Source organism: Scardinius erythrophthalmus, assembly GCF_964197995.2.
Source record: "Scardinius erythrophthalmus genome assembly, chromosome: 2".
In the NCBI taxonomy this organism is placed as follows: domain Eukaryota; kingdom Metazoa; phylum Chordata; class Actinopteri; order Cypriniformes; family Leuciscidae; genus Scardinius; species Scardinius erythrophthalmus.
In genome coordinates, this window is record NC_138222.1 from 32,150,401 (window position 1) to 32,222,489 (window position 72,089).

The 72,089-nt window shown below is 39.7% G+C and overlaps 1 protein-coding gene across 1 annotated transcript; it reads left to right on the forward strand.

The window, feature by feature from the left end:
- Positions 1-20,060: 20,060 nt before the first annotated feature.
- Positions 20,061-35,207, forward strand: vstm2b (V-set and transmembrane domain containing 2B; the record flags this gene model as incomplete). The annotated part of the gene is made up of 5 exons (XM_081356339.1): positions 20,061-20,133; positions 20,546-20,733; positions 21,435-21,464; positions 21,948-22,350; positions 35,119-35,207. The coding sequence occupies 5 exons, from the start codon at positions 20,061-20,063 to the stop codon at positions 35,205-35,207; spliced, it is 783 nt and encodes a 260-aa protein (XP_081212465.1).
- Between the last annotated feature and the right edge of the window lie 36,882 nt (positions 35,208-72,089).

Sequence of the window (72,089 nt, forward strand, 5' to 3'; positions counted from 1 at the left end):
AAATCATTCCTGGCCTGATTTATGTGACATTTTAATCAAAAAAATATGGTGAAAATCTATGTTTTATGGCTATGGACAGTATATTTTGATTTTATAGGTAATGAAAGTATATATCCTGAAATCCCTCTGAGTTTTTATTTTCATCTTGTGTGTAAACAAAATGAAAAAATAATTTTTCACCTGGCTTTATCATATGTTCAGATCTATCTACCGAAAATATCAAAATCGTGCATATTTAATGAGATAATGCCTAATTTGCATAATTAAACAAATTTCTAAAACTTGTAATACATTTGTTTTATATACTTGTGAAAGTAATCAACTGAGGAAGTTTCATGGTGATATCTATTATTTTAAATTTTTACCCTATTCACCTGTAGTGTCTCGCCTTAAAATAACAGAATTTATTTTAAATATATGCTTTTGTTGCAATGTAAAAGTATTTACTGTCACTTTTGTTCAATTTAATTCATTCTTGTTCAATAAAAGTATTAATTTCTTTAAAAAAATATCTTACTGACCCCAAACTTTTGCACAGTAGTGTATATAATTGAAATTATTTGTGTATAATTGTCTGATTGATTTAGTGTTGTCATGCTGCTTGTAAATATATCACAATTGAAAATATCATGATGTAAAATATCATTTGGGATGACTATCCATTGTTTTTAAAAACTTTTCTAGAGAGAATGCAGCAACTGGAGAAGACTACAGTTCTTGGTTCTGCAGTTCCTGACTCAGTAGGCCTTTTCAAGAAAAGTAGAAACAGTTATTGAAACATCAGAGTAAAATGACCCCATTCTTGTCTTTTTAATGTCTGTTCACTTTAATCTGCCTTACTGTCTGGGCTGTCTATGCACTTTGGAGGGCAGGGTTAGGTAGAGGTTAGGGGTTGACAGCTGATGAAAATAGATTGAAAGCAGTTTCTGATATACATACAAAGAAGTGAGCAAGTGAGGTTTGAGTGAGCAAAAGCACATTTAAGAGAGGTGATGCAGTTAATCAGACACCAAACCCTTGCCCCCCACTGTTTCACCGTGTTGTTTTCACCATTTGAACGGCACTAATCCTCATGAAAAGAAACTCATCTCTTATGACGACATCCCCACCTATCCCAGTAAATGAATTGCAGTGACGTATGACCTCTGACTGCTGCGACTGAGGGACTCGGAGAGCCAGTGGCAACACGGGCATCATCCTCTAAAAGGATTATATTTAGAACTCGGAGCTGTTGCACGTACTGTACACTCTTCTGGGCACTGCAGCCTGAATGACAAAAACAACCAGGAGCCTCTCACAGCTCTGCTCTCAAGGGCTGGCCCACTTCCCCATACACTCTCACTCTCTCTCTCTCTCTCTCTCTCTCTCTCTCTCTCTCTCTCTCTCTCTCTCTCTCTCTCTCTCTCTCTCTCTCTCTCTCTCATCCGTTGCCTGGTTTTGTCTGATGATGACTGAAATGAAAAAGGAAGTCATCTCCATATGCCTCTCCTCAATTTGGTCTGTTCTCCCCAGCCTTTCTCCAGATGGCCACAGTAGGGAGGACAGGGAGAGGCTAGTGGGGACAGTGTGTTTCTGGGTTGAGACTGCAGAGGGACTCTACCAATTTCAGCAACAGGTAACCACTAATTAGTGATGTCTCCCCATGCGTTTACCCCAGATGTTCCTTTTGTTTGTCACACGATAAAAAGAACAAATACGAGATAATGAATGAAATAAAATGAGGCTGTTTATGCTGAATATGGTTGTAAAGGGATGAGAATCTTAATTTAATTATTCTGGTTCTGATTATTTTTAACAGTTCTTAACGTTCCCATTAATAAATATTTTAGTATTTTTTGGAAATGTATATTCTGGGGGGGGACAAATATTACATGAATTGCATGATTAAATTATTAAATATAATTCTTGCAAAAGGTGGTTTTGCACCTTGAACGTTTTAGAGGTGGCATAAATGCAATAATAATATTTAAATAAAAAAAATAATAGTAATAATTCACTTATTACACGTATAACAAATGTCATATAAAATACTACTGACAAAACGCATGTGTATTTTTAACTGCACGTTGCCATGAACAACTAGTCAGTAGCGACACTGATTTAGGGGAGACCGGAGATGAAAGTAACACCTTTTGTTTTGTAGCATTGGTAACTCAGTAGTTGTATGTGCTACATCTCTCAAAATTTGATACATGCTAGTCACATTTGTCTGCTACAAAAAATAACTCACTTAGACACGTACAACACAATCACAGATTATGTGAGTTAATGTCAAACACAAAGAGTTCTGTTGTCACAACCCACAACCTGGGGTGAGTTGTAACACAGACTGGGGACAGATGTAACAGTGAGAGGCAATTTGCTGAAATAGGATCCACACTATGTAAATATATGCAAGAATGTTTTTGAAGAACAAAGAATAATCAGTCTTGAATAAAGTGAACAATTTAAAGTAACAAAAAACATTGAATTGTATTTATTTGAGGATTTTTACAGAAGCACAAAAACAATTGCTGTGTGTGTTTGTTTGTCTGTACTGTATTATTGTCACATAACAGTTCAGTCACTAGCTATGCTGTCATCCACCTACTTTATGAGAATTTTGAGATATCACATTAAAAACGCTGGATGGAAATGCTGAGATGCACATAAATTCTACAAATGTGGACTTTATGTGCTCAATTGTGACAGATAATGTTTTTATCCGATAAGATGCACGTAAACTATGATGGAGTCATATTTACCACAACAAAAAAGTCAAATGATTTTGTCTTAAAAGGGGATGTGATTTATATTTGGAATTGTCATAAGGGTTTGGTTGTAACATAAACAACTATCCCCACCCCTAACAGTCATAACTTAGCTAACTGTTTTAGAACGTGGGTTTGAAGTTAGCATGAATGCAAAGCATTGAATTAAACTAGAGAAACAGCTACTTTAGATTATGCAAGTCAAATAACTGTATCAACAATACAATGATTGCTAGGCAAAAAATTATCTTGATTAAAAATATTTCCTTCCTGAATATCGATGTACAATGTAACATGCCACTTCTCCTGTGAGCTCAAAGGGGTGATGCGAGTGTATGATATTTATGACATCAGCTCTTTTCTGACTTGTCAATCTGACAATGTTACAACTGACCCCATGTTACAACACCCCCCAGTCTCCCCCTATGTATCTTTTGTTGAAAGTTGCATGTGTTTGATTCACTAGAAAGGACCAACTTAGATATACCGCTATTGCACTGTATGTTTTTGATTCACCAAAAAGAACAGGTAATAAGAGTTATTCATTCGGTAATCAGAGTACACTGGTAGTTTTTAATTCACTAAAAGAGCTGGTTTATTCGAGTAATTTGTTGAAGAATACGATTACACTGATCTGTTTTGTTATGCCGCAGTTAAATAAATATTGAAGGAAACCCTGTCAGAATATTTTAGTATTTTTTTAATTCTTCGTTCCCAACACAAATTGTCATTCTTCAGAGCACTCAGAGCAAACAGGAGAGAACGATTGCTTGCTGGGATGCACAGAGAGCAATGTGAGCAAGGTTTTGATGAACCAAAAGAAAGGATGTCAAGGAAAGGGACGATGAGGGAAAAGAGAGAGAGAGAGAGATTGAATGACGCTGATACAAGGCTTTGAACTGGGACCCGCTGTTTTAGTTTCACCATGCTGAGAACAAAATAGTAATCTGAGCCTCTCCAGTGCAAATAAATACCATGATGTGTCCTTTCTCTAAAGAGAGAGAAAGGAAAAGGAAAAAGCACAAGAGACAGCATGGAGCGACTAAACAAATGGCAAATGATGGTTTCCTTAATCATTTAAAAGAGCTTCTGTCAACAGGGACACCTTGTGTTGGCATCCCTTCATTAATAAGCAGCTTTCACATTCTGCGTCTGAGAGAGTCATCATGTCATCTCTCAGCGTGCTGCCCTGTTTTAAGTGTCCATAAAGCACTTAAAGACGCTTCGAAAATGCTGTACACAGCATCACGCTACATTCAAACTTTGCTGCTTGAGTGGATTTATAATGCCACAGGTGAAAATGAATAGTGTATTTTGACATTAAGACAGAGAGAGAGAGCATAATGTCCGTGATGTGTCCTAGAATCCACCTTGGCATCTGTGAGCCGCTTCAAAGTCCTGTACACCCGGTCTCCTCAATGAGTGAGCAGTCATTTATATTTATTTATTAATTAATGATCCTCTTTATCATCTCTCTTCATCTTAATGTCAGAGGGATTTTTCCTTCCTGGTGCCTGTTATTTTGGATGCAGGGTGCTATGGCTCTCTACTCCAGCTTAAGCATGCTAATTTAAAGCTGCTAAAGAGCCCTGCACAAAGCAGCGGCCTGGGTCTCCACTTTGATAAGGCCTATAGCTCAGCTTCTGTTCATCAAATGATTCATGATTCAGAGACTGACTTGTTTAAATGTAGTAAGGAACACTGTACAAAAATGATATGATCAATAAGTTATGACAATTGTGTTTTCAATTGTTGTTTTCAACCCAAAATAAGCAAAATAATGCCCAGAATGCAATGTTTTCTACTGGTTTAATGGAAAACAGTATTTTACTGTCAGATTTTTGCCGTTTTTTAACAGCATTTTTTACAGTGGAGGTCTAAGCTACGTCCTTCCTTCAGGTTAAATTATTCTGATTGGCTAAGAAATAGACATGACAGATAGACTGAAGTCTGTACAACTGCCACCAGGACCCTGAGTTACGGACCCTGTGTCCCTCCGAGGTCACAAGACTGTGTGCCAAGGTGCCAACATGTCGAAGAAAACAAGTCAGTCCACCTCCAATAATGCCACTTGTTCCACACAGACACACAGCTTCTTCGAGGTTGGATTTGGTCAGGCTATAAACAGGAGAGTCTTCTCACAACATCAAGATAACATGTATGTTCTTTCTCTCAAGGAGAGGACACTTTTAATCTAACAGTAAAGTAAGGCTTTAATTAAGAAATGGTCACACAACTATACAGTAGGTTTCAACGACCTCTGTGACCAAAGCTGTCAGGGTACCCTAGAAAAGCAGATGTATGTATTGACACATGCTGAAGACCTTTCTCAAACAAAACAATACAACACATAATTTCTGGAAGATCTGGGTAACACAAGAAAACGTTTCGGTTACTCACGTAACCTCTGTTCTCTCTAGAAGAGGGAACGAGTATTGCGTAGTTGCTTACGCTACGGGAAAGCCTTTCTTTCTCGAGATACTGAAGCCAAAAATTATCCTTAATTTTTATAATCTTGTCAACGCAGTGCGGCAGCCTGCAGACCTAGGGCAAGCTTACTAGCGTGCCCATTGGCTGCCCTGCGGCAACTGCAGCAGCCTACCGCTGAGCCCTTGGCGTGACGTCACGACCAATGAGCGCGCTTGGCGCGCTTAATGCGTCACAGCCCGCGAAAAGGGGTGTGGCTTAGCGTATATAAACAGGGCTCGGAGGCTGCTTCTCTGGTTTCTGTCGCATGAAGCGAAATGAGCTCGTGGTGCGAGCACGGCGGGCTACGCAATACTCGTTCCCTCTTCTAGAGAGAACAGAGGTTACGTGAGTAACCGAAACGTTCTCTTACGAGAGGTTCTCTCGTATTGCGTAGTTGCTTACGCTACGGGAACGCCCTTGTCAACGCCGTGCGCGCCCAGCATCCACTGAATGAGTCCCAGGGAGAGCCCAGGGAACGTGATAGCAGAGAGCCGGGCGGCCCGAAGAGGGCTAGCGCCGTACATAAGCACACACTAGGGGGTTAGGAGCGGCACGGCCGGTCCGAACAGACAATTCCCTGCATAGTGCAGCTCAACCAGTAGAGCTAAATCACACAACGTAGCCCGCGCACAGATAGTGGGCTGGCATACGCGAGACTTAGACTGATAACACTTTCGCCTGCAAGGCGGGAACATCCAGGTTGTAAAACCTAACAAATGTGGAGGGGGAGGCCCAGCCTGCCGCTGCACAAATGTCATGAATGGGAATCCCGCTGGACCACGCCCACGACGAGGCCATGCCTCTGGTGGAGTGAGCTTGAATGCCCAATGGGCACTGCAGGTCTTTAGACGCATAAGCAGCAGCAATAGCGTCCACTATCCATCTGGACAGGCTGTGTTTCGAGGCGGCGAGACCCTTGGTGCGCCCGCCAAACGAAACAAAGAGCTGTTCCACCACTCGTTTGACTGAAGACAATGCTATCAGAAAAACGGTTTTGAGCGTGAGGTATTTCATATCCACAGTTTCCAAGGGTTCGAAGGGATGCGCTTTCAGGGCCTCCAAGACCAGTGAAAGATCCCACATAGGAACCGAGGGGGGTCGCGGGGGGTTCATCCTCCTGGCTCCTCTAAGGAAGCGGATGACGAACTCGTTCCTTCCTAATGCGCGGCCCAGCTCTGAACAGAGAGCGCTGAAATGGCCGTGACATAGACTTTGAGCGTGGAGGGGGACCTGCCCGCGTCCAGTAACTCTTGAAGGAAACACAGTACTCGCGATACCCCCACATGTCTGTGGATCGAGCCCCTTAGCAGTGCACCATCTGTTAAACACTGACCATTTCGACATGTAGAGCCGCCTCGTAGAGGGGGCTCTAGATTGTATGATCGTGTTCATGACCCCGTCTGGCAGATCAGCGTGTAATCGTTGAGGCTCCACGCATGCAGAGACAGCGCTCTGGATGGGGATGCCATATCGAGCCGCGGGCTTGAGAGAAAAGGTCTCTCTTCACCGGTATCGGCCAGGGGGCTGAGTCTGCCAGCTGTATTAGATCCGGGAACCAAGCTTGGTTCTCCCAGTATGGGGCTAAGAGGAGCACTGTGTGGCGCGCTTCCCTGATTCTCTTGATGACCTGAGGCAGCAGAGAGACCGGGGGAAAAGCATACAGCGGGCCGCTGGGCCGGGTCTGGGCCAGCGCGTCCTCGTTCTTCGAGAAGAACTCTGGGCAATGAGCGTTGTCTTTTGACGCAAAAAGGTCGACTTTCGCTTTGCCGAAACGGCGCCACAGTGACTGGACTGTTTGGGGGTGTTGAGACCACTCCCCAGGGGGAACGCTGTCCCTGGACAGTCTGTCGGGGCCCTCGTTCAGGTGGCCAGGCACATGCGCGGCTCTCTCAGCGAGCGCAGAGAGTGCTGAGCCCACACGAGGAGGCGTTCCGCCAGGGTGCAGAGCGTCTGATCTGACACCGCCCTGGCGATTCACATAGGCCACTACCGATGTATTGTCCGTGCGGACTAGAACATGGTGACCGTGGAGGAATGGGAGGAAGTGTTTGAGAGCTTTCTCGACCGCGAGCATCTCTAGACAGTTTATGTGTAGGAGATTCTCCTGGTCTGACCAGCGGCCATAGACCGGTCTGCCTTCGAAGAGCGCTCCCCAATCTAGGTTGGAAGCGTCTGTCGAGACAACTTTCCGGTGTGAAATCACTCCCATAGTCACTCCTGTGTGATACCATTCGGCTGCCAGCCAGGGCTGCAGGGCTGAAAAGCAGCTCTGATTCACTCTGACTCGCAAGCCGCCGGCCGCCCAGGCTCGGTGGGGCACGCGCGCTTTCAGCCAGCGTTGAAGCGGGCGCATGCGCAGTAAGCCCAGCTGGAGCACTGCTGCAGCTGAGGCCATATGCCCCAGGATACGCTGGAATGTCCTCAGCGGAACCCGGCTGCCTATTTGGAGGGATGCGGCGAGGAGGCGGATGCGGCGCGCGCGCTGCTCCGACAGTCTGGCCGTCATAGCCACCGAGTCCAGTTCTATTCCAAGAAGGAAATTGACTGACGGGGCGATAGCGAGCTCTTGGTCCAGTGACCGAGAGACCCAGATCCTCCAGATGGCTGAGAAGCGCTGTTCCGTGAGACACAAGTTCCGTCTCTGACAGCGCGAGAATAAGCCAATCGTCCAGATAATTCAGTATTCGCATTCCCTGTTTTCTCAGGGGAGCGAGAGCCGTGTCCATGCATTTCGTAATGTACGGGGTGCCAAAGACAGGCCGAAGGGCAGGATTGTGTACTGATATACTCGACCGTTGAAGGCGAATCTCAAGAATGGCCTGTGACGGGGAGTTATCTGGATCTGAAAATATGCGTCTTTTAGATCGAGAGAGATAAACCAGTCTCCTGGGCAAATCTGCGCGAGGATTTTTCTGGTTGTGATCATTTTGAACGGCCGTCTCATGAGGGCTTTGTTCAGATGTCTCAGATCTAAAATAGGTCTTAACGCTCCGTCCTTCTTGGGTACGAGGAAGTAGCGGCTGTAAAGGCTCGACTCGCTTAGAGAAGGATGAACCTGTTCTATAGCCCTTTTGCGCAGTAGCTTCGCTATTTCGGCTTGAAGCAGGTGCACAGCTTCTGAACTCACTTTCGTCTCCGTCTGTGCTAGAAAGCGCGGAGGGCGACGAGCGAATTGAAGCGAATAGCCGTGTTTTATAGTACTCAGCACCCATTCTGACGCGCCCTGAATAGCTTCCCATGCTTCCGCATGCATAGCTAGGGGTCGAATGGTCTCTGGGTTCAGATCGCCGCGCTGCGCGGGATTGGGGAACCTGTATCAGAGAGGATGGAGCGGCGTGCGCGCCGCTGGTGCTCGAACACGGGGGCTGGTAAACAGTATTGGCCGGCTGTACAGCGTTCGGTAGCTCGGTCCCAGAGGATGGAGCGCGATTTGCTGACAAACACCCCTGGCGCGAAAGCGGCGTGGGGATTGTAATGTCTAAAAGTGAGTGCGCGTGCACCTGAGCGGGCGCAGAGTTTACACTTATGACACGGCCAGAGTTTGGGAGCTTAGAGGGTGTGCGACCCGAGGTAACTGAATGGCAGAGCGAGCAGCGGGTAGGTGTGAGCACAAAGTTGTGGGCACATTTACTACACTTAGTACTCGAGCGGCTTGTGTCCGCTTTAAGAGAGAGCGCTCTATGCGCGTTACCATGGGGACCATGTTTGTGTGAAGCAGTGAGCACATGGGAGTGGGCACATTTTCTACACTTATAACACCCTCGGCTTGAGCCGCTGTTGCCCGGGGTAACCGAGTGGCAGAGCGAGTTACAGGTAGATGTGAGCACAGAGTTGTGGGCACATTTACTACACTTATTACTCGAGCGGCGTGTGACCGCTTTATGAGAGAGCGCTCTGAACGCGTTACCATGGGGACCGTGTTTGTGTGTAGCAGTGAGCACATGGGAGTGGGCACATTTTCTACACTTGTAACACCATCGGCGTTATAGAGCAAATGCTTTGATGGCTCATATGTTTAGACGCTCATAAATACTCAAGCACCATCCTGTGAGATGCAGGTTCGCTTTCTGTATGTAAGAAAGCTGGCCGCGAGCTCGGAGAAGACAGCAGAAAAAATATTTTCTGCCGCCAGAGCCGGATTTGAACACGGTTCTCCAGTGCAGAAGCGTAAAATTCTGCCACTGAGCCACAGGGGCACACATGAGCTTCCAGTTGGTGCGAGCATATGACCGAGCGTCGTGTTTCGGCGTTTGTTTGCAGGCGCGCGTGTATTAAAACAGGCCCGTTTACTGCAGCATTAGTATTTCCAGCCGCCTAACTTAGAGGGGACTGAGAAATATGTATCCCGTGAGATGCGGGTTTGCTTTCTGTATGTAAGAAAGCTGGCCGCGAGCTCGGAGAAGCAAGCAGAAAAATTTTTTTTCTGCTGCCGGAGCCGGATTCGAACACGGGTCTCTGGTACGGAAGCCTAATGTTCTGCCACTGAGCCACAGGGGCACACATGAGCTTCTGGTCAGTGCGAGCATATGACCGAGCGTCGTGTTTCGTTTCGGCGTTTGTTTGCAGGCGCGCGTGTATTAAAACAGGCCCGTTTACTGCAGTATTAGTATTTCCAGCCGCCTGAACTTAGAGGGGACTGAGAAATATGTATCCCGTGAGATGCGGGTTTGCTTTCTGTATGTAAGAAAGCTGGCCGCGAGCTCGAGAGAAGCAAGCAGAAAAAAGTTTTTCTGCTGCCAGAGCCGGATTCGAACATGGGTCTCTGGTGCGGAAGTCTAATGTTCTGCCACTGAGCCACAGGGGCACACATGAGCTTCCAGTCAGTGCGAGCATATGACCGAGCGTTTGTTTGCAGGCGCGCGTGTATTACAACAGGCTCGTTTACTGCAATAATAGTATTTCCAGCCGCCTGAACTTAGAGGGGACTGAGAAATATGCGAGGATTGGAGGAAGTCCGGCCTAAGCGGGACGAAAACACTCTCTCTTCCTCCTTTCGCCGGTGCTCGTGACGTCCGCTCTGATATCCCTTGAGAACGGCGCAGTTGCGCGGCTCGAACAAAGGGAGAGAGAGCGGGAAGATGTCATTATGTGCTGTGACATCGTTTGTTTGCAGGCGTGCGTGTATAACAGGCTCGTTTACTGCAATATAGATGTTTCTAGTCGCCTGAGCTAGGAGGGGACTGAGAAATGTGTGAGAAACGGAGGTGGCCGGAGAGTGACGCGCGCGACCGAGACGCGGGGTAGCTTTCTTATAACGTAAAGGAAGCCAGCCCGTGACCGTCTACTTCTAACATCCCTTGTGAGCGGCGCCTTGCGCGGCTCGAACAGAGGGGGAGAGGGCGTGCGTCATCCGGGGGGGGGTAGCTTCCTTGTAACGTAAAGGAAGCTATAGCCCGTGACCGTCCGTTCTGACATCCCTTGTGAGCGGCGCCGTTTGCGCGGCTTGACAGAGGGGAGTAACCAGCTGGTCTGCTTCATCCCCTGAGGCGACGGCAGTGCGGGCAGAGGCCGGCCGCTGCGCGTCGGTGAAGGGCGGGGGAGAAGGAGAGAGCGAGGCTCGCGGGAGGGGCTCCGGCGAGCGCTCAGCTATAACCACCGGCTCGGAAGGCCTTTGAGAGCGGCGTTTTTTCTTACGCGGCCCGGAAGAGGCAGCCGGAGAAGGTGGAGGATCGTGAAACATGGCGAGTCGAGCCCGCAGGGTCGACATCGGCAAGTCCTCACACTGTTCGCAGCCGCCCGTGAAGGGCGCGGGCTGCGTGGTCGAAACCCAGGCAGAGAGCGCAGATCACGTGGCGGTCTCCGTCGCTGAGCGCGGCTCTGCACGAGCCACAGGATGAGCGAGGCATTTGCAACAACGCCTCGCGCTCTTTTAGATGCAAAGTGTGTCGCGGGGCGAACACACAAACACATACAACACAGAGCAGTAAAAGGATATATTCGCCGGATAGCGAAGCAGGCAGGGAAAGCTGAAGGCGGCGAAGGCGGCCGGCGTCCTCAGGCTGAGATCCTCGGCGTGCTGGTCGCTTGATTCGACGGCGGCTTCCTCAGAGAGCAGCGATGCGTAGAGCTTCGCTGAAAAGACAGAAATCAGAGAAGCAGCCTCCGAGCCCTGTTTATATACGCTAAGCCACACCCCTTTTCGCGGGCTGTGACGCATTAAGCGCGCCAAGCGCGCTCATTGGTCGTGACGTCACGCCAAGGGCTCAGCGGTAGGCTGCTGCAGTTGCCGCAGGGCAGCCAATGGGCACGCTAGTAAGCTTGCCCTAGGTCTGCAGGCTGCCGCACTGCGTTGACAAGATTATAAAAATTAAGGATAATTTTTGGCTTCAGTATCTCGAGAAAGAAAGGCTTTCCCGTAGCGTAAGCAACTACGCAATACGAGAGAACCTCTCGTAAGAGAACTACCCAAACACTGAAAAAATAACCCCCAAAAGGCTCAACCAAGGATTTGGGTAGAAAAACTAACCCAAGGTTTTTTAGAGTGTTGCTTTAACTCATCAGAAAAAGTTAAGCAATTATCTATTATATATACAAGATTCAGCTCTTTTTTTTATTTTTTATTTTTTTAAGTCAGTTTAATGTAATTTAAGTTGAAATGACTTAAACATCCAAGTTGATTGTAAAGTGTAGTGATGTGTTAAAGGGATACACTCTTAGAACTAATGGTTCTTTATTGGCATCTGTATATGGAACATTTAAAGGTAAGGGAAAAGGGTGTTTTTGTCTGTTCAGTGAAACATTCTTTGGTGATCCCACAATCGTTCTTCTATGGCATCGCTGCAAAAGTTACTCTCTCTCACGTCATTCCTAAATCTATGTGACTTTCTTTCTTTTGTGGAACACAAAAGAAGATATTTTAATAAATATGTCTCCATGTTGTTGGTGTTTTTTATTGGGTTTTTCACACTACACTTAACCCCAGGCTATCGTCATTCTAAAATCCTACTTTTAATTTACAAGTGGGATTAGCACCACTTTTTACCCGGGGTTATGAAACCCTGCTCCGGAACAGGGTTAGCATCGCTGTTGACTTCCAAAATATCTTCTTTTCTGTTCCACGGAAGAAGAAAAAAGTTATAAAGGTTTGGACTGATATGATAAGGGTGAGTACATGACAGGATTTTCATTATTGGGTAAACTATAAGCAGAGGTCTTCAACCCTGCTCTTGGAGACCCACTAGCTTCAACCCCAATCAAACACACCTGAACCAGCTAATCAAGCTCTTCAGGATAAAAATTTTTTGCTTAAAAATTAAAAGCTGAAGCAGGCTGGATATACAATTTTTGGAGGGCAGTGTGTCTCCAGGAGCAGGGATTAAGACGCCTTTATTTCTGCTATTATTGTCTCTTTCTCTCTGTCTTTCTCTCTCAGTGGATTCTGTGCTGGCGACAGGGTAACATTACCACAGTGACCTCTGTTTCCTGAGAATGTTTATTGCAGATTCAGATATTCCTCTGTTAGATGAAACGTGAGAGTGGATGAGTCCTAATTGCTGGTATACTTGACATCACTGCAGCTATTCAAAATGTACTGCACAATACTGATCTGAATCTAAAACTAAAATACATTTGCGAATCTGCCATTCTGAAAACAATATAAAAACCCAAACACGCACACCTTCCCTGTTTGGTATCTTTTGATATCAAACAGTTGTCTAGAGAATGATGACAATGAAATAAATTTGCCTATGTCACAGTAGGAAAGGTGTGGTGTTGTACTCAACCTTGTTCAATTTAGCATAACAAAAGAAGTGGAGAGCCATCCTCAAGACAGAACATGAAGCCACCTGGCTGCAACGTGTGACACATTAAAATTAAAATCTCTCTCTCTCTCTCTCTCTCTCTCTCTCTCTCTCTCTCTCTCTCTCTCTCTCTCTCTCTCTCTCTCTCTCTCTCTCTCTCTCTCTCTCTCTCTCTCTCTCTCTCTCTCTCTCTCTCTCTCTCTCTCTCTCTCTCTCTCTCTCTCTCTCTCTCTCTCTCTCTCTCTCTCTCTCTCTCTGAAAATATGTACACAAGCAGATCAATTTTGCTTATTAAATACCTAATTTAAATTTACATTTAGCCCCTAAATACCAAATCTACAACATTGAAAATGGCAAAAGGAAGACTCAGGTTTTTAATTGTGCTGTTCCCTATGAGGTAAATAATTTGAATTATGTAAGGCAGGGGTGCCCAATCCTGCTCCTGCCGATCGACTGTCCTGCACAGTTCATCTCCAACCCTAATCAAACACACCTGAAGCAACCAATTAAGGTCTTCAGGATCACTAGAAAATTAAAGGCAGGTGTGTTTGATTAGGGTTGGAGATGAACTGTGCAGGACAGTCAATCGGCAGGAGCAGGATTGGGCACCCCTGATGTAAGGTTTTGTTGAAATATACACTATTGCTAAAAGGGGTCATCGGATACCCATTCTCCACAACTAAGTATGATTCTTTAGGGTGTTCATGTAAAGTTTGTAATATACTTTGGTTAAAATTCCTTGTGTAAAACAGCACACTTTTTACCTCATCAAAAACAGCGTTGTTCACTGACCTGTTTCGTTGTATGTCTCTTTAAATGATAATGAGCAACTGCTCACCCCACCCCTCTCTTCCATGGGGGGTGTGGAATGGCTGAGGGCAGAAATATGCTAATAATGGACAGTCAGTCAGTGGTCGTGGGCGGAGCGTAAGCATTATGACATCATAGTGCTCAGAAAATCCAAATGGCCTGATTCCTGAGAGTGTTTAGACTTTTTGAGGATAAAAAAAAGGAGTGAATGGATTATTTTCATTGTATGGTGGTTGTGTCCACACACTGCAAAGACACATTTATATGCAAACACCATTTAAAAGTGAATTTTGCATCCGATGACCCCTTTAAAAGTTTGGTGTCAGTAAGTTTATTTTATTTTTATAAACTTATTTTTATTTTTTTACTCTGCAACAATGCATTAAATCGATCAGAAGTTACAGTAAAGACATTTATAATGTTACAAAATTGTATATATCAAATAAATGGTTCTCAGTCGGAAAAGGGTGGTTTGCCCGCTTCAGGTTGGTGGAGAGTTCCTGCCTCAAGTGGAGGAGTTCAAGTATCTTGGGGTTTTGTTCACGAGTGAGGGAAGGATGGAACGGGAGATTGACAGACGGATCGGTGCAGCTTCTGCAGTAATGCGGTCGATGTACCGGTCTGTCGTGGTGAAGAAGGAGCTGAGCCGCAAGGCGAAGCTCTCGATTTATCGGTCAATCTACGTTCCTACTCTCACCTATGGTCATGAGCTTTGGGTCATGACCGAAAGGACAAGATCCCGGATAGAGGCGGCCGAAATGAGCTTTCTCCGCAGGGTGGCTGGGCGATCCCTTAGAGATAGGGTGAGAAGCTCGGTCACTCGGGAGGAGCTCAGAGTAGAGCCGCTGCTCCTCCACATCGAGAGGGGTCAGCTGAGATGGCTCGGGCATCTGTTCCAGATGCCTCCTGGACGCCTTCCCGGGAAGGTGTTCCGGGCATGTCCCACCGGGAAGACCTAGGACACGCTGGAGGGACTATGTCTCCCGGCTGGCCTGGGAACGCCTCGGTGTCCCCCCGGAAGAGCCGGAGGAAGTGTCTAGGGAGAGGGAACTCTGGGCATCCCTGCTTAGACTGCTTCCCCCGCGACCCGGCCCCGGATAAGTGGAAGAAGTGGATGGATGGATGGATCAAATAAATGCTGTTCTTTTAAAACGTACATTTATAAGTGAATCTTGAAAAAAAAATTATCACCGTTTCCATTAAGCATAACTGTTTTTAACATTGTTAATAATAATAATAATACAATAATAATAAAATTATTTAACACCAAATCAGCATATTAGAATGATTCCAGAAGGATCATGTTACACTAAAGACAGGCGTAATGACTGCTGAAAATTCAGCTTTGCCATCACATTTTAAATTATGTTAAAATTGAAATCAGTTATTCAATTGTAATAATAATTCACAATTTTACTGTTACTATCACTGTTTTCTTTATCAAATAAATTCAGCCATTGTGAGCATAACAGACGTCTTTCAAATACATTAAACTCCTGTGGCAAAAAAAAAAAAAAAACTGTGGCAGTGCTGTTTTCTCAAAGCTTAGTGTAAGGTGTTATACAAACAAAACTATTTGAACCTGGAAGATTTCTGCAATTTATGAGCTAAGTTACAAGGAGTATAACACCAGGACACTCAAGGAAAGCAGACAGTTTGGGGAAAGAAAAAAAGTTAAAAACCCAGCGTCATAGCTTTTTTGGTTTCAGTGGAGGAAAAAATAGCATGGAAATGATGAAAAAGTCAGAGTGCCATCAGCTGTGTTGCTTTAAATTGCATTGGCTACATCTACCATGTCACATGCATTCATATCACATTGCTTGCTCATGAATTAGACAGAATTGCTGTCACCCTGGAATAACTATAGCTCTCGAGACTGGCCAGCAGCAGACACAGCCTCCCAGAGATCATAAATATCGCATTGTGCTTCCTGCTAAATGCAGTACAACAGCACAAGAGAAGTGAGATTTTAGATGGTATCGGCCAGCTGACAAGGGAACCTGAAGAGACCTTGGTCCAGGCATGGTTAGAAAGTCACGACTCACCAAGGATACAAGACAATAGGCTCTTGACAGTGAACTTTTCTGTTAATCTCACTGAAGGAACACAGTTGTCCAGTTCTGAATACCACCTCTTAGTCAAGTTTAGTTTCACACAATCTCTCCATGAATTAATTCACAAATTCATACCACAGAGCTATGGCTTATCTTTAACAGCTTTCTGATTGTGACAGTTTATCTTCGGGATTATGGAATTACCTAGAAATTAATGCCAGCAGATAATGCATGCCATTATATAGTTTAGTCATTTACTTGTATTTTAAATCGACAGTGGTGTATAATGGTCATTATCTATTATTAAACCAGGAATTAGATGTACCCTGCTGTCACTCTATCAGAAAGGGCTTCTGTTCCATCCTAAGGAGTGACAGGTGCAGATGGTTCAGACCCAAAGGACCATAAAAAGCACTTATTATAAGTGACAGACTTTGATGAGATCCATCTCTGCTTAGTGGCATTTACTGAGTGATTGTGATCTAGGTTATCTGATACAACTTCCATTCATGGATGTAAAAGTATTTTATGCAACTAAAGAAAAAAATCATGAATCATGCCTCGCACTATCTTTGTCGAAACATTTATTTATTAACACTTATTCACATATTTACACTTAACTATTTATTTACATCCATATACCGAATGTGTTTATGTTGTGCTTTTATTTGATCGAAAATACAGTAAAAACCGTCAATGAGAAATATTACAGTTTAATATACCTGTTTGTTTTCTATTTGAATATATTTAAAAATGTTCATTAATTTTTTGTGATGGCAAAGCTGAATTTTCAGCAGTTGTTGTGCTATCACATGATCTTTCTTATATGCTGATATTGTGCTCAAGAAACATTTATTATTAATATCAATGTTGTACATGATTGTGGTGCTTAATATTTCTGTAAAAAAAAAAAAAAATCAGTATTTATTGATGAATGTAAAGTACAAAAGAACCAAATTGCTTTGAAATAGAAATCTTGAAATTTAACTAGTCATTTTAATCAACTTAATGCATCCTTGCTGAATAAAAGTATTCATTTATTACAGTTGGGCTCTTACTGACCCCAAACATATGAACAGTAATCTGTGTATACTATAGGTGTATATTTACATACCTTTACATCCATAGGCCTATTAGAAATAATAAAATATACAAATAGGACTCATCATGTGTGTTTGTTTGTAAACATACTGTTACTCAACTGAAGGAAAACTGTAAACATGGACTAAAACGCAGAGGGAATCGAATTAAATGTCTATAGAGACAAATATGTTCATCAGAAATGATCAAAAATAACATTTTATTATAGCCTATATAATAATATAATCAAAATTCTATTAACAATCAGTGTAATGACAATTGTATTATTTGCATGAAAACACTTGAATTAGCCTAACTGAACACTGTCTGGGTGTATTAAAACTTCAGAATTATATTCATATAGACCTGCAACAGTGATAAGGTAAAGCTAAGAGTGGTCCAGACCAACCTTCCGAAAGTATGACTTACAGAAGGTATACTTAACTAAGAACGTTTCGGGAAACACGTATTAACGATAAGGTACAGCTTAAGGTGTAACTTAAGAACGACGTAGCGTTAAGAAGGTTTCGGGAAACCCAGCCCAGGACTATACAAACAGAGGAGTTTAGGGAGCAGTTAATGAGTAACAGGTGAAGGCAATCAGCATGTGAGCTGAATTATGAGTGTTCCTATGGAACAGAACACAGAAACACATGGAAGACAAGACAAAAAAAATAATAATAATAATAAAAAAAAATTGAATAAAAAAAAATTGAATAAAACATATGCTTAGTGAAGGTTTGGATTGTGACAGTAAAGCTAAACACATTTGCACCTGTCTTTTTGTCAAGTACAAGCAACTTGACCATGGTGTCTATACAAAAATGAAGAGAGGAGCTATGACAGAAAAAGAGAACCAAAAACACCAGCCATGTTGCATGGGTTAACATTATGGATATCTGACTCCTCTTATAAAAGATATTGGGGACTGTTTTCAAAGCACTTGACTGATGAGTATCTTCCTACAACAGAAGGACAGATTACTGTTCAATCCCTCTCTGTCTGATATTCCACCTCTTACAGTCTCTCGATTTCTCCCTCTCAATCTCATATAGTTTCTCATCTTGTTTTTCAACCACACTGAGCGCTCTCACATTCTCTTTCTCACCATCTCTTGAGCACCAATACTTCAATAATGGACAAAAGCCTAATTTCAATAGTGTTCTTGCAGTTTCTCCCTTAATCTCTCTCTCCCTTTCAGTTTCTCCCTTCCTTTCTGTGTTGGTGAAGTGCTAATGGGAGTGTAGGGGTGAACAAGTGCTACATTATTGGCAGGCAGGCAGCTGGGAGGGAGGGCTGTTTTAGGATTCAGCCAGAGAAGCACTCTGCTGCACAAGCCTGTTCCTCCAGGGACAACTCTGGATTAGTGGTCAGATATGGTGGCACATCCTTCAATTCCATTAGAAAGGACATGTTTGTATTTTACTTGTAGTAGACATGCCTTACAATGACAAAAACCATCAGAGATCATTCAAGACAACAATCTTAATTTTATATCACGCTTGCTAATATGTTTTTACTAATCTTTACTTAAAATACTAGTAATACTACTACTGCAATTATTATTATTATATTAGCCATAGTGACTGACCAATGTATCCGATGATATTTTTCCATCATTAAATTGTATTTTTATGTACATCTGGCTTATATTGGCCACTGGCCACCTTGCACGGTAGCTTATTTCCCATTACTGTATCCCTGCTAAGGCAGGATATCCCTGAGCTCTAAACAGTAATAATACAGTAAGCACTACATTTTTGTTCGTATTTAAAGATTCAGAGCTGAAAAAGACTAAATCCTGACTTCTTGGAATCATGTGATGTACAAGGCTGAAGGAAATGAGCAGATAATTATTTTGACTGACTGCCATTCCTAATGGAAAATACAGTTAAACATGGTAGGCTAACTGTGCTTTGGAACATACTGCATAATATCAGCTTCTGCTCTAAAATGGTCATTCGTTGGTGCTAGCAGGTCATTGGAAAATTGAACAGCCACCATGTTCCAAAATCAGTTTGACCAAAAGGTAGCTGGTTTGTTCCTGCATGGTCCAAGATGGTCTACCACCTTGCTGTAGCTAATGACCATCTAAGACCAGCTAAACAGTTCCCCATTTTCTAAAACAGTTGCCAGCTTAATCTGGATTTTCCAGCAGGGAGGAGAAGAAATGCAGATTACCTCGATGGTATTATTATCAGTAACCAGAGGCAAATGATGGGTTAGGGAGATTAAGTGTATACTTTTAATCTGAGGTATCGGAGTTTCATATTAAAATTAAATACATCTGGTCGTGACGCAACGGCTGTTAATATATTAGACGCTTGTTGATCTCGCAGAGCGAACCGCATGAAGAAGCGCCTTTAATTTCCCAGTGATTTGCTTTGTATCCGTCCGCTGCTACGGTTTCCCTCTTATTGGTCGAGCCGTATGCTGATTTGAGAGACAGAGACGGTTAGTTTTCTCCCAAACCCCGTCAGTCTGTCAGTGGTCTGGAAATGCCAAAGCGCCTCCTCGCTGCTCACGCGCTCGCTCTCACACAAAGCTGAGGGTTCCGGTGGCGCGAGCTGGAACGATCCACTGATGTCGCTTCTTCCTTTAGGTGCTTAACTGCTCCTTAAAAACGTCGAGGGAATCTCATCCTCCGACGTTGGGCTTTTTTTTTTTTTTTTTTTTAGTTTTTGGATTTTTTAGTTTTGGTTTGCAAGGTTTAGACGCAGGATTGTTTTGTGATGGGTGGTGGAAGCGAATCACGGATTTCTTCTCTTTTTATGGAGACCAAAGTGAGCAGATTTTATACTGTTGAAAGCAAGTTTTATCTTGATAAGAAGCAAATGGTGGAACAGAGGATTCTTTAGAGGCGAAGGATAGTTACTCAAGATAACAACACTTTTCAAACACAGTTTTCTCAACAGAAAAGGGTTTTCTGGTCCGCTACATTGGATTTTACATTTTGTTTGACTGACGCAGCATCGTTTTGGAGTATATTATTTGGAGATTTCAGTCCTTTTATTCTACATTTCGGGGAAGAAACTATATCTTTAAAAGAATAAACCCGGACGAGAGTTATGGAGATGCCGATGAAATAAAACCTTTATCTCCGGGTCAAATGACCGCTTTCACTCGTTCTCCAATCTAACCACCTTATTTATGACATGGAAAAACGGGGACTCCACAGCGTACTTTATTATTTCATTCTGAATGCGTCCCTGCTATTCTGTGTAAAAGGTGAGTAAACTTGGCCAGATTTCTAGTCTCTCCCACGTTGCGTATTTACTCAGCGTTACTGCACAGTCTGTTGAGATTCTCCACTTTTTTGCTTCGTTTTTTTTTTTTTATTAATGCACTGTACTTGGTTAAGTTTAATAGCTTTTTCATGCCAGATCGTTGCATGTTGAGGCTGTAATTGAATGAAAAGATAATAGGCTACGTGTAGAGAATTGACCATGCTCCCAACTGAACCATACTATTATACGCCTACTCAAATCAGATTCAATTTATAACAAAGGTGTTAAAACACACACACACACATAAATGTTAGTCACATCTTACATATATAGGCCTTTTAGTAGGCTATATATATTCGAGGGGTTTCTTTTAACCAAACTATCTGTTATTGTTGATGTGTTTTCTTCATAAGCCACATTTACTGAAGTGCCCAAAGATGTGAGTGTCGGTGAGGGCGAGGACATAGAGATGCCGTGCGCTTTTCGAGCCGTCGGAGTCTCGCCGTTCTCTCTGGAGATTCAATGGTGGCACCTCAAGGAAGCGGCCCCTAAAGAGCTCGCTCACGAACTGCAAATTAGCGCTCCGGCCAACAGAGCCAAGGTAATGGGGCTTTCGTTGTTTTCAAAGCTGCCTAAACACATACATTTTCAGTTTAAGTGCTTATTCGACTAGTAAGAGGACTGCTGTTTGAAGGCCGCCGTGGGATGTGGCAGGGCTTTGCGTGCAGATGGATCCCTTGTGATGAGCGATCCCAACTAAACGCACTGAGGCGATGAGTTATTAATTTACGTCGTGAATTGAGTTGTGTTGTGTCTGTGGGTGGGCATTTACAAGGAGGATACGAGCGTGATGTCATGTTTAATGATAGATAGAATAAATAAATACATAAATAAATAAATAAACAAACAAATAAATTAATGTGTTTTACCCTCCGATGCATGGTTCATAGGCTGCAAGAAAGAAAAAGAAAAAAAAAATCAGAACTTCAATTACTGACAGACCAATCAAATAAAAAATAAAATATACTTTTATCAATGAAGCTGAAGGTCTCTTATAGCCTATTGAAAGTGACAAATGAAACACTAGATGTCAGTTGAACCGGTAATCGGAATTCTGATGAAACGCGAAAGGGAACTGTTGCTGTCCATGGTGCTACTGCCAAAAGTGGGCCTCTCGTTCACTGTTAATTGTATGGACTTTCATAGCTTCAATAAAAGTTGCCCACTGATATTATGACACGAATAGCCTAATTAAATTACTCTTTCTGGCTGCTTATGTTGTTTTGATGTGATCTATTACAGGTTACCCACCGGGACGCCACGAAAATAAGCGTGAGTATAACAATCTGTATTTACAGATTGTATTTTAGAACAACATTATTGTAGGCTATGTGATGTTTAGTAGAAAACGAAATTTTCTACTAAACGAAAATTTAAAAGAAAAAAAAAACATACTATGTAATTTAAAAGAGATAACTGGTAAAAGAACGCTATTGTGACGTTCCTTAAATTCTACCGGAGAAGCTCAGCTGACATGTTTTATACGAATGATTAATACCATAGACGTATTTAAATTTAGTTAAAAACGTATAACTAAACCATATAACTATATATACATTCATATATATAAATACATATTCTACACCCTGGATTAGCTCAAATCCTATTGCTCAATTGCTATCCGCCAACCCCACCATTTCAGACATGTTTTGTTTAATGGTAAACAATATGAAACATAGGCCTAATGGTTAATAAGACTGGGTTGCACAAATCCCTGATTCATGTCAACAAAACCTGTTGTTTCTTTGTGAGCAGACGGTGAGGGTCCAGGGCAACGCCATTTCCCACAAGCTCAGCCTATCGGGTGTGCGGAAGGAGGACGAGGGAGTGTATGAATGTCGGGTTTTGGACTTGTACTCTGATGAGACTCAGGAATACAAGGTGCAGGCCACTCTGCGCGTGACACCGCGCGAGGGAATGCTGGCCGAGGAGGCCGTGTCTCACATCCAGAACCGATGGCCACTGAGGAACAGCAACACAGCGACGGGTGGAAGGGCCACTTCTGAACCGGGCCAGGGTCAGGGAAAACCCCGCGTGCCTCCGCCGGTTGGAATGGGACCCGCTCCCTCCTCAACGACTACGACGGGATCTGCAGTCAAGTCGTCTGCTTCGCCTCGGCCAGGCAATTCATCTATCCAGAGACAACAGCACGGATCCGGTGAGTGACAGTACAACAGCGACACCGAGCGGTCGAGTGAGGAAAAATAATCAGGTGTTCAAGAGACTTTATTAATGGAATTAAATTATGAAGCCATAATGTAAAACAAATTGATTTGGAGTTCTTAGTGTATACTGTTATGTGGCTCATATTGAATTTCAGAAAAATATTTTTTTTTTTATTAAATTACTGAAATAGCCTATACAATTAAGGCCTTTAATTCTGATGTTATTTCCAAGATATTAGCTTTTTTTTTCATAATATGAGCAGATTTAGCTTTTGACATGGCTCTTTAGAGTGCTTTCTATTTCTGATATATGTTTAGAAAAAAAAAAAATGTGTGTGTGATGGGAGCAATTCATTTTTATTGCCCTACCACTAAAATGTGTAGGTGAATCCTGTAGGTCCATAAACATTTTTCATACTGCACTAATGATATTTTATTTATCTTAGTCCTAAGCCTAACCCTCCCAGAACCGTCCTTGCACTTATATAGATTTTCATCAAGACATCATTTAGTATGTTTATCAAACTGTTTTTCTCATGGGGACATTTGTCTGCCAACCCCCACTCCCTGCTTTCAGGCTATCACAGTGCGGACATTTGGTCGCCACGATGTTGGAGATTGTTGACCCACGCACACACTTATCACTGAAGCACATCACGGAATAATCACATTTGCTGGAAGGTTTAATTTGTCACCCTTCCATATCAAACCTCTGTCTGCTCAGTAGGCAGTCCGGGAGAAAATTGTTTGTGTGTGTGTGTGTGTGTGTGTGTGTGTGTGTGTGTGTGTGTGTGTGTGTGTGTGTGTGTGTGTGTGTGTGTGTGTGTGTGTGTGTGTCTCAAGCAGGAAGTGGCATTGCAATCTGTCCAGCCTCAGAGCATCAGTCTCGACCCTTCTTGTCTCTTCATGACCGTTGTGCAGTGTGACAGAGGAGGTTATCAAGATATCACCTTGTCTCTTTAACTCTGGCCTCAGGGGTCAGGGCCTCTTATTTATTAGGGTCTTCATTGGAGATTTAGAGGCTTGGATGTGTTCTGACTCTCGCTTCTGTCACTGCGGGAGAGAATCCTGCAGACAACGGAGGGCGATTACATCAAGTCTCTAGCTGAGCCAGAGGAGTTTGTTTGTGGCAGGGATGCATTACCCTGCAGTGACTTACCTTGCTGTGGACTATAGACTGATACAGTGAATTCAGAAGTAGTTTCAGTTATAGTGGTAGTTAACAGTCTCATGTCCCTGTCAATAGTTGCGTTCTAGGGCTGCAATGGTGAACAAGAACTGTTCATCCCATTTTATAACTGTAACATTTCACTTCTTCTCTTGAGGATGTTAAGTTATGTTTTAGATTTTCACAATATATATATATATATATATATATATATATATATATATATATATATATAGTTAAATATGTTTGAGATTCTACAAGCCTGATCAGCAAAGCAAAGTAATCCAATTATGTGTAACATGAATTTACATTTAATTTACAAATTTACACTACTGTTCAAATGTTTGAGGTCGTTAAGATTTTTTATGTTTTTTAAAGAAGTCTCTTATGCTCACCAAAGCAGCATTTATAAAAGCAGTATTATATGTGAAATAGTACAGCAACAACAACAAAGGCAAGGCTGAATTTTCAGCATCATCATTACTCCAGTTTTAATGGTCCTTTAGAAATCATTCTAATATGCTGATTTTCTGCTCAAGAAACGTTTAATTTTATTATCGATGTTGTAAACGGTTTTGCTTAATATTTTTGTTGAAACTAAAGAATCCTTTTTGATTTTTTGGTGAAAAGAAAGTTCAAAAGAACAGTGTTTATCTGAAATAGAAATCTTTTGTTTCTATTAATGTTTTTACTGCCACTTATGATCAATTTAATGTGTCATTGCTAAGTAAAGTGTTAATTTATTTAAAAAGCAATCTTACTGATTTTACTTATCTGAACAGTAGTGTATACCTTTGAGGCTTCAACAAAGTTCCATGTGCAAACAAAGTAAAAATGCCAAATGTTTAATAGACTAGTAAATTGAGCTTTTTTATGCAATCTTTCTTGATGAAGAAGCTTAAGTAGCGGGATGCATTTGATGATACATAAAACTGTGACGCATGCTGTTTTGGGACCATGACAACTGTGTGTATATATATACAGTACATCCATGTGTGTGTGTGTGTGTGTGTGTGTGGGAGTGACTGTGTGTGCGCCAACATGCATTGCTCAGCCAGCCCTGTCGTTAGTGCAGCCAGACATGGAGGCAGCCATTTGGCGAGCAAGCATGTCGGACATTAAGAGGGCCAGTGCTCTGATCCTCCACAGTATATCTTTCCAGGCTTTATCCCTATATCTCTCTATTTATTCGGATACCTCATGCATTATTGTTCTCCGTGAGAATGGGTTAAATTTAGGATTGTAATGCAAAATCAATTAACCATATCTATTTATTTTTTAAAAAACAGGAATATGTTTTTGTATAATTAGGTAATTTGCCTTTGCTCAGAAATACAAACCATGGTTTAAAATCATTAGTGCTTTGGATCAATGCTAATTTCTCCCTTATTTTACATGACTGCAGATCACAATAACAGGCATTATGGTATAAAAAAAAATATATATATATATATAAATGTATTTGTTTGGTTTAAAAATAATTTAAAAAATAATGTTTTAGACTATTGAAGAGCCTCTATATTACACTTATGAATGTGGAAAGGGATTTTTAGGCCTGTCTCTCTCACAGAGTCAGGCAAATTGATTCAAAACCAGCCAACCAATGCTAGTTTTATGTCTGTAAGGGACCGTTCGGTATTTATGGAAAGGACCACTGGAGGAAAATAGGGGAGGGTCATGTATTTTTATTCTTTGTTGAGGGGGGAGGGTCATCCAACTTTTTTTAGTCTAGGGGGAGAGTCACCCAACTTTTATATTCATGAAAACAGCAACATTTCAAAGTGGCTTGTTTGCTGCATATCTTTTACATGTAGCTCCATGCTGCTCTCGCGGGATCAGCCCCCCATCTATATCAGATGGGTTTGACCCAACAAAAATCCAGTGCATCATGTCAGAACAGAACGCCAATGAAATGTTTACCCGCCAAAGCTTTAAAGCACAAGCAAATAATGAACTTTTGTGATTGCGAATAAGTGCACAGAGTCCTGTGAGTGTAACTCTACCGCTGCATTAACATGTGTGATGTGAATGTATGTCGAGTTTTACAGTATTGGGACTGAGGCGCCAGAACTGCAGCTGATAGAATGTGTGCTGTAGTGCGATACTACCATATTTTAGTTTCCACAATAATGTTAGTGAGTAGATATACTGAAATTGCCACCATAACAGTGGAGTGTGATGTGTAAGATGTAGGGCTACCACATCTTTAAATTACTATTAGTATTATTTAAGTTAACATAATAAAATACGTAGACCTACACCAAAAAACTAGTTGAGGATAAATGCGTTAAAATTGGGCAATTCCAGCGTTATGGACATGACATTTGCAGTCAAAACTTGAAATATAAATTCTCAGAAAATGCATTTAATACCAATATATTGAAACGTCTGTTAATATATCCATACTCTCTTAATAAAGGAGTCAAGACATTAGAAAAATATCAGTCTACACATGCGTTTTATATTTAATATGAGGGAAATACACATGTGACGTGACACAAAAAATCTTTAACTTTTAGGTGGCAAAATATTTTTTAGTAATTCTATGAATTACACTGCGCAAACCAAAATATATATATACCCACCGGATGAAGAAGGGTCAGCCTCCACAGAACATAAAATATATATATTTTTTTTTTCCTTGTTCGCATTTATGTGAAGAAAAAAAAAAAAAAAAAAAAACAATGTTACGGACTGACAGTTCTGCATTACGGACATGACTGCTCTGAAAGCGACTTAAAAAAAATCACAGAGACCTCAAACAGAAAGTACAAAGCCTGTCTTTAAAGTGAATTTCGTTTTTTATTAATTGTATCTTAATTTTAATCAATGTGTTATCAACCAATTGCCTGGATTTATTAAATAAGTAAATATAGTAGAAAATAGATAATCATGACATGGAGGCGCCGGCGAGTGAACTGGACTCTTGTCTCATAAATGAACCGAAACTCAGCGTAAGGTAGGCTACTTGCCTCACAGACCTGAGAAATATATAGAAAGCTTGAAATGTCTACTTTTAAACAGAACAATTCAAAACGAAAGAAAACAGACTGCTTTCTGCTTATGAATTGTGCATTTCTCTCTGGCGCGTTCTGCGAAGATCACGACGCATCGTCAACTTCATCTTTGCAGTCGACACAGAAAACACTTGTTTATTAATAAACAATTAAAATGTCTCCTTGCTATATTTGACATATTCATAATCATTACTTTTGCTGGTTCTTTGTGACAGCTTTTAGATGCTTTATTCGCAGCGCCACCCACATGTTGAACACGTCACACCGCATCAGCACCGAAAACATGATTTTTTTCTAATCAAAAATCGTGATACGAACCGAATCGTAGGTTTGGTCTATCGTTACAGCTCTAGTAAGATGAGAAAGCAAGAGTTTATGGTTGTAAAACAAAACAAAAACAATGGCTATCTGAACATCTTTGCCAAGCGCAAACCAGTACAGAAGTAGGCTAATCAATAAATTATCGGGTAGGGTCATGCCTTTTTTCACAATCATTTTGGAGGGTTATAGAAAAATGTATTGCTGGCGAAGGGAGGGTCATGTATTGTTTTACTACAGATCTCAAAACTCCTCCGGTGGCCCCTTAAATAAAAAACGAACCTAAGTGCTTTGGCAGAAACATCTCAAATTTATATTGGCTTTCTCTTTTCCCCCTTTTGGTTAAGAGCTCAGATTTTGTCATTGGAGTGAGAGGGTTAAAGAGTCATCTGCCACATTTGAAGGATTGCACCTTTCAGTTCTGACCACAGTCAGCTTTTGAGGACAGAAAGAAGATTCACCCCTCGCTGCTCACACTCACTCTCTTTCTTTCTCACAGACGCACATCTTGTCTTTTGGAAACATGTATCTGTCACTTTTCCACAGTGTCATCTCATTGAGTGGCAGAAACAATTAATATTAAAGTAATGCCACGGATGGGAGCTGATAAGCTTGGCCTTCTACACACTGTCAGGTGCATCAAATTGCCTCTTGCTGCTTTCACTTCTTTTATTTTGTTATTTTTCCCAGCAGGGCTTGGTGGCATGTCTGTCCTTGCTGGAAAAAGCAGATTAACTCATTGGACTTTTGAGAATGCATACAGATTCCTAAAAACAAAAAGGTTACAAAAATGCTCTCTAAGAAACATTTCCTGTTAATATATTGTTTAAGGATGATGTTGGTTTTTAATCCAGATGCTCATTTAATATTAATGTCAGTGCTTTCTGATTCTATAATTAAGCTCTTTGTGTTTGTATATAGTTTTTTTGTTTTGCAGTTTCAGCAGGTTTGAATAATCGTAATGCACAAGATAATTTTAAGATTTACTCTACATTTGGCTATTTGCATCAGAAAGAGGAATGGGGCAGGCGAGAGGGTGAAAGAGGGAGAGTGTAAAAGGGATAGTTCACTCAAAAAAAGAGAATAGTATCATAATTTACTCACCCTCAATGTCATTCCTAACCTGTTTGGCTTTATTTCTTGTGTGAAGAAAAAAAAAGGATATTTAGAAAAATGTTTTAGCATTCCATACAATGACAGTAAATGTTTTTAACTATGTTGATCCTTTTGACTTTTTCATTGTAAAGACAAAAAAATCTTCAAAATGTGTGTGTGTGTGTGTGTGTGTTTCACACGATAATGCAAGTCAAACAGGTTTACATCGACACAAGGGTTTGTAAACTATTTTTTGGAGTCAAGTTGTTGAGTGACAATCCAAGAGCAAATAGTTTGTGAAAAAAAATACAATGAAGAGAAAACGATATGAGAAGAGGAGAAGCACAAACAGGCTTACGCAATGCCTCTACCCACAATGCATCATGCCACCTCAGGTGACCTTGGCGCCCTTGATAAGTTAATATCACTCCAGCTGCACAGCTGTTTTAATCTAGTCTCTGTTTGTGTGCGTGTGTGTGTGTTCTCAGAACTCTACGTTCTCTCGACATCTAATGCCCTCCGACATCAATCTGGTTATTCTGTGTGTGATAATTATACAGTATGCATGTGTGCCAATCCTGGTTGATTTTTACTTACTTTTCAGCTCATTTTTGCCTCCCACACATTTTGCAAACTTAAAACACCTGTCATCAAATTGCATTCCCCCCTGAGAGCGAGCGCGAGCGAGGTGGGTTGTGGTGGTGGTGGTGGTCACAGACATTTATTCACTGGATAGGTTTGTGCATTGTCACTATGTGGGAAGCACTTCAGCGCTCATAGACGAGGGTTAATTGTTTCATCTTTGCTTCTGTCATGTTGGGACACTGCTTAGTTGTGTACCTGCTGATTCCACTAGGGAAATCAAGGGGAGCATTGTCTCAATCTACAGTAGGTTTTGTTTGGCTACATTACTCAAATAAACAGAGAGAGAGAGAGAGAGAGAGAGAGAGAGAGAGAGAGAGAGAGAGAGAGAGAGAGAGAGAGAGAGAGAGAGAGAGAGAGAGAGAGAGAGAGAGAGAGAGAGAGAGAGAGAGAGAGAGAGAGAGAGAGAGAGAGAGAGAGAGAGAGAGAGAGAGAGAGAGAGTTTTATAGAGGTAAGCCTGAACAAAAGCTTCAGAGCATGAATAATAGATATATGATAGCTGGCTCGGTGTAAAAAGATGTTTAAAAATGGGAGTTGACCGAATAAATGGACAATTCAGAGGAAAATAAGAGAGCTTCATGACTCATTGTCAGCTATTTCAATAGTGCAGTGTCTCTCGAGTTCGTATTTAAACCTGACATGGTCGTAGTTTGTGTTTATTTATTCATTTTAATAACGCTAAGGACGTCAAATTAAGGGAACAATTAACAACAAAATGGTAGTATTTATTTACACAAATTGCTAACCTTGTTGGCAGTGACTGTTTTCACTTACTCTGCCCACCATACTGTAGCTCAGACAATCCCTTGAGACAAACAGCGTGTTACTTCTATTTAGACCTGTATTGATAGCATCTATTACTATTTACACATAGTGCAAACAGGATACTATTTGCTACGCAGTATCTGCCAGTATTTACTACTGTAAATGGGATCTTACTTTGTTTTACACTTACACCAATACACTGTCTACCAACCAGGTGGAAGCAATTTGTCCATCCACACCAAACACAGAAATAGTAGCGCAACGCAATCAATCACAAAATAGCCAGGACAGTTCTTTCTGTTTGCAAATCTTTATCACATTACCGTTTCCATCTGATATTAAATGCTTTTCAAATTAGTCTTCTATGACCAGTTTTATTTGGATTTCATTCTCTACATTACTTTCAGCATCGCGTACTATGTATGAATAGTGAACAAACTATTTTTATATGGCTTACAAACGAGTGGGAAAAGAGGCGAATGAAAAGGATATGGAAGGCAGCTGCAATTTGTCACAACACTTCCCAAAACCATCACATTTTAAGGTGCAGTCACATTAACAAAATTGATAGAAAATTTCATGGGTAAAAAATGCCCATTGTCTATTGTCAATAGTGTAGATGTATGAAACACAGATCACACAGAAGTCACTTTCAAACCAAGCAACTTTCTGTTGAATCATATGCGAAGTCTGTGTGGGGAAACTTTCACCCTTACGCAAAATTCATGATTGCATGGATTCCTATTGAAATGTCACTGAAAAAACGCCTGCACCTTTAGATGACTAGGCGGTGAGTAGATGGCGCTTCACCGCAGTCAGGGACGCATTCTGATGGATGAGCATTTCCATTTCAAATGTGATGTGGTAACATGCACCCTTCATATGTGGTTTCAGCGACCTGATCACAAAACATTTTTGATCCAATTTCCACATGTATTTAAAGGAGCTGTATGTAAGAAATCTATTTCAATTAATCATAAAATGGCCCTGATGTGTCACTAGACATTAAGAAATCATGTTCATTTCAAATACTTATATCACTGACAACAGTAGTATGGCTAGGATATTGTCATTTAAAAAGTGGACTTGCAGCCCTCAACTGATGTTGATGTTGTCATTTTGTGTTTTGGCCTGACGCGCCTCCCTCCACCTATTTACCAATCACGAAGTCAGTAGTGTTTCGGGATCCGGGTTGCCAGCTTTGCTCTAACCTACCCTAACTCTAGTCGGATAAAAATGTCTAACGTTACTAAATCAAAAAGACCTCGTTATAATTCAGAAATTCGTCGTGACAAAGTCCGAAATAAAACCAGAATTTGTATAGGAGATGCTTTTGAAAGATGGAGACGGCTGAAAACGGAGAAGAATTTGAACACAGACGGCAATGTAGCTCATTTTTTCCTGGACAGGTAAGATTCATCTAACTTATGCCTGGCTAACTTGTACTTGATGTCAATGCACATTTCATATATTCATGACAGTCGAACAAAGTTATGCATGTTCGTGCAAAGTAACGTAACGTTAGCTCACATGGACGTATGCTAACATTAGCAATGCATAGGAGCCCGTTTCTCTGTCATTATGCTGAGACGCTGATGAAAACAACATTAGCACGCCCATTATGGCAATTTGAAACGTAATTGAGACAGAAGCCTAACTTTACCTTAGAAAAAATTATTCGACATTCGTTCTTCACGTATATCGTGGACTAAGTTACACATGCTGCAAGTTGACCTGTATTTCACATCACATATTTTAGCGTGTTATGGACGTGTGCTGCAGGGTAAGTAAAAAAATACAGCTGGCCACTTACACTTATAGCATCAGCTAAAAAAATGAATAGCTGTATCTTTGATATTGGTTACACATAGTGACATAGGCTTGTGCTTGTACTTACATTAATGACAGATACATAACGTTACAAGTTAGACTTACAGCTACCGTTCTGTCTGTCACATTCGAGCATAAGTTACATCTTTACGATTATACTGTCACATTCGAGCATGCATCTTTACGATACTGTCTGTCACATACGAGCATAAATCTTTACGATTATATTTAACTAATGACAATTAGTACATTTTTTAAATACATAATTACTTATCAAAATATCTCTCATGAAGCATAAACATAATTAACAGAAAAAAACTTACTGTGCACGTCTCGTCGGAAGCTCATTGAAGCAGCGTACGTTTCTGCTGAATTCAGCTTATCTGGCAACCTCGAGTCAGGGGGGGGGGGGATACACCGCTCTATAGTATTTTTAAAGTGATTGCAGTACCAGTTTTGGCCACAATCCTACATACAGTTCCTTTAATGCTGACCACTTGTGATCGGATCATGGAAAATGACATTCTACAGCTGAAAAGAGTAAAACTAAGAACACATCCATATTTGAAGTTTACATACAGTACATGTGTAGTGCTTCTTCAGGCCCGTAAATGATATGGGTGTGGCCACCTGGAGCGACGTCACAGAAATAGTAACCAAGCAACTTACCAAAAGAAGTTGCTTATGATAACGGATGGTTAGAACAAAAAAAATCTGATTAAAGTGGATGAGATTCTTGCTTTACCAAGTTGCATCTGGTTGACAAAGTGTAAATGTAGTTAGCTGCCAAAACATGCATCCGATAGACTTTAGTCAGATTATACGGCATTTTGAATTGAATGTGGATGTAAACAAGGCAAGCACTGTAGCACGGTCTTCGATCACATTATGTTCAGAACAGCTTTCAAAACTCTTATGTATATTTTTTTCTACTGTTTTTTTTTTCTCAGAAAGATGTTTCATCAAATGAACAATCTATATGTTGCTAAACAACAGTACAATCCATTGAATGTGATGTACTTCTATCCCTCACAGCCTTGTTTTTTTTCCTGTCAAAAATTAAAAATATCATTACCCTGACTAAGGTCTATAACATTTACAGTAACTGATTGTCTTTGTCTTTTATAGGTGAAATGACTAAAACAGGTCAATTGCCAGTATATACAGAATACTGATTGTGTTTGATCAATATTCCCTCTTTTTCAGCCATTCGGGCTTAAATCTTCTTGTTCGCTGAAGCTCTGCTCATGTCCAGAGGGAACAAGTGTCACCTGCCCTTTTTCATTTCCATAATCATTGATTGTGTATCATCATGTTTCTTATTTTCCTTTTCATGGGCTTTCTTTGTATGTGAAGATATCACAATTGCACTGCTTTGTACCACGTTTTTTATATTATAATTCATTATAGATCCATTAGCATCTTAAGTACTTGAAAAGAGAAATCATTCAAAGGTGTCATTGATTTACTATACCAGCCTCCGCATTCACAGGCATGCTGGGATGGCCAAACATATGCCCGCAGCTTATAAAGCAAGGCTTTGACAATCTATAGTCAATTGGATTTTGAGGTGTGCAGAGTGTGCTGCTGAAACTCTATTATCCCTCAGAGGGAGAGGGACACAGCCTCAGCTCAACAGATATGATCACACCATAACCCTCTAATCCTTCATCTTTAGAGTCCACTGCTTCTGATCCTCCAGTGGGCCCTCATGGGCCATTATAGCTCTGCGTAAGAACACCTGCTGAGATCAGAAGAGAGTAAAAACCGCTGATAAAATGACATGTGACTTATTTTTTTTACAAATTCAAGAACGCTGCATTTATAATACTAATGTTAATACTGGTATACAATGATTTATAAGTGGACTGCACATAGATCAGGATGGTTTGCCATCATCAGACAATCTGCATTGCATCAGGAGAAGCTAATGGAGAATGTCAGGTCATTTATACATGGCCCGAGGGCTGGATGGAAGGGAATATTACTGTGAGCTGATACATTTAAGCATTCGTGTCTAGAAAAGAACAGGGTCGGTTAAGAGAATTCTGCTTTTACAGTGACTGGTACACATGAAGACGTAATCTCAAGGTTATGGCAAGACCTGAGGCAGGATCCTTCATGCAGCATATAGTTAAAAGAGTGAGAAAAGGAGCAATGGGAACAAATGACTTAGAAATAAATGTTAGGGAATATTCTGCATGCAGTCAGTCTGCTGAAGACATGCCTAAATTCACATATCTTAAATATCCTTACAATTCAATTCACCAGAAGACAATTCACTCTTTTTTGACCAGCATTAATTATTAAACAAACAATGTGGGCTTTTTTTTTTTTTTTGCAAGCATTTGATTTACCTTTCACATTTCTACAAAACCGAATGAGAACCATAATCCCTCAAAGGTTATAAAATATTATTAAAAGCGGCACTGACCTCGATCACTGGGGTGTGTTCATTAAATATGTTATTAAGCGAACAGACAGATTAATGTCCTTTTCTAGAGGGTTAAATGAGGAAGAGGAGGAGATTACCGATGACATGTGAGTAATGAGCTGGACGCAGAAGCCCTCTGCGTCGATGGTGACTGTAATTATTTTCACAGCAGTCAGGGTCATGACTTTGCCATTTTAGCTGATTTGCACGTCTGTTCGTGTATTCACTTACCCTTGTTTAGTCTAATCTCTTGTGTATCTATCATGTCCCTTGGTAAGAGATTTTCATTGCGTGCAGAGTGACATTTTGAAGGACGATCCTCTGGTTTCAGAAAATGTGTGACCCACTATAGCTCCAATATATCAGGGCTTTAAAGTCCGTTATGTCTTCATACAGTAATACTAATACAAAGTAGAAAGAGGAAAAGCTGAATGTTTCTTTGAGTCAAATCAAGAGTAAGCCCTGCTGTAATGTTTGACTTTGCAGAAAGAGCATGAAATTGAACCACACCGTCTCTCCAACCGCCCTGAACCAACTCAACCAACCATGCACGAGTACAACACCATCCTCTTCCCTCTGTAATAATGATGATCGAAGAGAAGCAGCAAAATAAACTTGGGTTCATGAGACATATGGACACGCTCCAGGAGCCCACTGTAAGACATGCTCCTAGAGCTTGTGTGATGTCGTGCTAGCGTGACGTGCGCGATGTTCCTGTCACGAAGCAGCCTGGCACACCATGCTAATCTGCTTGGGGATGATGGGAGAGTAAGAGTAAAGGAGCGTCGTGAGAAATGACCATGGGAAAATCAGAAAACATACGGCCGCTTCACACTCTAAAAGTCAGTGGCGCTGCAGCCCCGTTAAGCAATGAATCATTACTAGTGTGAGAATATGCGTACATTTCTATATTGGAGGGATGTGTGATCTAAATGCATCCTTCTGCCATTTTCTTGTGTGTTTGTATAAGTGCGTTCATGTCACAATCGTTTTCTGTATTCTATGAGCTGTTGTTGGCTAGCACTCAAAAGGCCCATGGGCTTCTGTTTTGCTGTCAGTCACAGAGATGATATGTCATGTAGTTTCCACACGAGGGCAAGTAGCTCACATGGAGGCCCTATAGGGCTATTATCTCCATGTTAGGAGCGGTGCACCATGTTTTTTCAACATCTCCAGCAGAGCTGACTGCATATCGGTCTTGTAAATTGAGTTTGTCAACTTCGATGGAGGAATGAGGCGATAACAGCAAAATTGCTGTGCAGTTGTTATGAAAGAGCCATTTGAAGGACTTTAATGATGTGAAATATGGCCCACATGCTGAATCAGATTTTGATGCAATAAATGTCCTCAGACTAAAAGCAATGAAGATGCTCTGTTTGTCAAACTAATGCTAATGTTCTTGGTAAATGAATGTTTAAAAAAAAACACTGATGATATTTATTGTGCATGTGATCTAACTGACATTCCTGTCTCTCTCGCTGACATTTGCAGGTTCCGGAAACATGGCAGTCACTGAGCCACTCCTTTACATCACTCTGCTGATCCTGCATAAGCTCCTCCCCTTCCTGTTTGCCTACTAAGAGACCACAGCCAAACAACTTGCAATGATTTCACTTTATGTACCAAACAACAAAGGGAAAATATAACTATGTATCTATAAATATATATAAATATATCTACCATTATGGCACTTCACAAAGAGGGATGGGATATGACTTTGAAGAAAATAAAAATATCAGAATAATAATGAGAAGGGACTTGTGTAGAAGATCTGTCTCAGATTTGGATGTAAATTGGATTCTATATGAAGCATGATGAAAAACAAAAATAAAAAAATTAAAAGGTGTCTATGTGAATTAGAATTTCACAACTGTGTCACACACTCAACTGACATCCATAAACGCTTGCCTTGCCAAATGCATGGCTCTCTTAATTTAATTATTATTATTATTATTTTTTTTTTCAATTATTAATAAGGTCTTTTGGTTTGTTTTCCAGTTCACTACGGTTTTCATTTTAGCATTGTTCTTATTGGAGTATCTGATGTTGAATCATAAATGACGTAGTCTTTTGAGATTGCATTTTTTTTTTTTTTTTTTTCGCATGAACTGGTCTCATTTTTCATTTTATAAATGTGAAAGAAGGCACTCTCTCATGTCAGTTCTTTCTACAAGACTGTGTGTAATACTGTGTATTCTGTTCCCTCACATCTGACTTCTGAGTTCAAGCATTTTTTGTCTCATAATGTATAAAAATGCAACCATATATATTTTGATCAAATAAGGCACATGTTACCATAGTGGTTGTTAGTCACCTCTAATAATGTTTATTTTTATTAAAGGTATGGTGGTCAAGATAAGACATTCATTTATAAAATTTAAAAAAGAAAAGAAAAAAAAAACATTGATATGTTACCAACACAGTTGAAATAAAAGTTGTTTCTTTAAATAAAAAAAATAAAAAAAAAACACTGTTTTTGTTTTATTCAGGTGCACAAGCACCAGGCAGCTGCATGACGGTAGTGTCTCGGGTAAACACTACAGCGTCCCGCGGGTGTCATGAACTGTAATGTATTCTTCACAATAGGATAGGCCCAAATCCAGCTGAAAAACACATTACTCTCGCAAGCATCACCAACAGCTGCCGTACAACTCACGGTTCATTTCATTGGTCAAATGCACGTCACCCTGTCAAATAACTCTAAACTCTCTGCTGCTGTCTTCACTGAACCCTGCTCCACTCTCTTCCACTCTGCCTAAACACATCTCCTGATGAATGGCAGAGGCATTGTTCCTTGCTAAAACACTGCATTCTATTGTCTTAATGGAAGCCTGCAAGGCATCACATAACAAACCAGACTCTCACTGACTTAGACATTCATTGTGGTTATCGCCTTCAAGTAAATGACTTTCACTCACTTTGAATTTAAAATGCATAATGAAAAGTCATCTTCCTTTCAATGGAATAAATAACAGTTTACACAAACATAAATGGATCGTACGGGTAAAAACGAGCAGCAAGCGAGTATCCACCACAGCATTAACATTTTTCTTTTTTAAGCAAAATGAGCCAGGTGGCTTTTATTCTGCTTGGTGAAGGTCTCTTCTTCCCATCAAATTAATGAGTATTTGACATGGCCATTTATATGTGTTACATAACAAGACCCTGAGTGCTTTCCCTGCCGCTGTAAATCATCCCTCATTCAAATAAACTAACACAGCTCACTCTTATTTTCTGTCCTGCTTCCACCTAAAATTCACCTCTGAAGGAAACATCAGGGACAGACCGCAAAAAATTCCACTGTGGATTTGATGCAAATGCACTCATGCAAATAACTTGTGTAAGACACAATAGTTGACAACAATAAAGTACAAATACAGTGATTATAATTGATTTGTCATTGATTAATTGATTTGCACTCTTTCTCTGGCTGTCAATGAGATGGTTAGAATGACAATACCACAGAGGCTTGAAGATGTATATTTGGTTGCTCTTTTAAAGCTCAGATCACCTTAACTTTGTCTCAGATATCAAATAATTTCTTAGGAAAAATAAATTGTGACAATTACTGACAAGTGTAGACCAATACAATTAAGGTGAATAGAACATTTAAGATGATTTTGGTTTTGAGAGGAAAGATCTGAAAAGTATACATTAATATTAAAGTTTTGCACAAAAAAAAAGGTTTCCACTTGCATGTAATTACAGTCTAATGTCTACTTCATATCTATAATTACACTGTTGACCCTTCCCTTACCCCACCCTTAAACCTACCCAAACCACCAAACCTGTCCCTAACCATATACCATATCCCACCTCAATAGCGTTTTTGCAAAACAGCATCAGCACACTGTACTTCTTTTTTGATTTAAGGACATAGTAGTTAAGGACAACTAATATAAAGTGTGACCAGAAAAAGGTTTGTAGGATTTACTTTGAGTCACCCAGAAATTGCTAGTAAATTCCACAAATAAATGCAAAGAAACAGCAAGTAACACATTGAATTCAAATAGAAATTTTCATGTTGAAAGACTGAAATATATATATTTTTTGTAAAACGTACTCCAATAATCTTTTATTTACAACTTCAAAACAACTTTTTCTACAGTGTACAGGCAAATCTGAGAACAATTTGTGACAGAGATCCCCACTTTATATAGAGGAGACTCACATGAGATTGAATCTGAAAAGCAGGATACTCCTTTAGCTCTCCATTATGGTCTGTGAAACAACAGAGATATGAAATCTCTTATCATTTTTTCTAATATGCAGAAAGCCTCCAAGTAAAATGCTGTCGCTTTATGACACACTTTATGTGCCTCCGGTTATGCCTAACCTGGAAACAGACAAACAGCCTAATGCTGGTATCCCTGGGATTTTGAGCATTGTAGATTAAAAAGAAACGGTATAGTACATAAAAAAAAAATTAAAAAAAAGATTTTCCTTAAATATATGTTGTATCCATCACTAAAGTGTGTTTGATCCAGAGAGTCATGAGTTCATATTTAATCTGCGGTAAAAAGGGTTAGAAGAGGTTAATACTGTAGCTCCAGTACTAAACTGTGGTGATTTTGCTTTTATAAGGTGAAATTAAATGTGTGCTGGACACAATGCACACAATATTTAAGTAATATACCAAAATAAATAAAATTGCAATCTCAATACTTGGTGTATCACCTGGTAATGGCCTCATTGAAGTGTTTGCATGCAATAAAAGGCGATCAAATACAGTAATATATGCATTCGATTATTGCTATAAGCTTAATGTGTGGTTGATCAGCAGATGGTGAGATGATAATCTTTGCAATGGACTAGCCGAGGCAGAAATTTGTGTTACCACACAAGAGACGCAAATCCTTACAGTAGATAAAGACTTCAGAGCAAGGTTTACTGTATTACATTGTGTTCAGTTCATAAGCCATGTCTGCCGATTAATCAGAAACACAGGGGCGAAAGTGCCTGGAATGATGCAGGACATTGGGAACATGCCAGTGTTTTTTTTTTTTTTTTTTTTTTTTTCATGGGTGACAGTCAGCGCACATTGAGGTGATGCATTGTGTGCCAGAGACTTTTGCCCTCAGACTCTCACTTTCACTGAGGATGATAAATCCCTGATGAAATCTGTCCCGTTCTAATAAAGCACAACACAGAGATAACCAAGCAACATCACAGGGGTGTTACCAGTGAAGTATGAATAGGCGTAATGCCAAACATGGTCTCAGAACACTGTCAGTTGGAGTGGCAGTGTCAGACCTCTTGACAAATTAACACAGCTAATGCAGTTTCATAACTAATATGTTATAGGTCCTTACTACTCCAACAGGTTATAGCAATGGCTGCATACTGTAGCACTGGTTTACAATCTCAACCAAAATTGTGGTCTCAAGGGATGTCTTTTCAAATACAATGAAAAGTTCAATGTCTAATCAAATTAAATTAAATTAATTATACCATTAACTCAATTATAGTACCTCAATGAATAGAGAAGGCTTTCATTCCTCCTTCAGAAAAGGTAAACATCTATTTTTACATATTGTTTTAAATTAGTCATTTTGATATTTCAGATTTTTTAGACTTTAGAGATTGTTAATAGTGTAGAAATTTGCTAAATTAAATAAGTGGTCACTGTTAATGAGATGCATTAGCTATAAATGCAAAGCAGCTGATGAGATGAGAATGTAACTGTTACATGTTCTGTGTTTCTGAGTTCTGTTTCTGTGATCCGTTTTCCCCTGTTCTCTGTTGATTTTGGTCTAGTCCTTGTTTCCATGGTTTCTGTCATTCAGTTCATTTGTACCACCTGGTTCCTCGTTAGTCTTGTCAGCTGTGTCTTGTTCCCTTTTAAGTTCTCCTGTGTATTTAAGCCCTGTGTTCTCCTTCTGTGTGGGTCGGTTCTCGTTTATGTAACGTTTATATTACGTTTATGTATGGTTATGTCAAGTGTGAGTTCTACCCATGTTTTCCCATGTTTTCCCTGTGTTCTGGATTCCTTTTGTAAAATAAACTCCTGGATTGAAGTGCTCTGTCATCCTCGCCTCCTTCCACACACACAACCGTAACAGTAACAGCAAAAATAAGGGAATTTGATAATTTCTAACATCCTTTTAACTGGGTTGTAGATGTAAAGATATAGTAGGTTAAGTAAAGATATTGTGAGAGATTCACAAGTAGTTCATACACTTCCTTCTTAAAATGAGTTTGAGTGAGGAACTGGTCCAGAATAGAGAGACTACTCACAGAAACTCTTTTTCTCAGCGCTGCCCTTTCAAATACTGATACAACCGTTAACTTTAAGTGCATCCCCAACATGCACTTACGCAATTCTTTTGTAGTGTGAGTGTATTCAAAACTTCACTTCAAATTCCTGGATGATGCACTTACTTGAAATAAAAAAATTAAGTCGTGGAACGTTGGACATTGCACTCAGCTATCACAGCTTTATATGTTGCAGAGAGAAGGATGGGGTTCTCAGACCCCGATGCTGGATGCCAAAATAACTTTATAAAATTCATACAATATACTGTTGAGTACATATGGCATAAGTGCATAATGTATAGTATGCCATTTGGGATAAAACTTTTGTTCCCATTCAGTCAAGTATATGGACACTCAGCACCATTTAAGGCGAAAAAGGAGAAGATAAAATGTGCGTAAATATAGGTCGGATCACAGGTATAAATCCACAGCGTAACGAGACCAGGATAGAGTTAATTCACAGAGCAGAGCAGAATGTGTGTGTGTGTGTGTGTGTGTGTGTGTGTGTGTGTGTGTGTGTGTGTGTGTGTGTGTGTGTGTGTGTGTGTGTGTGTCCTACAAAAGTAAAAAATATAGTAACTGTGATTTTAAAGTATTTTTATCTAAGATATCTTAAATAGATGTGTTACATTCTGCTCTAGTACAAAATGACATGAACCTGTGTTAACCGGAATTCTGGGAAACTAATTTCCACTCGCTGTTACACACATCGCTGGCATCAGGAAGAAGAGATTACAACTGTTCTTCTCAGGCAAGAATACAGAGCTTGATGTATGAGTGGGGTTTTGTATCCTTCACCTTATGGAAAGCTTTAGTTTTTTGTTTTGCATTTAATTTAGATTTGCCATTGCATTCCTTCCTGAAGTTTAAATAAAAGCAGTATTAGAAAAAAAAACAAAAACAAAAAACAGTAACGCTTTAGAAAAAATGTGTGATTTATAGGCAATTATGCAGAAAGTAACGAGGACCAATGAGTACTACTTCAGCTACTACTATTTAACTAGTATGGAAACCAGATAAACTAATCAGCAAGTAATATAAATTAGTACTAAGATAGTTCCTTATTAGGTAATCAATAATTACTGAATGAGATTAGCCTCATTAAGAACTAATAATTAGACATTAATAAGATCTCCAAAGCCAAGCTTCCTTCAAAACACATGAACGCACACAGCAGAGTCTACTAAGCTTCATGAGAGACATTGTTAAATGTCTCAAAGCACATAACATTACAATAATAATGAACGTAAACAACTTACAGTGCTCTTACTTGTTCCAGTTGACTTCTGCAATGATTGGACCTGTCATTTGGTCCTAAGACTTCCACAGCAGATATATGTAAAAAAAAAAATATATATATATATATATATATATATATATATATATATACACAACTATAGTTATTATTGATTGCTATAGCACTGGTCTTACATTGCCAGTTAGACCATGGCTGGAAAGGACAATGTCTTCTAAGACAAAGCGACACGCTCGAGCTTTAATGCCTTTAATGCCTTTTTTGTTGCCACGGACTTGTTTTGAATGCAAGCAGGCGCACCAACAGGACTCTGCGCCCTCAGGCTAATTTTTTCAGTGCTTTAAAAATGTACAGCCACATGCAAACCCTGCATTTATCACGCTTGATTAAAAACCATATGCTTCACAAGTCCACATTAAGTGCTTATCAGCAAACGAAAGCAACGGGCTTTCTGACCTGACTCATTAATAATGGGTGTAGGTAATCAACGAGGATAAATTTCTAGCGCAGCTAGAAAAGGTGTACGAATAAAGAGCGTTTTGGTTCCTCTCCCTGACACTGGTATCACTCTCTGACTGCTGTTTGGAATGCACAGAGGAAAACAGTCCTGAAGCTTATTTATAGTCCAGCACTTAAGGAAGCACATTGATCTTTTTTAAAGCATTTCCACTGCCTGTGTTCTTTGAATTTTAAGCTGTGGATGAATGTGAGATGTCTGGTGATGCTCACATCATTGAGAAAAGAGAAGGAGCTAAACCATGAACATATAAATTCAGGGCTTTTGTTCCCTATACAGCTGTTTGTATCTCTGATCAGCTTGTGCAGTCCCAGCTAACCAAATTATATTCTAAAAGAGTGTTTTGCTCCCATTAAGTTATGAAAACATTATTTCTGAGGGGCTGTTTTCACTACACCGTTTTCAACTAAAAACTTTTTATGCGTTTTGGCCGTTCATTTACACGAAAATGGCATTTTGGGTGCCTCAAAGCGCAATCTTTTGAAAACGGGTTTCAAAGTGGAAGTTTTTGAAACCGGTCTCTGTGTAAACGTTGTAATATAAACGTACCCTAAATGTTTTGATACAAGTAGTGCCATTTAAAAATAACGTTAGATAAACGTCCAACTAAAACTATTCAGAAAAAGAAAAGAAAAACGTTCCATGAACGATGTATACCTAAATAATGTTTTTGAGCTAATATTTTAAGAACAGTATTAAAGACCAGATAATTTGAATGATCATTCTATTAATGTTACAGGGATAATGTTTGTTCATAACTTTGAGGGAACCTTGCCATATATAGCCAAAGTTCTGAGAACATTCCCTGTTGATGGGGTCAAGAATACAGTGTACTGTGGAGACTTTAGGCCTGAACTGACTTGCAGAGAGCCTGCATGCAGTGGAGAAGATAGAGTGATAGCTTGATTAAATGTAAAAAAAAAAAAAAAAAAATGAATAAATGAAAAAAAAATGAGAAAGTGGATGTGTCAACTGCAAAGCCTCGGTCTAATCCAGTTATGCTTAAATCTGGGTAAGACTCAAAACAATTACCCCTGCCAACAGCCTGTGTCAACTCTAATATTGTTATTGTCTGAGCGACACAATCTGGGAGAAGCGCACCTACACACAGATATATTCCCTGACAAGGCATGCAAACAAATGTAAATTCATTAATAAACCCACTTGCCAGCTGTACGCTCAGGCACAACAAAACTTCAAAGTAATGCCTGCCAAAGTAAGATGCAATTTGAAAGAAAAAAAATGCATATTTAAGGGGTAAATCAAATTAGATTCAGGCAATTAATGTTTATTCAGAACTTAATTTTTTGCTTGCTTGTTTGCTTCTGTTTAAAGCAGCACTAAACACTATTTAAAAATTCACACTACATATGCTATTGCTGACTTTTTAGACACAAACAAGTGGAGCTATGGAGACTAAACTGTTTTTTATGCGAAGATAGATAGTCTGTAGAATTTATCTCTGTTACTTTTATGTATTATGTTTACTCTATAAATTCCTTTAATTTTGTCCTATCAAGACAGATGGAAGTATAAACTGTATGTGTGAGCTCATATCAGTCTAAACCTGTGTTTCAAAACCTCAATGTATTTATCAATGTAGCAAACCTTGACAAATCATTTGGTCCCAAATCGCTTCAGAATATGCTTTAAGCTTCACTTTATTATCGTTTGTTTTGGCTTTATTTTGATAGCAATATAGATTCAGAACATAAAGCACATATGATTTACAGCCTAGGTCGTGTAATGGCTGAGTAACAATGCAAATGGACATCTACTGTAGTAGAACCAGTGAACCTGCACAATGTTTACACATAAATAATTGATGTCAAATTATAGGGAAATTATTACATATGCATACTGTCAACAGACGAAGATGAGGAAGACGGAAGACAAATATAAATGTGATTCAATGAACAAAAAGGCAGACAGGCATAACAGTGTTCATAACATTAGTATAGGCTACATGAACACCAACTGACAACCAAAGACTGTAAACAGAGGAACTTAAAGGGATACTTCACCTCTGGGAAGATGAATGTGTATTTAAAATAGGTCATTTAAGTAGAAGAAATGTGAAGAAATTTTTTTAATTTGGAGCTTTCTAGACTGAGAAAAGCCAGAAAATGTATTTTTGGCTTATGTGGATGAAAGACAACAACTCCCAGAATGCACTTGCTTCGCTGCCTTAGGAGGCCACGCCTACCGGTAAGAGTGCGCAGTTGTAAACAACAAAGCTAGCCTATGTGATGAGTTTGCGAGGGATTTAGAGATCGTCCAAAATGTCCGGGATTCGGCTTTTGCGTTCTACAGTCGCCATTCATCATGTTTACTGTGGCGAGCAGGACGAGGCTGACGGCCGCGGGAGAACGGCGCGAGGCCGGTGGCGTCATTACTGAGACGCGCCGGGTCTCCCATCTCTCACGGAGGAGCGGGAATTTTTCTTAGCAATGGTAAAACGCACATCAACCGATCACTTGTTTAGCGTTTTTCCAGACAAAAAATACATAAATCTCTTGTCTCAGGGGGATATGAGGGTGGAAAGCATGGTAATTCGAAAATACTACAGGTTTTCTACTAATACAAAGCTTAATGCTAAATCCTGAAGTAACCCTTTAAAAAACAGAGATAATGAATACAAACAGGTGTGATGATTAGATGTGTGTGTGCAGGTGTGAACTAGGAGGGATTATGGGAAACGTAGTCCGAGGTGACTGGTCCGGTGATTTAGGATTGTGAGACATACTGCTTTCTCAAGTTACAACAGCTGCTGTAAAGATTTTAGTAACACTGGCTGTTTGTTTTCTTTTTAGGCAGTTTTAGCACATATTTTACTTTGAAGACTTATGAATAAATAAAATTAAATAAATAAATAAAATGTAAAATATGAAGATGGAAGTACTAGAGAAAACGTCTCAGGTTACAAACAAGACAATCACAGGCATGCAGGAAGTATGGCAGGGCGACACAGTGTATCATTCCCTTCTCAGGGAACTATGGTTACAGTCATAACCTGAGACGTTCCCTTTCGAAGGAACTTGTGCTGCGTCTTAGTAGCGACGCTGTGGGAATGATAATACCCACTACACCGTACTGACAAGTGCCTGTCTAGTGTGAATCACAAGCATATGACATTAGCACCTGAAAACCTAGTGCAGAGCCCAGGTCCACATCATAAAACCTTACAAATGTGAGCGGAGAGGACCAGCCCGCCGCATCACACACATCACAAAGGGATACTCCTGACAATAAGGCTTTAAAAGCCGCCAAACTTCTCGTTGAATGAGCTCTGAAAGCCATAGGTGAAGGTTGTCCAGAACTTGCTCAGCATCCGCATCAGCTTTCCCTGAGCCCACAGGAGGATCTGATCCTGCAGTTTGTAAAGTGGGTGTGAACCCATCCCCCCTGATGATTTATATAGGAGACCACCGATGTATTGTCTGTACAGAGAAGCACATAATGCCCCGTAGGTCTGGGAGAAGGTGATTCAAAGCAAGAAAGGCAGCCACCATCTCCAGGCAATGTATGTACTACCACAAAAAACAATAGCCCCTCAACAGACCCTGTGCTGAGCGACCACTCATGATGAGCGACAATTCATTGGATGAAATCCAGTGGGAATGTAAAGTCGTGCACAGTTCTACGTCACCGGACTATTTGCCTAATCTTCACGGTACTTTAGGCCGCGGTGGAAACGTGGCTAGCAACAGGTCTAGGGGAAAAAAGTTCCTGGGACAAATTGTTCCGGGTAATTTCGGTGGAAACGCGGCTGTTGTTATATTGTGTCTAAATATCAACAACAAAATGTGGTTTTGGTGTTTTGAATACTAAATATAAAATGTTGAGTGTAACTGATAACTTCAGTTGTACATTTTACATGTATTCAATACGGATTTTATTTGTCCTACTTTCTTTATTATATTGTAATGTTGTTTTTGTGTTTCAGTCTGAAACATACTGAGGTGCATAAAGCCTCTGTTAATGGAAACTCGTAGCTTGAGAGATTTGTTATTTTCAGGGAGGCAAAACATTTTCACCCATGCAAGAGAAAATAAAAGCTGTTCAGAGTTGGATTTAATAATTTGACCCCAGGGGGAACTGGCTGGCTTAAAAAAAAAAAAAAAGAAAAAAGAAAAAAAAAAAGTAGTAGTAGTTCAAGTCCTCAATCTCCCACTGTGATTCCTGTTACTATTCACTATTCAGTACAGACTGTTCCATGCGTACATCTCTGTCAGAAGTACAAGTGCTATGAAGTTTTCTGTGACTTCTGCAAGAAATGTTCAAGTATAAGGTAAGGTAACATTAAAAATATAGAAGTGTTTGATGACAGCTGTCCAATGTTGCTGAAAAATCCATAATACACCAGCATGGATTCCATGCTAGTCCAGGCTGGTTTATGCTGGTATAGTGCTGGTCTAGCTGGTGGACCAGCATTTACATGCTGTTCTCAAGCAAAACGGAGCTGGTTTCAGCTGAAAGTAAAACTGAAAAAAATATATTTAGTTATAATTATATTATTAATCAATGTCACTGGTAAGCTGAACGCATCAAAGGAATTGTCTCCGGTTTCAAAAGATCTGTACACAAATCAGTTAAATCAATTGCAAAGCAAAAAACATTTAGATATATGAGAGCCAAGAAAAATGCCTAAAAACATAATCATAAGCAATTATTATAAGTTTGTTCGATAACAGGGATTATGAGAAGAGCTTTCAATGGGACAGTTAAAGGGATAGTTCACCCAAAAATGAAAAATCTGTCATCATTTACTCTCCCTCAAGTTGTTCCAAACCTGTATGACTTTCTTTCTTTTGCTGAACACAAAAGAAGATATTTTGAAGAAAGTCGGTAACCAAACGACTGATTGACTTCCATAGTAGAAAAAAAAAATACTATGGATGTCAATGGGGACCAGCAACTGTTTAATTACCAACCTTCTTTAAAATATCTTATTTTGTGTTTAGCAGAAGAAAGGAAATCATACAGGTTTGGAACAACTTGAGGGAGAGTAAATGATGACAGAATTTTCATTTTTGGGTGAACTATCCCTTTAATAACAACTTGAACAACTTTAATGAAAGTTTAAAACTGAAAGTTGCTGTTTTCAAAGACTTTCATATTTATTTAGGAACTTACATGTGTCAAAATCCAGCTGTCAGTCACTGATTCCAAAAAGCACACATAGTAAAAGGTATGTCATTGCAGTCAAGAACATGCAATATTGTCAACAATAGTGATAGCATGCACTTTCGACGATTGCTGAAACAGAATTAATTCAACCAAAGTCATTGGCCAAGTGCCCATAAGGGCTTCAACAACATTTGTACATGTACCACATGAAATAAATAAAGCCAAAAGGATTTGTAATAAGTAAATATAGTAATCCGGTTAATCCTCTGGTGAGACATTGATTTTATTTGCAGTTGGTTTTATTTAAGGCTGTGTGGATGTAAGTCAGTTGTAATTGTTGTGTTTCTGCTCATCTCTTCTCTTTTTTTCTGTTCTTGTTGTTCCTCTTATCTTCAGTGATTCTGCTTGTTAACCACAAGTATCGTCACTAATGCTCAATCGTCATTTGTAGAGTTATACTTTATTTCACTAACTGCAACATTGCTTCTGTCTACTCTCTATAGATTGGGACCATATGAAACTGAGCAGTGTTTGTTTAACATTGAGAATCTTACTGTATGCCAGTTAAATATGTAACCATCATCATGCATTTTTCTTAATTAAAATTAATTTGTAAAATTGTCTTGGTCTTTTTTTAACTATGAACACCCACTAAGAAACGTGAGATGTAACACATACACAAGTTTTGCTGTGGTCTTGCTGGGATCATACCAGCACTCAAAAGACAACATATGCTAGCCCATCAGCACACCAGCATCCCAAGCTGGTCCCAGCATGTAAAACATACCTTATGCTGGTAACCAGCAGTGCTGGATTTTTCAGCATGATAGCTTCAGCAATCCAGTGGTTTCACAAACATTACAACTGCAGCAAACCTTAGAAGCTTTTTTCAATCTGTCACATGGGTATCATCATTAGGTGATTATGTTGACCACTGTTATCAGTGTCAGCAGTCATGGCACCAGCTTCAGGGGAACTGCAGGACACAGCAGTTAGAAAAAGTGTTTGTGCTAGTATGGTATATACTCGTCCAAAACACCAGAATAAAATGAATTCCATTCCCACTATAACTTTTCAAAGCTTCCCTATCAAAGGTCCTCCTTTCTGCCAGCGAAGGACATGCACATCTAACAGCAGGGATCTTTTTATCTAGGCCGTATACTGCCAGCTTCTCTTTTTAGCTCTGCCCATTTCAGCACTTTGTTTGCACAAGATTGCTACATTCATAACACATCTTCCATCTCATGAGATATGACAGCTGCACATCTGTTTCCACCTCCTTCACTTTCAAGGAACGGATCCGTCAACAGTCTCAGAACGCCACCAGCTGCGCTTTGTAAAACATGGACTGAAAGCGAACAGCTTCCTGACATGGAATCATGATTGAATTAGTTATCATTCTACTTATGGTATTGTCAAATTGTCAGCAGATGTTTAAGAACAGCTGGGGTGGAGACTGTTGATCAGTCCGTGAGCATGTGAGCCTTGTGTTTACGACTTAAACTGGTTGATATGCATACTAACTGAGCTCAGTTCTGTATTTCACAGAATGGGCTGAAGAGTTAACTGGAACCAAGCTACTAAAACATCACGCCACCAACGATCAGTATCTTACTCTGTAGACAACTTCTCAAAACATATTTTTCCTTTTTCCCCCTTGTGCTGAACCTAATCATTATATAATAACATCATAAAAGCTTCACGCAGGCAATATGACTTTATGAGCATAGTTGTGAAGCTGTCAAAGGAATTTGGTCTTGTTTTAGAGTTTTAAAAGAAAATATATTGCCATGCCATTGAAGGGGCAATTTGATCTTCCTGTGGCAGGTTAATGCTGATTTGATGCCTTAGAATTTAGTACTGATCCATCCATCCTCCTTTGCTCGCTTCTCCCTTCTGGTTTCTCAGCAACAGTCTCTGGTCGCATATTGTCAGGGGAGCTGTACACCACCCACCTAAGCATTTAATGAGATATTATATTAAGAGGGTATTAATTTGTTTCCATTTTCATATGCTTATTAAAATCCCAGGCAGGCCGCAGGCATTTAAAACCGTCCTTTTTAATTTAATTTAGACACAGTATACATGTTTTCTGTCTCCATAAAACAGAATAAGAGCTTAGTCTTTAAATGATGAACTGTCATGCAGGATTTGTGTGTCTGTGGGTCTGGTATTGCTAACATTGTGGTAACCAAATGACCCACCTGAAATCACTTGCATTGTGGAAACCATTCAACTGGGCAAATGAGAAAAACAGCTTAAATTACAATGTTATGGCGAGTCTGTGTTAATAGGACCCTTAGGGCCAGATTTACTAAACAGGGCAAATTAGCATGAGTGCGCAATTCCAAAAAAGTGCAGATGGGAGTGGAAAGTTTAGCATGTGATCTAGTGATGACGCGCAAATTAATTAATTAACAAATACCAGTAAACTGAGTTGCGCACACCTAGTAAATCAAGTTTGCGTGATTAATTTAAATATTCTCCTCCCATAAATTTTGCGTCTAAATGGAAAATCCTACAAATGCATATAAGGTCAGCCACAAAAATATCTGAAATTTTTTTCTAAGAATGTGTATAGGGTTGCTAGCTATTGAATTTTTTGATGTGTCATTAAGTGTAATTCACCTTTATTCTTCAAGGTGGCAATGTCTGACACACAATGATGGTGTGAAGTTTCACTCATAAATACTGCAGACATAAAACCTACACAAGTATCATCAGCAAACTTGAAATGGCTCAGTGATTTACTGCAGAGCAAGTGAATCAAATTTTGGTGTCATATATTAATCATAGACTGTAAAAAAATATTGACGTAGTGTCCGTGACGTCACCCGTAGGTTTCTGAAGAGCATTTTTGAAGCCTAAAGTGGGCGGAGCCGGCCGTCGCCATCTTGGCCTTGCGTCACTCCCGGATAACATATCTATGATAAAATCAAGTGGGAAGGAAGTCGACCGGAAGTTGAAGTCGACCGGGTGCCGCCATCTTGTAGCAGAAATTCACTTGCGTTAGCAATCCTATTGACTTCCATTCATTTTGGCGTCACTTTGACAGCGAATAACTTTACATCTGAGGCGTTTGAAGACTCCATTTGTCCATTTTTTATTTCTAAAGAAACACGACAATGTATAAAATGCTCCATTACTTTGTAGCTTATGTTATGGCCCCGTAGAAGCAGTTTTTGTAAAAGTAGGCTAACGATTGCGTCATAACCACGCGACCGTCGCACACTAGAGAGATTACCGTATGGGCGGGAGGATAAGCTCGCGGGCAATCGGGGGGACGTAGAGGCAAAATGACAATATAATTAATCAGAATACATAGCAAAAGTTGCTCCTGCTCCAAGCTCATGGACAGCTCCTAATCACACTCTCCGTCTCTGCAAGATTCGGAAGGGAATGATTCAGATTTCTCTTGGCACAGCTACTAGAAGACAGACTGGTTGCTCACGTGGTCCGTGTAACGCTCTGCTCGGTTTGAGTCTGCGCGTCAGGAAAGGAAGTGCTAAGAAATCGCTGAAAACGGGCTTCACTTGTCTCAATTGAGTTCCAATGGGGTCGCTGTGTCCATTTCTTTTACTGTCTATGGATAAAATAGACAAACAGGCGGGGCGTGAGTGGAGCTGAGGAGCCTGGCTATCTGAAATCACCTAGCTCGACGTGATCGAGTTAGCTGATGATGTAAAGCCAATTAAACGTTCCTATTTTTGCCCTTCGAAATATTATAATAATTAAAAGACATGGCTACAAGTGAGACTGTGTATTACTTCGAGAGTGTTTGTGTGTGACAGTGATTTATGTGCATACATGTCCGTCACTCTTTCATGGTCCGTCAGCGCGGCATCGCTCAAGTTCGTAGAGTGCTTATTCAATCCATTTTAAATTCTGATGTTGGCCGTCTCTCAAATGGGTTATGGTTTAACCGTTAAACCATAGATATATTGCCTTTGAAGTGCAAGTAAATGCGCTAGAAAATCCGCGCTCATTCACGGACGGAGAAAGCGCCGACGCCCGCATGATTTCATATGACGGTAACTTACATAAGCATATTATAATCCATCTGTTCCATGGGAGCAGAACGAACGAGCATAATTGACGTTTTAAATTAGTGCATGTTGCAGTGTATACTATTGCAGCAGTTATAGATCTGGGTCACTAAATACCCGCATATGTAATAATGATTATCAAAACATTCATGGATTTAAAGGGTTAGTTCACCCAAAAATCATTGTGTTACATTCTGTTTTCGGTTGAAGTCCAAAGTAGTCGATTGTCGAGTTCACGCGCGTGATCATAGGTAACTAAACATATGCGCGTGAACTCGACAATCGACTACTTTGGACTTTGGACAACCGAAAACAGGATGTAAACACAGGTATGTGCGCTGGCCGAATTAACTTCATTTTTATTCATATCTTTCACATCTACTGCAGTCAGATTCACCCGTGTTAACTCTATAGGAATCACTCACATGACCTGTGCACTTGTAATGACACATCAAGGATGTTAAGAGGGTAAAAGCAGGTTTAAAATATGCCCCATTGAAGTCAACAGGGTGCAAATTTTTAAAAGAGGATAACACGGTGTAGGCAACACCAATTTTTGATGTTGTTGTCAGTACTGACAGCACTCAAAATGTAAAAAGAAATGAGCTCAATGTTAAAATTGACCAGAGTTCTCCTTTAATGGATTTTGGATCTTGGATTTTGTGAAATAAATTTCTAAATAAATGCGACTTACAGTCCAGTGTGTATGTTTTTTTCCTCTTATGACGCATTTTTTGACTGATGCGACTTATACTCCAGAGCGACTTATAGTTCAGAAAATACAGTAGACATATAGGCACAGTTTAACAGCATTTATTTAATCTCAGTCTTCTCAGATGCATTAGAACTGGCATCTCTGCAGTGGCAACCTAGTCTGTGCCATTTAGTAGTCACAGGGATCTGAAATTTGCCCATTGTAAACTTCTCAAACACCACAACTCCTACCCTTCACACAAGCTGGCTTGTGCCACTTGCTGCTCTATTTAATAGGAAAAATCAGCCTAGTGCACTGGTCTTCTGACAGCCGATCAAAACTTGTCTTTCACTAAAACGCAAATAGAGCATGCTGGATGTGATAAAGTAACATTAGCTGCCACCGATGGGGAAGCAGCACTGGCATAGACACTGACCTCATTCATCCACGTCTTGTTCCTCCCTGCCATTGCCGCTATCATAGGAGCGGGTGCACACGCGATGCTGATAGCACATGGACATTCATCCATTTCTCCACTCTCTCTTCCATATCCATTTCCCGGTCATTTCATACACTTACACTGCACTGTCTTGTTGTTTCGTCCCTGTGTTGTTTGTCTGTGTGGGTGTAGTCAGTCTTCTAGCGGGAAAGTTGCGGCGGCCAAACCGAACGATCGAGCGGCGGCCGACTATGACGTCACGGCCGGGTCGCGCCGGCGCATCGAAACCGGAAGCTGACGAAACCATTGGCTGAGTCCCAATTCGCCTACTTATACTACGACCTAAAAGTATGTACTTTTTTTGTGATGAAAAAGTACATACTTTTGAGTGTGTAGCAAAAAAGTATGCACGTTCTGGGACATACTTCGATGACGTCATGCAACGTGAACTTGAACGTGGTTGCCTAGTTACGCACACCGCGACTGTTAACAAAACATTTAACATTTCATTCATTCTTATATATCCAATATAATTTTATTTACTATTCCCATCTTTTTTTTCCACAATACATTTACAATGTGTTTACCAAATTGAGGAGTGAAGCAGGGCGTCGTCGTAGATCAACCAAACGCAGGTCGTTTGTGAGGCGGCTGGTTCTGACGTTCATGTGCAAATGTGTGTAACGAAAGCTAGCGCTACTTATTTTCTGAGTTCAAATGTTTAAAGTTTATAGTATAACTATTGTTTAACGTATTTTATACTTAATCTTATACTTATGTATAATACTTAAAAATACCCCGATGAAAATGAACCATGCTTTTACTATAGTAAAAGTGTAGTAAGCATGTTTCTTTGGTTGGACTGATAAAGTTAACATAGCCTATGTACAGCCACAGTATTACTACAAATAAGTCAGACAGAAACATAAAAAGAAATACATAAAAAAAGACACTTGCATGACACTGTACTAGAGCCTATTTATTTATTGTTTTGTAGCCTGCAATGAGGCGCTCGGTATCTTCATCGGACCCTACAAGATAAACACGGTACTTTTTTGGCACAACATAAACCCATTAATATTACGAGACAATAAAATATAACTTTAATTAGGGTTAAACATTTGAATTCTTACACTTAAAAACTGAGGGCGCATCTCCGTTGCTGCATCCGACTGCCAGGTTTACATCACCATCATCACCGCAAAGCTCCTCCCTCCCGCACGCAATGGGTTGTGGGCAATATTAGCCGTTAGAGTGTGCATTGATCTGCACTTCGAATTCTAACCGGAAATAGTAGACCATCCGGGTATCTTTGGAATACTCATTTCAACATGCTACGATTTGGGACGTACTAATTCTAGTTTCGCATACTATTTAGGACGGATAGTATGCGAATTGGGACTCAGCAATTGTCTAGTGTGAATAAGTGTTTGTGTGTGTATTTAAATGCAAAGATTATGTATTAAGTGTATTATGTGTGAATGGATTATGTGTAATTATTAATATATATTTGGGAATGGATTATTATTGATTCTAAAAATAGATTAAGTATTTGTAGCAAATGTTATATGTTCCGTAAAATGGTGTGGCTCAAAAAGGGGCGAGGTTTGGCCTATTTAAGCCAAGGCCAAACCTGAAGTCAGGACTTTCAGGAAATTAGGGGTAGACACTACTTTTCCATACAACCTAAAGTTAGGATAAGATGTTCATGTATCATTTTGTCCTGCAGGGACTCAGTTAAAATGTGTAGATTAAGGTTGGGGCACTGTGGGTTGAATTATTCTTTGTGCATTGTAGGAAAGCATGTTTGTGTGAATGTGGGAGTCTTGAGACGGTAGGGCATGTTTTCCTAGAATTCAGAAAGTATAGGGCAGAAAGAAATATATTATTTATTAAACTGGCAGGACTTGGAGTTTAGGCTTTTTCTCTTTTCTCTTTGTTTGGTCACAGTGACGAGCATAAACTGATCTCCAAGGCAGTTCTTCAGTTCTTGCATGATACAGGACTGTATGTAAGAATTTAGTTCAAACTTTTACATGTGGAGGGCAGTAATACGCTCAGCACTGCACTACACAGCCGGAATCCTACAAGAAGAAGAAGAAGTCAGGACTTGATCGACACGGACGGGAAAAATGGCGGCGGAAGGGAGGAAAGCGTGGGGAGAAACATCGGATGACGACAATGATCAAGAAATGGATTATCAGGAAGTAAGATACAATAAAAGGAAGAAAAAGAGCAGCATGGGTGATGGATCTGATTGTGAACAAACAATTAATAAAGTAAAACAAACGAGAAGTGAAGCTGATAAAGAGGAGGAAAGAGAAATCAAGGTCCTAATTACTTTTGCTAAGCAGTCAGAACAACAAACTCATCCTGTTAAATTATCGAAAGCAATTGAGAGAGATAGGAGTAGTGAAAGCTGTAGCTTAAACAATGGAAGAATAATGATTAAATGTAAGGATGAAAAGCAAAAACAAAAAATTCTGAAAATGAAAACGCAGGCAGGAGGAAAGATATCATGCACAGAAATAGGTAATGGAATCAGAGGTGTTATATCAGGAGTACCTCTAATGTAAGTGTGGATGATATTAAAGGAAATCTAAGTGGAGGCACCAGCCTCGTTCTCATCCCAAGGCGTCATATACTGACGCTTTTGACATTTCGTTTACATCAAATGCACATGGCACCCTTTATCGTCAATATGAGACGCAGATAGATATGGGCCAGAAGGCGCCTCCTAGCGGTCTAACCCTAACCCTACACCAGACCTAAACTTACCCATAACCAAACAAAGCTATCTGCGTCTCATATTGACGCTAAAGGGTGCCATGTGCGTTCGATGTAGACGAAATGTCAAAAGCGTCAGTATATGACGCCCTATGATGAGAATGCGTTGGAGGCACAGTTGTTTCTACTAGAAGACTGCAGATGTGGAAAGACAACAAAAGATGTGAGAGTATGAGTGTGATGATGCAGTTTGAAGGGAGTAATTTGCCCACAAGAGTGAAGTTAGGATTTGTTAGCTTCTTGGTGCGAGAGTTCATTCTCCACCTTTGAGATGCTTCAAGTGCCAACGGATGGGACATACTGCAAATTTTTGTAAAGGGAACATGGATATGGCAAGTGTGAGGAGGGTGTAGTGATTAAATGCTGTAACTGTGGCGGTGGACATAGCGCAGCATTCGCAGGATGTTCTGTACAACAAGAAGCCCGCAAAGCACAAAAAATAAAAACGGTGCAAAATTTAACATATGCAGAAGCTATGCGTAAGATAAAAGACAAAGGTAAAGCTGAACCGAAGGTAAATAATTTGCGAGGAAATAGGATGGAATCCTATTCTCAGAGAGAAGTAAATCATGAGAGGAATGAGCCAGATCTGCATATCACAGTAAACAAAATTGACTTTGTGGCATTTATTTGTGCGGTGGTGAATGGTACCTCACAAGTGGAAAAGAAATCTGACAAATTAAGGATTATCGTAGGATGTGCTAATAAATTTCTCAAGTTAACAGGAGTTTCAGCAGAGGAGGTGCATGGGATTTTGAAAGCGGAGGAAGGAACTACTGCCATGGATAAGACTCAGAGTAATAATCTTAGCTGTAAGATGTCTTTCCTACTACTACATTGGAATGCTAGGAGTTTAATAGCAAATGGTCAAGAATTTAAAAAATATATCTCAGAAATGGAAAATGCACCAGACATCATGTGCATTCAAGAGACATGGTTAAATAATTCTTTGGACTTTAAGATCAATGGATATGTAGTAGAGAGGAAAGACAGAGTAGGGACTTTAAGCAACAGCCTCTGGTGGAACTGCAACGGCATTCTGGCGTTGTATTGCGCATGCGTGAATTTAACTGCTACTTTGCGACGTTCTACTGTAACGGTCTACTACGGGAGAACAGCTGATTTGCCGGAGTCGCTACAACGTGAGAGTAAATCTAGGTTTTTAGACTTATTTACATCATACAATAGTAAAAACTCCTCTTCTGACAAGAGATTGTCATTTAATGCCAAAAGCAATCCTTCTCTTCCTTTTTTAAATGACATTTTGTTTGTATCTCAATAAATGAATTAATGCCGCGTTGCCCTGTCCTGTTTACGGTTGCTTAGTGATTTTTACGTTCTTGGCTACGGCGGTGTGACAGCATACTTCCAGTCGCCGTAGCCGTTTCATTCGCAGCTGTTGCTTAAAGTCCCTAATAACTGGAAGAGGGGGAGGGTGTGCAACATTTATTAAATAAGGTATAGTGTATAAGAGAATAAATACAAGTGATAATGTAGAATGTGTAAGTATAGAAGTAATGGGGAGGTATGAAGAAATTAGAATTTCAAACTTTTATAACCCATGCAAAGAAATAAATAATAGTATTCTAGAAGATGTGATGGGTGATTCACAGGGTAAAGTTATTATATGTGGGGATTTTAATGCACATAATGGTATATGGGGTAGTAAGAATACAGTCAATAACGGGTTAGTTGTAGAAGAATTTATAGAAGAACACTCATTAGTATGTCTGAATAATGGGAAATCAACAATAATGGATATAGTTAAAGTCGGCTTGTCATGTATAGATCTCACAACATCAGCTGCATTAGCAGGTAAGTGCACTTGGAGCGTACAAGAGGATAATATGGGCAGTGATCACTGGCCAGTAGTTTGTGAGATTCAGAGTGCAGTACAAAAGCAAAGTGTCAGCCAGTGTGCAAGGTGGGGATTTAAACAGGCAAGGTGGGAGGAGTTTTGTGTGTTGTGTGAAGAAAATTTCAAAAATATGAAGCTGGAAGGGAATATTGAGGAGAGATATAAAAAAGTAGTAAATGAAATAATTTTAGCAGTGAACCTATCTATACCATTAATAAGAGGCAATGGGAAAAGAAAGAAAAATGTTCCATGGTGGTCTGAAGAATGCACAATGGCAATTAAAGAAAGGAATAAGGCATTCCGGGTTTTAAAAAGGTTAATAACTCAAGATACAGTAATAGATTATCAGAAAAAAAGGGCAGCTGCAAGGGTAATTAAAAGTACAAAGAGAAAAGCATGGCAGGAGTTCTGTAACACAATTGGGAGAGAGACTGGAATGCATGTGGTATGGAGAATGATAAGGGAAATGAATGGTATTAATACTCATAAACAAATTCCTGTAATTGAGGAAGATGGAAAGGTGGCCAGAACAGATAAAGAAAAGATAGAAATATTGGCCAAAACATTTGTTAAAGTCCACAGTATTGAAAACTTGAGTGATAAGTTTTTAAAAAGAAGACAAGAGTTAAACAAAATGTATGAGAATGTTTGTATGAAAAAACAAGAAGCTGATAGTAACATGGATGATGATTTTAATCTCTTTGAGCTAAAAATTGCTATTAGCAATTCAAAGGATACAACACCAGGAAGAGACAGGATCAGCTATAGTATGTTAAAAAACTTACCGGACGTAGCCATTAAAGTAATACTGGATGTATATAACCAGATATGGAATGAAGGCACCTTACCCAAAGAGTGGGAAAATCCAATAGTGATACCAGTAGCAAAACCAGGTAAAGATGCAACAAAATCAAGTAGCTATAGGCCAATTGCTCTTACATCTACATTATGTAAGGTGATGGAAAAAATGATAGTAAGAAGATTAAATTATTTTTTGGAGAAAAAAATGAGATTTTATCATCAGCTCAAAGTGGGTTTAGGAGGAAAAGATCTACAGTGGATGCTTTGCTATTATTTGAAAATGAGGTTAAAAAAGCTTTAACAATGAAAGAATTCCTTGTTGCTGTTTTCTTTGATATTGAAAAGACATATGATAGGCTACTTTATGGAGGGAGGGACTATTAATTAAGCTATATAAAATCGGAGTAGGGGGAGAATGTACAACTGGATATTGGATTTCTTGTTTAAAGGTGGTATCAGCGATTTCAGGCCCAAACATAAATGATCACATTCATCTAATATTTCGCTAGCTGCACGCCCCATAAGCATGCTGTCAAAAAACCGCGTCTCTCTAGGTAGCCTAGGCTCTGAGATCTGCACACAAAAACAGCTGTTTTCAGTCTGTTTGGCCAAACAATCAAAACCCAAACAAATAGTGTTCCAACCAATCACCAACAGGGGCGGGTGTTGTGAGGTTTTCGCGTGCAGCCGTCATAGGCAGCCGTGCACGAGCGCAAAACCTCACAACACCCGCCCCTGTCGATGATTGGTTGGAACACTTATTTTGGTTTTGAGTGATGTTGATACCAACTGTTTTTGTGTGCAGATCTCAGAGCCTAGGCTACCTAGAGAGACGCGTTTTTTTGACAGCATGCTTATGGGGCGTGCAGCTAGCGAAATATTAGATGAAAGTGATCATTTATGTTTGGGCCTGAAATCGCTGATACCACCTTTAAGCGTGCATTTCAGGTTAGAATAGCGGAAGAAATGTCAACACTGCATGATATTCTGAATGGGACTCCACAAGGTAGTCCACAAGTGTAATCAGTCCAATTTTATTTTATTTAATGATTAATGATATTTTTGAAAGAGTTAAACCAAGTATGGGGAAGGCACTATATGCAGATGATGGTGCAGTGTGGAAAAGAGGTAGGAACTTAGGGAATGTAGTCAAAGGTATACAAGAATCAATAAACGAAGTTGAAAGGTGGTCAGTGCAATGGGGACTGAAGTTTTCAGTATTAAAGACCCAATATATGGTTTTTACAAAGAAAAGGAAAATTGAACAAATGACTTTGAAATACCTTGGGTTAATATTTGATGGAAAATGAACATGGAATAGACATATTAAGAAAATTGAGAATAAGTGCAAAGGAGTAATAAATTGCATGACTTCAATAGCCAAATATGAGTGGGGAGCAAGGAAAAGTGCACTACTACATGTATATCAAGGGATAGTTCACTTTGAAATTAAATTTTGGTATGTTTTAGCTTACCTCAATACGGTGACCGGGAGGGGACATGTTCGGTTCACTTATTTTTGTTGTGGCCACAACATATAAACTCGTGGGAACGTGATATTAAGTCGTGGGAACGTCATAATATCTCGTGGGAACGTCATATTAAGTCGTGGCCACGAGATCATTTTGTTGAGGTAACGACATCATTATGTCGTGGCCACGCGATGCAAAGTCGTGGCCTCAAGATCATATGTTGAGGGAACGATATATTTTTCTCGTGGCCACGAGATAATTTTGTTGAGGTAACGACATCATTATGTCGTGGCCACGCATTGAGGGAGCCACAGCGGCCAATACTGTAACCGTACCATAGACTGGGCTACAGCAGAGATGGAGATGACAGAAGAAATAACATTTTACTTTAAATTAGGAATGTCATATAAAGATATAGTGCGGTCTTTGGCATTAAGACATGCGTACGTTATAAGTGAAAGACACATGAAGCGCATTCTTAGACTTTGTCGCACGCATATTTAGGGGCCGTCTCAAAATTACATGCGACATTGGCATAAACATTTCTAACTTCAATAGCATTTGAAGACAATGACTTACAGTCATAAAACCAACTGTACACTGTTCACCCAGGTCTCATGTATGATGCACACCTTTTAGATTTTTGATATTTATGACAATAAACTGCTGAATCATATGCAAATATTGTAGGCCTATTTCACTACTGCCACATACCTGACACCTAGATGAACAATGTACAGTTGGTTTTATGACTGTAAGTCATTGTCTTCAAATGCTATTGAGCTTTAAATGTGGTCATATTCTGTATATGATCCCACACAGTAGTGAAATACATATCATTATTTGCATATGATTTAGCAGTTTACTGTCATACATATCAAAAATATTAAAGGTGTGCATCATACATGAGACCTATATGAACAATGTACAGTTGGTTTTATGACTGTAAGTCACTGTCTTCAAATGCTATTGAGCTTTAAATATTGTCATATTCTGTATATGATCCCATACAGTAGTGAAATACATAGCAATATTTGCATATGATTTAGCAGTTTATGTCATAAATATCAAAAATATTAAAGGTGTGCATCATACATGAGACCTATATGAACAATGTACAGTTGGTTTTATGACTGTAAGTCACTGTCTTCAAATGCTATTGAGCTTTAAATATTGTCATATTCTGTATATGATCCCATACAGTAGTGAAATACATAGCAATATTTGCATATGATTTAGCAGTTTATGTCATAAATATCAAAAATATTAAAGGTGTGCATCATACATGAGACCTATATGAACAATATACAGTTGGTTTTATAAGTCATTGTCTTCAAATGATATTGAGCTTTAAATATTGTCATATTTTGTGTATGATCCCATACAGTAGAGATGTGAAATAGGCCTACAATATTTGCATATGATTCAGCAGTTTATTGTCATAAATATCAAAAATCTAAAAGGTGTGCATCATACATGAGACCTGGGTGAACAATGTACAATTGGTTTTATGACTGTAAGTCATTGTCTTCAAATGCTATTGAAGTTAGAAACGTTTATGCCAATGTCGCATGTAATTTTGAGACGGTCCCTAAATATGCGTGCGACAAAAAAAAGTCTAAGAATGCGCTTATCTTTATAACGTACCCATGTCTTAATGCCAAAGACCGCACTATATCTTTATATGACATTCCTAATTTAAAGTAAAATGTTATTTCTTCTGTTATCTCCGTCTCTGCTGTAGCCCAGTCTATGGTACGGTTACAGTATTGGCCGCTGTGGCTCCCTCAACGCGTGGCCACGACATAATGATGTCGTTACCTCAACAAAATGATCTCGTGGCCACGAGAAAAATATATCGTTCCCTCAACATATGATCTCGAGGCCACGACTTTGCATCGCGTGGCCACGACATAATGATGTCGTTACCTCAACAAAATTATATTGTGGCCACGACTTAATATGACGTTCCCACGAGATATTATGACGTTCCCACGAGATATTATGACGTTCCCACGACTTAATATCACGTTCCCACGAGTTTATATGTTGTGGCCACGACAAAAATAAGTGAACCGAACATGTCCCCTCCCGGTCACCGTACCTCAAGACATCCAAGATGTACGTGTCTTTGTTTCCGCAGTAGTTTCAATTTTGATATTTTTAGGTCAAACCGTTCTTGTCTGTCAGTCGTATAATGCAGGTCTATGGTCACTAACTGAAAGAGCATGCACAGAGAAGTCCAAATTAAACAATTCCCCATCGTAAGTACACATTGTTGGCCTAAGACACGAAACGAGCGGTTTGTCTGAGAAAACGAACAGTATTTATATCGTTTTTACCTCTTGTACACAGCCACGTCCAAGAGATCTGAGGGCGCGCGCGCTTCCGGCGCTTTCTTCTTCTTGTTTTTTTTTACGGTGGATCCCAAACAAATATGTGCATTACCGCCACCTATCTCAGAAATGGACCACTGACACTTTCCTATACTTCTTTAACCTATCAACCGACATAAATACCCCTTATTTACTCGCAGAGAGGCTTCATAGAATTGCATCCGGCGCTGCGTGTTCAGCTCCTCCGTCCACTCTCAGCCCCCATGACAGGAAAAAAAAAACGCGTCCAAGTGATCTGAGGGCACGCGCGCTTCCTGGTGTGTGACGGAAAGCGCCGGAATTAAATGATTTTTTTTTTTCTGTCATGGGGGGGGGGGAATGGAAATGGGATTTTTTTCCGCAACGCCGGATGAAATTCTATGAAGCCTCTCTGCGGGTAAATAAGGGGAATTTATGTCGGTTGATAGGCAAAAAAAATCTTGCATATTGTACCTTTAAGCACAAATAAAAGCCTGACAACGCTAAATGTTCAGTTTTCTGATAATATAATTCACATATTAAAGTGTGGCAATAAAATAAATGTAACAATTATATTAATACTATATTAATTATATTGGTCTAATTATTTTATGGTTTCAATGCTGTTTATGTGTCAGAATATATGATCATGTAATATAGGCTATAGGCTTATTTATATATATATATATAAAAAAAAATAAAAAAAATTTAGTAAATGGACTTAAACTTCCCAAAACCTGTAGAGTAGTGGTCTGGGTTCAAACATTCCAACACGCAAAGTGAAGCATTCACGTGACTGGAAAGAAAGTGAGGCTTCGTTTTTCGTTGATCAAGTGTTTCTCTGAAAACAATACGCGCTCGGGCATGGCGCTTCATGAAAAATTGCTCTGCGTACTCAGTGTACTTGAAGCTTCAGTGTCAAATGTAACATCACTAGTAGTTGGGCAGAAATGGAATGTAATGATGAAAGGGATAAAGAGAATGAGGAGGAAACAGGGAGAATGATGCATAAAAATCGAGGCAAAGGGAGTAAAAGAGTAAGATGTAATATTGAAGAGAGATCTGAAAGTGAAGAAGACAAGATAGATTTCAAAGAGAAAGCCTTGACAAGTACACTGTCATAGTAAGGTTTAATGAGAAAGCCCAAAGTGACATGAAGAAAATCAACCCATTTACGTTGACAACAGCGCTGCAAATAAAGTAGTAATATATGCAAAGGTCCTAAATGATGGTAATTTACTGATAAAATGTGCAAATGAAAAGTTGAGAAAGCACTTAAGATTAAAGAGATTAGGGTGGAAAGCCTAGGGAAATTGGGAGGGAATAATGGAGGTGGATGTAAAGGAGTCATCACAGGGGTACCAATGAGTGTAGGCATGGAGGAAGAATGTTAAAGGAGGGAAAATAAAAAGTGCTCAAAGATTGAAAACAACAAAAGGAGTGAAGAAGGACAGTGAATTTGAAGAGAATATGCCAAAGAAGGTATTCATGTTTTTTTTGTTTTTTTGTTACCCAGTGAGAATATATGTTCCAAATCTATTGAGATGCTTTAATTGTCAAAGATTTGGTCATACAGCAAGAAACTGTAAAGAACAGAGAAGATGTGCAAGATGTGGGGGGGATGAATATGGAAAGTGTGGAGCAGGAGTTCAGCCAAAGTGCTGTAACTGTGGAGGAGCTCATAATGTGGCTTACGGTGGTTGTGAGATTATGAAACGGGAAAATCAAATCCAAAAAACAAATTCCAGTCAGTCTCACACTGACTTAAATGGAAGGGTAATTGAAGAGTTGATGGAGGATACAAATTGTATCTGTATGAATGATGGTAGGTATGAGAATAAATGTAAATAAGGGCAAGGAATCAGCATTATATTTAACCTTAGTATTCAACTCTTTAGCTGGTGTTAGTAACTGTGAAGTTTGGACAAGTAGTACATAGGCAGTGATCATTACCCAATCGCTTGTTCAATTGGAGAAAGAGAGGAAACAAGATAAGGAGGTGAAAGTCCAAAGTGGATATTTGGAAAAGCAGATTGGGACAAGTTCCAGAGACTGAATGAGGAAGAAATAATAAAGATTGATTTATCTGGAGATGAAGATCAAATGAACAATAAGATTACACCAACAATTATAAAAGCAGCAGAAAGTTATATTCCATAAAGTAAAAATAGGATGGGGAGGAAACTGGTACCATGGTGGACAGAGGAATGTCAGCAGGCAGTGAGGAGTAGGAATAAAGCATTCAGATTAGTCGAAAGAACACACAATATGCAACATTTGATCCAGTACAAGAAGGCACAGGCAATAGTGAGAAGAACAATACGTCAGGCTAAGATGACTAATTGGAGAGATTTTTGCGATAGAATAGGGAGAACAACACCTGTGGGAGAGTTTTGGAGAATGATAAAGAGGATGGGAGGAAATAGAAGGGAATGGGAATACCAGTTATAGTAACAGATGAGGAATGTGTCAAATGGGGAAAAGGTATGAGTATGGCAAAGCATTTGCAAAGATACATAGTTCAGAAAACATATCAGAGGAAGAAAGGAGGAGAAGAGAAAGGGAAATAAGTCAGTATCCAGGAATATTAGAAAGGAAAGAAGAAGTAGATTGTACAATATATATGAACCATTTACACTGGCAGACATGATGAGAGCAATAAAAAGATCAAGACCATCATCCCCGGGGAAAGACGAGGTATGCTTTGTGACCACTGATCTATATACAGTAATGACTGGATAGTTCATGACGTTCTAAACTGCCATCAGGCAGCGAAGCCACCGGAAGTGTTCGAGCGGCCATCTTACGATTCCCTACCAGCAGAGGGCTCATACGGCCATTATACAGAGATTGGTAGCTCCGACGGCACTTTTAAGATGACCCGCTGTGCAGCATACAAGTGTAAAACGGCGTTCACAAAAGGATGTAGAAAAACTGCCCACAGGTTGTAATTCAAGCCCTGTAAGTAGTAATTGATATGCACAATTGTCGCAATTCTCCGAGGCAAGAGTAATGCTTCTTCAAAAAACAAACAAACGATAAAACAGTCAACAGTAGCCTATAAGAAACCTCGGAGCAGCATTAATCACAATTAAGTGTCCAATAGCGACACCATTTGACAGCTTCAAAAGAGCTTCGTGCAGAGTCAATTTACCTTTACTTACATTAACCCATACAATTTGTATTATGCATTTCTTGAACATGTAGGCTACTTGCTAACTAATCAAACACTTTATTTGAACAAACTACTGATCTATAAAACACAATCGGTCTTCCGACCTTTTACTATTGTGTCAATTCATTTTGATGTGCGTGAGGGAGAGAGAGCAATACACCGCTCGTGTTGTTTGAAGACTGTGAAGCCTGGTTTATACTCGACGCGTCCGCACGAGCGCGAAAGTGCGCGCGGCAAAAATTACGTCATTGCGGTGTGGGCGGTCGTGCGCGTTGGGTTCGCAAGACCCAATTTCAAGGGTCTTGCGGTGCCGGTGTGCGCAACACCTGGCGGTGTGCGCAACATTTTTTGTAACAACGCGCGCAGCGCCGCATCCGAAGATGAACGACTTCGAGCCGAATCTGGCCGAGCTCGAACTTCTCACCACACCGGCACCCAGTTTGCACGTCTAAATGAGTTGCTTACATTAAAAAAATGAGCATACAGCATAAAAAAGCATTTTTAATGAACATAAAGGTCCATGTTTAATAAAAATGTTCACGAAACTTAATGAAATGTTTAGTGAAATTAGAAAATATGTAAGAGATTGTTAACCCTTTGATGCACAACATGGGTCTAAAAAGACCCGACTGAGTTTTCATTTTCTATATCTTTGCAAGAAATTTATTTAATCATTCAGTATTCCAGGTATTCCTCAATTAACTTGTTTTAGATCATTACAAATCAATATTTAAATTTTTCCTTTCTTACTTTTCGAAAAAAAATTGTTTTTGTGTCACTACCCCTCTAATGCGCAACATGGGTCTAAAAAGACACGTATTCATGTTTCTTTGCTGAATATTTGAAATAAATTTATTTTATCATTTATTAATCCAGGTATTCATTAAATATCTTGTTTTTGATTTTCAAAAATCATTATGTTTATTTTTCCTTTCTTACTTTATAAACAAACACGTTTTTTGTATTTCTACATCCATTTTACACACATGGGTCAAAAATGACCCGTATAGGAACCTTTGATATGTATAAATATATTTACTGCAGAAAACTATACACCTGCCACACATTTCACAATTCAACACGGCTGCTTTTGTATTTTTCATGCATGTAAGTTTTATTTAAAACATTTTTTTTGTTACAGAAAAATATAGATATAGCCTCGTAGGCTAAGGTTACCTTGACCTTGAAAACCATAACTAGTGTGAAAGAGAAACATGTCCAATACCATTAGCTAGCTTGCGTCGACATTCTATTTTATCTAATGTTAGCTAGGTCAATAAAATTAAATTTGCAATAGAAAGTTATATATACAAGTGTATATATTGTCGCTGTTGGGCAGAAACCTTGTACCGTTATTCATTTTTATTTGTGGTCATAAATCAATGCTATCGGTCACATAAGCCGGTGTGTGGTGGCGTTCTGGTGCACTATGGCTGCTGTCGCATCATCCAGGTGGATACTGCACATTGGTGGTGGTTGAGGAGATCCTCCTACAGTTGCACTACACTACAGTTCAATTTCAGTGTTATCGGTTAGGCATATATGCGTGTTATGTGTGACAAAGTGGCCAATAAACATATTTCAAGTGTTACAGTAAATGTGTGGATCTAAACAACTGTGACATTGGTTATTTTGACAAAAAGTTTTCTTTATTCTTTTGTTTTATCACGCTTGCATAGATGAGTCATTTTAGACCCATGTGTGTAAACTTGATGTTTTAACACAAAACTTATAAAAAAATATTAAAATATGAATTTGTGATCATAAAAAAAAAAATTATATTCATAAATCATGAAATTAATAGATCATGAAATAGTAAATGCTCAAATAAAGTGATTTCAAAAGGTGAAAAAAAAAAAAAAGCCAAGCCATGCATGAAATAACATAGGAAATGAATACGGGTCTTTTTAGACCCATGTTGTGCATTAGAAGGGGTATCCATAGTGTGCGCATCAAAGGGTTAATATAGTTATGTTTTATACACATTCTCATATCCATATATTTTGTTTTATTGTCACTAGTATCTCAGGGTTTACTGGGTTTTACACGATTCTTTTTGTAGTGTGGTATTGGTGGTGGTGTACTAAAATAAACATTGTCACGTGTGTAGCTTTCTTCTTCTCACTGCTGATTCCTGATGGTTTAGAGGACAATTACTCCAGTCGCCCCCTGTCTTTTCACAGAATAGTACAACGGAGCGCGTCAAGTATAAACGCCTCGTCCGTTTGCGGAGGTGCGCGCACAGTCTGCGGAGACTCGCGCTGCGGAGCCAGGCGAAAGTATAACCAAGGCTTGAGAGTGCGCACGCGCAGCCGGGGCTCTCTCTCTCTCTGCTCGTTCGTTATGCGCCCTGTCCACTGATCTAAATAATTCAATGTTACGACGACTTATTTGTTCCCTCGTTTTAATAAATCGTGGACACGTTTAACTAATTCCATCCCTCATTTTGATTTAACGAATTACAACATGGCCACAATATAGTAAAACGAGGGAACAAATTAGTAAAACGTGCTGAGGAAGCCTATTATTAATTCGTGGCCACGAAACAATATTCACCTGAATATTCACCAATTCACAAAAGGTCTTTAGCATTCACTATTTAATTAATGGTACCAAATTGGTTTTTTTACCTGTGAAGATAGCTCTTCAGGTCGACTATTGTTCCCATAAAGCTTTTTCCTTTTGCAAAGAAATTGCAGTTTTTTTTATGTTTTAATAAGCAGGAAAAAATTCCGACTTTAAAGGTCCCGTTCTTCGTGATCCCATGTTTCAAACTTTAGTTAGTGTGTAATGTTGCTGTTAGAGCATAAATAATATCTGTAAAATTATAAAGCTCAAAAGTTCAATGCCAAGCGAGACATTTTATTTAACAGAAGTTGACTACATCGAACGGCCCGTTTGGACTACATCCCTCTACTTCCTTCTTTAATGACCGTTTTTTGACTAACCTCCGCCCACAGGAATGCTCCCTCAACTCTACCGAAATTCGTTTATGTACTTGCGCACTTCTTATAACTTACTGTGTTTACTCAGCTCTTACGGTGATTTTCTGAAGTAAAACTGACGCTTCATCTTTTGTGTGATGTAGGCTACAATAAACTTTATTAAACTCATCAGTATATGTTTGATCATCATTCAGACAGCAGACTTGTAGGCTATTAATAAATAATGGATAGGCTACATACAAGCAGATGACAAATACGTTATAATAACCGTAATTAAACTACTAAACTATACCTGTTTCATCTCTATACAGCAACTGTAGTGAGTGAGTGAGTGACTCTGTAGGCATTATTGTCCGACTCGAAATGAACACCGTTACTGAGAGTTTCTGATATTATCATCATTCCATGAGATGAAATTGTCCTGAGAGACTGAGCGCGAGCTCATGAAGCTCCGCCCCCTGGGTCGTCCAGCAGCAGCTTATTTGCATTTAAAGGGCACACACTAAAACAGCGCGTTTTTCTGTGCCCCAAAAAATGACAATTTAAAGGGATAGTTCACTTTGAAATAAATTTTTGATATGTTTTAGCTTACCTCAAGGGCATCCAAGATGTAGGTGTCTTTGTTTCCGCAGTAGTTTCAATTTTGATATTTTTAGGTCAAACCGTTCTTGTCTGTCAGTCATATAATGCAGGTCTATGGTCACTGTCTCAAAACTCAAGCACAGAGTCCAAATTAAAACAATTCCCCATTGTCCAAATGAAACAATTCCCCATCATAAGTACACATTGATGGCCTAAGACACGAAACGAGCGGTTTGTGTGAGAAAACGAACAGTATTTATATCGTTGTTATCTCTTGAAAACAGCACATGTCCAAATGATCTGACGGCGCGGGTGGGTATAGATATATACATAGATGTTGCCTTGGCTACGGTTTCGTTCCAATGAACTGCAGTAGCGAAGGCGGCATCTAGTGTATACACCTATACCCGCATAGATATATACACTAGATGTCGCTTGGCTACGGTTTCGTTCCAATGAACTGCAGTATAGGCGACATCTATGTATATATCTATACCCGCCCGCGCCGTCAGATCATTTGGACGTGTGCTGTTTTCAAGAGATAACAACGATATAAATACTGTTCGTTTTCTCACACAAACCACTCGTTTCGTGTCTTAGGCCATCAATGTGTACTTACGATGGGGAATTGTTTCATTTGGACGATGGGGAATTGTTTTAATTTGGACTCTGTGCTTGTGTTTTGAGACAGTGACCATCGACCTGCATTATATGACTGACAGACAAGAACGGTTTGACCTAAAAATATCAAAATTGAAACTACTGCGGAAACAAAGACACCTACATCTTGGATGCCCTTGAGGTAAGCTAAAACATATCAAAAATTAATTTCAAAGTGAACTATCCCTTTAAACATGCTGATGTAAAAAATGATCTGTTGGGTATTTTGAGCTGAAACTTCACATACACACTCTGTGGACATCAGATACTTATTTTACATCTTGTGAAAAGGGGCATAATACGGGACCTTTAAACAAAACCCCATTTAACCCTCTGGGCTTCTTCGTATAATAGTCAAACTTAGCTTCCTCCCGCCCGAAAACGGGCGAAGCCTTAAAATTTTACTTTACTTTTTCCCAGGATAACCAATCAAATATATTTTTGTTCTATAATGTTTTCTGATTATTATTTAGAATTTTTAGAATTTTTTATGATACTTTGCATTAATTATAGAATTTTTATGAGCTATTTTTTCCAGTAGAATTAATATATGTATTTTTATTTTATTTATTTTATTTTATTTTTCAATAAATGCAACATTTCACATCAAAATAAAATGCAGGCCTAAAAAAAAAAAAAAAAATCAACTGAGAAGAGCGCCATCTAGTGGCTTCAAAATGTATTAATTTGTGTCATGTCCTATAACCGCCTATAGGCCGCCTATAGCTTTTTTATTTTTTTATTTGATTTATTCCCATTCGGAAAGAATTTTTTTTATTACTAAGCAACCACTGAATGGAACAACACAAATTATATATCATTTTAAAGCTTAGGAGCTTTTTAATGCATATAATTACATTTATTAACTCCTAACGAGTGCTGAGTAATCCCTCTAAAACCAAGTGTACCGCCAGCAGGCGCCACCTAGCTGCAAAAATATTCTTTACCATATTTTTAAAAAATCTTGCCTTGATTAACACAAAGTTGATGTCATTTGAAAGCTTAGAGTCTGAACTTTACAGTGAATGTATCCACTTTGAAAAACTCTTAAGTATTGCTGAGTTATTTGCTGATCAATAGAATTTCCTTTTTTTCATAATCTATAAAATAATGTACTGCAATGTGTCAAAAACATCATACAACTCATGAAACATTCTCAGATAATTGAAAATGGCACTTCATTTTTTACAGCATATTATTACAATTAAAATGAGCCCAAAATTAACATAATCTATTGCTTTTATGACAAGATATTCTTCATGGAGAAAATATTGTCCATGAGGGGGTGTCAAAGACTGTACAAAAAGGCTATCTCTTTTCCAAATGCTGTAACTTTTGATTCCTTTATCCAAAAATTATTATTTTTTTATCCAGATGCAGCTAACATGTAGGGGGACTTCACTAAAAAAGAATTTTCCTCCTACCTTATTTCCTTCCTGAGTTATTCCATGACAAATAAGAAAGATATGCAAAATCATAATAAAAATTATATATATATGTTGTCTTTTATCCGCTGTTTCTTGGCAGGACAATGTCCAAATGTAATGTAATTTATATTTTCAAAAAAATTAAAAAGAGTTCTTTCAAACGATACCTACCTTTTGACTCTCCTTGCTATAGTTTTGGAGTTATTATGATTATATAATTTTTATATAGTTTGGGGCAAAATTGGCTGTTTCAGTCTTACCAGTTCATTTCTCTGTGTGTGTGTGTGTGGGTGTGTGTCTTTGTGTGTGTGGGTGGGTGTGTGTGTGTGTGTGGGGGGGGGGTGTCTTATTTACACTCTTGATGTTTTAGAGTGTCACCCCTTCATTGCTGTACACTTTTTTTCAGCACAGTGGCTGATCTGTAGCTTGTACCACCAAAAGTTTCTCTGAGTTTTCCTATTTTTTCGTATTTCCCATTCATTTCCTATGTCGCCCGTTTTCGGGCGGGAGGAAGCTAAGTGTGACTTTTTTTTTTTATGACCCTTTAACATATCAGAATCATCTCCTTGATTTTTTTGTGTTCATATAGGTAATAAAACAAAAGTCACCAAGTTTCACCCCCATCCGATGAAGCAAAAAAATTAAACAATTCGAAACGTTCAAGTTTTCGCCCGTTTTCGGGCGAAGAAGCCCAGAAATGCTTAGAATGTTTGCGTTGTAAGAATGTACAGGGAGACTTTAGATTTTAAAACGGTCTTGTTAGGCACAGTTTTCTCAGTCAAATCATAAAATTTCCTATTGATTCAATAGAACGCCAGGGAATACCAATATGGCGGCACAGTGGCTTCACTGTTTATGACGTCATGAGCTATCCAGTCATCAGTGTTTGTGACCCTAAAAAGTTTTGGGGAAAGCACACTTTTGAAGTTGCTTAAAGTCTGGGAGGAAGGAAGATTGCCAAAAGTGTGGAAAGAAGCAATAGTAATTCCGATAAGGAAGCCTGGTAAGGATCCATTAAAACCGAACAGCTATAGACCAATAGCCCTAACCTCTAATTTGTACAAAATAATAAAGAGGCAGTAATAGCAGTGTTTTTGTACATAGAAAAAGCCTATGATTGCCAAACGCAGCCTTAGCTGCGTCTGACCACCTGAACGTAGTTCTGGGGGAGGTCAAGGCAGTCAGAGGCGAGGCTAGTTGGCTGAAATTGCGAATGAACCGCCGGTAGAAATTGGCAAACCTGTAGGGCCTTACGGGAATCTGGACTTGGCCAATCCACCACAGCCTTAACCTTCTCCGGATCCATCCGAATTCCCTCAGCCGACACAATGTACCCTAGAAAAGAAACAGACTGTGCATGAAAATCGCATTTCTCCGCCTTGACAAAAAGCCCATTCTCTAACAACCTCTGGAGCACTCGTCGGACGTGCTGCACGTGTTCCTGGAGAGAAGACGAAAAAATCAATATGTCATCCAGGTAGACATATAGAAACTGGTCGACCATATCTCGCAGCACGTCATTAACGAGTGCTTGGAAGACTGCTGGGGAGTTGGACAGCCCGAAGGGCATGACCAAGTATTCAAAGTGCCCCCTGGGGGTGTTAAAAGCAGTCTTCCACTCATCCCCCTTCCTGATGCGGACCAAATGATAAGCATTACGTAAGTCCAATTTAGTGAAGACGGACGCTCCCTGCAACCTCTCGAAGGCTGAAGACATCAACGGCAAAGGATAAGTATTCTTTACCGTGATGTTGTTCAGCCCTCGGTAATCAATACAAGGTCGCAGAGAACCGTCCTTCTTCCCCACAAAAAAGAACCCCGCCCCCGCTGGAGATGAGGAAGGCTGGATGAACCCGGATGCCAGAGAATCAGAAATATATTTCTCCATGGCCCCCCTCTCTGGAACAGACAGCGAATATAACTTGCCCTTAGGCGGAGATTTACCTGGCAGTAAGTCTATTGCACAGTCATAGGGACGATGCGGAGGGAGAGAAGCAGCCCGAGACTTACTGAACACTTCCTTCAGGTCCAGGTACTCCGTGGGCACGTTAGATAAATCCCCTGC